General features: G+C 49.8%; 2 protein-coding genes across 2 annotated transcripts; one reads left to right on the top strand and one right to left on the bottom strand.

The window, feature by feature from the left end:
• Positions 1-21,737: 21,737 nt before the first annotated feature.
• On the top strand, positions 21,738-29,446 carry MYL2 (myosin light chain 2). The gene is made up of 7 exons (XM_090290720.1): positions 21,738-21,821; positions 23,079-23,168; positions 25,380-25,455; positions 26,755-26,859; positions 27,389-27,467; positions 27,557-27,605; positions 29,107-29,446. The coding sequence occupies exons 1-7, from the start codon at positions 21,819-21,821 to the stop codon at positions 29,203-29,205; spliced, it is 501 nt and encodes a 166-aa protein (XP_090146846.1). The 5' UTR covers positions 21,738-21,818; the 3' UTR covers positions 29,206-29,446.
• Positions 29,447-31,218: 1,772 nt separating this feature from the next.
• Positions 31,219-55,800, bottom strand: CCDC63 (coiled-coil domain containing 63). Its single transcript, XM_090291263.1, has 11 exons — positions 55,709-55,800; positions 55,180-55,343; positions 48,763-48,952; positions 47,194-47,313; positions 44,986-45,167; positions 43,599-43,780; positions 42,658-42,878; positions 38,680-38,754; positions 34,739-34,931; positions 33,335-33,538; positions 31,219-31,390 (listed from the first exon to the last, which is right to left on the bottom strand). Exons 1-11 carry the CDS (start codon positions 55,715-55,717, stop codon positions 31,245-31,247), a joined length of 1,686 nt encoding a protein of 561 aa, XP_090147389.1. The 5' UTR covers positions 55,718-55,800; the 3' UTR covers positions 31,219-31,244.
• Positions 55,801-70,598: the final 14,798 nt, after the last annotated feature.

Here is a 70,598-nt window from a genome sequence, read left to right as displayed (position 1 = left end):
GATGGTGCAGCTTCTTCTTTGTGAGCTGGAACACACCCTTGATGCCTTCAACTTCCATGCAAGCAGCCTGAAGTCCCTGGGACCAACGCGCTGTGAGCAACCCCCAACTAGACTACGCAGAGGCCGCATGGAGGGGCTCCAGGGCTCCGTGATGAGAGAGATGCTGAGTCAGCACCCAGCCGCCCCCTGCTCCAGCCCCACTGCACTACGACTGCTCAAGTGGCTGAGCTCCAGCCACACACCTGAGACCTGCCCAGGGCCTTGGAGTCACTAAACGCCTAGGAAGCTTGGAGGAGAATCTCAACGAGGCCTTAAGAAAAATGTTGGAACCCGGAAGAAAGGGAAAACCTGTTACATGCTGGCAGAAAGTTTGTCACCTGCGGCAACACAGAGAAGAAGAAATGTATGTAATGAACTCAATATATAGCAGAACATTGAGAGTGTAATCTGACTTTTTCTTGCTATTTATGATAAAATGCAAAAGGAGAAAGATGGCTAAAGAATAATCTATTAAATATCAAGGAGCCAGGACCCTCAGGGCTGGCAAACAAAACTGTTTTTCATTCCCAGCTCTCCAGGTGACAAAAAAAAAACAAAAAAAAACCTCCAACTGAGAAAAGATCTCAGGCTTTTATTACCTGATTTCAAGACTTACTATAAAGCTACAGCAATCAAGAGAGTGTGGTATTGGTGAAAGGACAGACGCACAGATCAACGGAACAGAACACAGAGCCCACAAACAGACCCACGGATAGTTTCTTGTTTTTGTTTTTTAAACAAATCATACTAGAGCAACTGGACATCCATATGGAAAACGAAAACAAAAACCTCAACCCGCACCTAACCCATCCAACAAAAATTAACTTGAAACAGATCATAGAACTAAATGTAAAACCTAAAACCATAAAACTTCCAGATGACTTTGGAGAGCATCTCTGTGACTGGAGTTAGGCAAAGATTTCTTACACAGGACACAGAATTGGACTTCATCAAAGTTTAAAACTTCTACTCTTTCAAAGACATTGTTAGGTAAATGAAAAGCCAAGGAGCTACCTATTAAAAGAAAATATTTGCAAAACACATATCTTGTGAAGGATTTGTATCCAGGATAAGTAGATAAAAACTCTCAAAACTCAATTTTAAAAAGAAATTCAATTTTACTATAAAACAAACAACCCAATTTAGAATGGGCAAGGACTATCTGTTCTCTACTGAATTGCTTTTGCACTTTTGTTGAAAATCAGTTGTCCATTTTTGTTTGGTTCTATTTCTGGACTGTATTCTGTTTCATTGATCTGGAACACTGTAGTTTTATGTCTTGAAATCAGGTAGTGTTAGTTCTCCAACTTTATTACTATTTTTCAACATTGTTTTCACTATTCTAGGTCCTTTGCATTCTCATATGAATTTTAGAATCAGCTTGTCAGTTTCTATAAAAGGCCTCCTGGGGTTTCGATCAGAATTGCATTGAATCTGTAGTTCAATTTGAGAAGAATTGACATGTCAACAACATTGAGTCTTCCGGCCCACGAACACGATACCTCTCCGTTGATTTAGGTCTCCTTTAATGTCTCTCAGGTTTGTAGTTTTCAATCTACAGATCTCCCACGCCTTTTTTCAGATCTATTACTAAGTATTTCTTAGTTTTGATCTATTGTAAATGGCATTGGTTTTTAAAATTCTAATTGTTCATTGCCTGTGTATAGAAATGCAGTTGATTTTTGTATAATCATCTTGTATCCTGCAACTTTGCTAAACTCACTTACTAATTTTAGTGGCATTTGTACGGATCCCATCTGATTTTTCTGCATAGATGATCATGTCATCTTTAAATTCTACTTCTTTCTTCCTCGTAGGAACGTTTTTATTTCGTTTCCTTGCCTCATCAAAGTGGTCATAACCTCTAGGACGACGTTGAGCAGAAATGGTGACAGCAGACATCCTGTACCTTGTCCCATATACAAAAATTAAATCAAAATGGTTTATGAACCTAAATGTAAAAATATAAAACTACAAAACTTCCTGAAGAAAGAGCAAAAAGTTTTAATGGTGGGAACCTCTCTAGGATTCAAAGAAAACTCTCAGAATTTTAACAGCATTGTGCTGGTGAGAGCAGCACCAGCCGGGCCTAAAAGGAACAGAGAAAGTGCAAACAAAACGTTGTCAAGCCTTTGGGTCCCCAAACCCTAAGGGCAGGACGCAAGCTGAGAAAAGTACTCCGCTCTAACCAGGTTATACTTCATGGGGAAAGAAGGATGGCTCAGAATCACATCCAGGGAGCAATGCTGGGCCCTAACTAAGAAATTGGCAACAGTTACCAACATTTGTTCAGTTGGACTCAGAACTGCTATAGATCAGCAAGGGCTGTCTAGCTCCCATTTCCTCCTCCTTTGAATGGTCTGTGCCTGTCTCCCTATTGTATGTTGGGTGTGAGAGGTGCACAAATTGCTCTTTAGTTCACAAGGTCAAGAAGAAAGATACTCAAGGAGTTGTACCCAAGACATTGTCTCTGAGAAGCTGCATCTGTACATGGACATAAATAAAATAACATCCTAAGTTTTGATACGGAGCCTGATACTGTAATGGGATAAAACTTCCGGGAGGTCTCAAAGGGGTGTATTTTGCCTTGTGGGAGGGGCATAAATTGCTGTGGCCAGAGAGCAGACTTGGAAGGTTATATTTTCCAAAAATGGCTACCACAATATTTCCTATCCCATTTGCTCTTATAGAATTTTGTAACTTCTCCATCAAGGAGGGGAGTCTATGGCCCATCCCCTTGAACTTTGGTTGGCCTTTATGACTGTCTGGACCCGACTGAGTACAGCAAAAGTGTCACTTCTGAGGCTAAGTCACAAAAATACCATATACTTCAACCTTGGTATCTTGAGATGCTCACCCTTAAAAACCCAGCCGCCATGCTATGACAAAGCCCAAGTAGTTCTTGAAGAGGGCCGCATGGAGAGGAACCAAAGTCCCCAGTCTAGTGCCCCAGCTGAGCTCCTAGCCAACAGACACCAGTCTAATGCCCCAGCTGAGCACCAAGACACCAACCATATGAGTTTTAGAAGTGGATCTTCCCACCCCCAGGTGAGCTGCCTCAGCTGATGCCCCATGGAGCAGAGACGAGCTGGCCCCACTGAGTTCTGTCCAGACTGCTGATTCATGAGCACAATAAACGATTATCATTTTGTTCAAACCAGTAAGTTAGGAAGTGGTTTGTTTCACAGGAAAGAATAAACAGAGCTCTTACTTAGAGATGTTTTAAAATAACATAGAAATGACCCCAGAGCCTAAGCAATAAGATTGATAAATATGTTAAATTGTAAAAATTCTGCATATGAAAAAGAGTCATAAACAAAGTTAAAAGTTAAGGACATTCACGTCTGGGATTATAAACAAAATCATTGAAAGTAGGGACTCAAACACGTGTGCACACTCATGTTCAAAGCAACATTATTCACAACAGCCAAAGGTGGAAACAACTCATGTTCATTGATGGATGAATGTGCTCTGTCCATACAATGGAATATTATCCAGCCTAAAAAGGGAAGAGACCTCTGCCACATGCTACAACATACGTGAACCTTGACGGCATTGCGCTAAGTGAAATAATCCAGTCAGAAAAGGACAAATACTGTATTAGTCCATTTACACGAAGTTCCCAGAGCCGTCAAATTCATAGAGACAGAAAGAAGAATAGAGATTACCAGGGGCTGGAGAAAGGGGGAAACGGGGAGCTGGTGTTTAATGGGTACAACGTTTCATTTGGGGAAAAACAAAAAAGTTCTGGAACGAGTGGTGGTGATGACTGCGCAACAATATGAATACACTTAATGCCACTGAACTGTCCACTTAAAAATTATTATAATTGTAAATTTTATAATATATACATATATTTTACCACGATAAAAATAAAGTAAGTTAAAGACAAATAGAAAACGGGGAAAAATATTTGCAATATCGTTGCAAAAATAACTACTGTGTTGCCAGTTTGTCGTACCATGGGAAAATGACAGAGACCTGCACTGCAATATAAGAAGGGGGAGGAAGAGAAGGAAGAGGAGTAAAAGTGACTAAAAAGCACTTTGGAAATACATTCCATCTCTCAAGTAAGCAGTTTTAGTGAGGGTGGGGGATAACACCCTATACAGCTGCTGAGGGTGTAAATTAGCGTCTTTCTAGAAGGCAGTTTGGTTCGATGCATCAAATCTCTTTAAAAAGTGCCATTATCCCACAGTTGCACCACCAGGAATAAATTCTAGAGAAGTAGTCAGATAAGACGGGAGGAGAGCCAGAGAGAGTGGCGTACCAAAATGACAAAAATCTGAATCAACCTAGAGCAGCGGTTCTCGACCTGTGGGTCGCGACCCCTTTGGGGACCGAATGACCCTCTCACAGGGGTCGCCTAAGACCATCGGAAAACACATGTATAATTACATATTGTCCTTGTGATTAATCACTATGCTTTAATTATGTTCAATTTGTCACAATGAAAATACACCCTGCATATCAGATATTTACATTACAATTCATAACAGTAGCAAAATTACAGTTATGAATTAGCAACAAAAATAACTTTATGGTTGGGGGTCACCACAACATGAGGAGCTATATTAAAGGGTCGCGCATTAGGAAGGTTGAGAACCACTGACCTAGAGGGCCGTTAAGAGGGCGTTTGTCCATAAATGCTGGGACACCCACGGACTGCGCCACCCCTAAAACGGACGGCATTCTGCTGCATGTACTGACATGCAGAGGTGTTCGTGACATATTTTAAGTGTAAAAACTGCAGCATAAGAAGCAATATGGTACAGTATGGGGTGGGGGGGCATGTGTCTGAATACATTAGAAGTCTAGAAAAAGTGTTAACCATCCTCACTTCTGGGTGGGGGAACTTCAGATGATTTTCCCTCTTTATGTAACACGTGCCTGCATTTGCTAACATTTTTGCGCATATATTACTTCTATCAGAAAATCCCCCCCGCCCCCCAACTACAATAAAGCCCCGATGCGCCTAGAGACGGACGATGCCGCCATGAACCCCACTGCTGTTGGCCTGTGAGCATCTCAAAAACACACCATGGAACACCTGCTGAGGTCTTGGCAGACCCTGAAGATGTCTTGGTCAAAGTCGCCTTGCTTGGGGGTCTCCTCCTCCGAGGGTCCTGGAGCCCAGTCCTGTCCACGGAGCCCCCTCACAGACACTCCTCAAGGCCTCGCTGATCGGGCGCACGTGAAGGAGGCGAAGTTCCCAAGGATCCCGGCCTCCGCCACTGTCCCTCTTGCGTGGCGCGTGGCGTTGCGCTCCTGCTGCACAGCGCCCGTTGCTTCTTCACACCTCCAGTTGGGGGCGCACGGCTGCCCTGATAGAAATGGCCACATGGGGCCTAGAGATGCCAGCCTTCTCCGGGCGGAGTCTGCCTCCGTTCTTTGGCTGCTGGCATGCTGGCTCCCTGGGAAAGCTGGGGTTCCCATCCTGGGCACCCCGGGTACCTTCGCACGGCAAGGAAGGCTGCCGCGGGAGAAGCTAAGGTGGGGGAGCCGGGGAACGAGGGGTATCCCTGAACAGGTTCCTGTTTGCCATGCTTGGGTTATGGATTATGTGGCCCTGCTGGTGACCTTTTCCTGCAACTCCTTTACCTGTAAAATGGGAACTTGGGACTCCTCTCTCGCTACTCATAGAGGTGAGAGAGCAACGTTGATAGGAGTGACACCAACAGGAATTCTATTACCCTCGGCTTCCTGAGAGCCTACTGTGTGCTCAGCACTGTACATTTGCAGACGTCAGTCACTTAATCTTCACAATGCCACGAGGTGGGGACCGATTGTACCCATTCGGCGGGTGAGGAATCCGAGGCTAGGTGAGCTGCCCGTAGTCTTGCCACTCAGAGGTGGTATCTGTACCCCAGGCTGCCTGTCCCCCAAGCCCATGCTGGGACCACAGTTCTGCTCTGCCCTTCCTCTCCTTCCCAGCTCCCATCTCATGCCTTCCTCTGATTTATTTCTTCCTCTGTCCCCACTTCTGAACGAGCCCTAAAATAAAGTACTGTGCACTCAGAGAACGCGGGGAGGGGAGAGGGAGAGAAACATTGATGTGAGAGAGGAGCAGCGATTGGCTGCCTTCCATACACGCCCCAGCTGGGGACCGAACCTGCAACCCAGGCACGTGCCCTGACCCGGCGATCTTCTGGTTTGCAGGACGATGCTCAACCCACTGAGCCACCCCAGCCGGGGCAAGCGGGGGCCTATTAGAGCCTGTGTGCCCTCCCAGCCCTGTTCAGTCTGATCCTGCCCTTGAGGAGGCCACAGACTAGGGCTCAGACATATTCCGTGAATCACTGTTTACAAAAGCAAAACAATTGGCTGTCTGTCCATAGGGGATCGAATAATAACTCATGCGACTTCTACACAATGGAAATCTCTGCATCCATTGCAAAGAACAAAATAGCCCCTGAGAGCAGCTATTTTCAACCTTTTCCATCTCATGGCACATACATTAATTACTAAACTTCTGTAACACACACAAAAAATTATATTTTTTGCTGACCTGACAAAAAAATAAGTATAATTTTGATTCATTCACGCTGAATGGCTATTGTTGTGTTGGCGGTTGTCATTTTTTAAAATTTGACAATCTAAGGGAAGAGAGGTCCGTGCCCCTGACTAAATAGTCAGGTATTACATGTTTTAAAAATTCTTGCGGCACACCGGCAGGAAATCGCTGCCTTAGAGAACAATATCTAAGAGATATTGTTATGTGAAGCAAGAATAAAAGACATGTTTTAAGATGAGCCATTTGGTTATTTTAAAATGTGTGGTATGATCTTAATTTGATTGGATGATTGATTGATTGAGTGATTGATTACTGTTATGACAGTCTTCTTCTCTCAGTGAGGTGAAATTCACAAAACATGAAATTAACCATTTTAAAGTGAAAAATTCAGTAGCATGTCGTACGTTCACAATGTTGTGGAACCATCAGTTCCATCTAGTTCTAAAACATTTTCAGTACTCGAAAGGAAACCCCCTTCCCATTAAATGGTCCCTGCCCACTTCCCCCTCCTCCAGCCCCTGGCAACCACTAGTCTGCTTTCTGTCTCTATGGATTACCTTATTGTGGACATTCCTTTAAATGGGCTCATACAATATGTGACTTTTATGTCGGGCTTCTTTCACCGAGCCTAATGTCTTCAAGGTTCATTCAGGTTGCAGCAGGGATCAGAATTTCATTCTTTTTTTGTAGCTGAATACTCTCCCACAGTCTTGGTAAAAAACATTTTGTTTGTTCGCTTATCAACTTTTGGCCACTGTGAATAGTGCTGCTATGAATGTCTGTGTACAAGATTTTGTTGGAGTACCTGTTTTAAGTTCTTCAGGGTATCCATTCAGGGGTGGAATTGCTGGGACTTATGCGAATTCTATGTTTAACTTGTTGAGGAACTGCCAGACTGTTTTCCACAGCAACTGTATCGTTTTCTGTTCTCACCAGCAATACACAAAGTTTTCAGTTTCTCCACATCCTCACCAATACTTTTTCTTTTTTAATTGTAGCCATCCTAGTCAGTGTGAAGCCGTATTTCTTTATAGCTTTGATTTGCATTTCCCTAACAACGAATGAGGTTGAGTATCTTTTCATGTGCTTCTTGGCCATTTCTATATCTTCTTTGGAGAAATGTCTATTCAGGCCTTTTGCTCAGTTTTAAATTGGGTTATATACCATTTTGTTGTTGAGTTGTAAGAGTCCTCCATTTGGTTGTTTTACATATGTGCATGTTTATGTATGTCATTCATCCAACAGCATTCAAAAATGTTTATTGAGCACCTACCATGTACCAGCCACTGGACAGGGGTAGACAGAACAGACAAAAAACGCTTGCCTATAAGGAGCTTCTAGTCTATTAGGAGAGACTGAAAATAAAGAAGCAAATAAATAAAACAAAATCTACTCAGATTATAGTAAGTATTAAGAAAATAAAGTAAGGTGAAGGGAAAGAGTGAGAGGACTTCTTTCCTCTGAGTGGACAGGGGAGGCCTCTTTCTCAGGAGGGAACGTCTGAGCTGAGAGAGAGAGACAACAGGTCACCCATATACACATCTGGGAGAAAGGCTCCCGGCAGCAAGAACAGCTGGTGCAAAGGTCCTGAGGCCAAAAGAGCTTGGCCTTTTTAAGGAGCAGCGAGAAGGCCAGTGTGGCTGGGGCAGAGTGAGTGCAGGGGAGAGAAATGTGTCAATGAAATCAGACATGTGGACAGGGGCTCGACCATGTCTAAAAGCTGGACACACAAATCGATAATGGCGGCTTCTGGGGACCTTCCCTTTCTACTTCACATACTTCCTTGTGTTTGGTGTTTATAAAAAGCACACACTTCTTTTGTGAGAAAAATTAATATAAAAAGCAATGCATGCCCCAAAATAAAAAATGGAATATAGAAGTGCATAAAGAACAAAATTAAAATAAAAATTACCCATATGGCCAGCCCCTAGAGACAAGCCTGCAGTAGGGTATTTGTTTCTCTCCAGAAAAGACAATTTTGTACCAAGAAGCCCATCCTCTGGCCACTGCAGGGTCCCCTAGAGACTCTCTCAGAGGCCCTCTCAAGAAACACAGCTCTTAACATATGAAAGCTTTCAAAGTGTGCACAACCTGTGGTCCAGCCTTCCCCCGTGCAGAAGCCTCCGTAAGGAAAGAATCAGATACTCGAACAATGTAAAAATGTTACAAGTACGGGGGGATGGGGGGGTGCCTCACCATTTATAATTGAGAAAGAAGGGAAACAGCCTAAACTCCTGTTAAAGGGGGAGGAGGTTGAATAAAACATGGGGCATCCATACAACGGGGTTTTAATACTGTTATAATAATGATGTGGATCAATAGTTATTGGCAAGAAATGAACTTCTGGTTATATTAGTAAGCACATAAGTGGGTATAAAACTGTATGTACGTATGGCCCCATTTTGTAATATATATATGTAATATACATGTATTTTTGTATAGATATGTATTTGTAGTATACATTTATGTATTTTAAGCATGCAGGTGTATGCTTAAAAATAGACCATAAAAATATACACCAACACGTTAGCAGTTGTTATTTCTGTGTAGGAATTACAAGTGATATGTTTCTTTTTCAATATCTGATTTTCCCCACAATAAGTAGGTATTACTTTGTACTTTTTAAAACCAAAACCAAAATAAAATGCCAGCTCAGTCCCACCTTAGGACTTTCGCCCTGGCAGTTCCCTTCCCCTGGAATATTCTTCCCCTATCTGATAGCCTCCACTTTCTTCAAGTCTCGGCTCAAACGTCGTTTTCTCCAGGAGCCTTCCCTCGCCCCTCTATTTAAAATTGCCACCACACACCTCTCTCTCTGCCCCCTCATCCCATGCTGTATTTCCCTCCTTTATTCCACAGAACTTACCAACTTCTAACTTAATATGTAATTGCTTCTTTATTAGGTTTATGGCCTCTCATTTCCTCCCCTCCCCGGCCCCCGCAGCCCCCCGCCAGAATGTCAGCGCCAGCGGGGCAAGAACGCTTGTTTCTTTTGTTCCCTGCTGACCCCCAGAGCCTAGAACAGAGCTTGGGGCACAGTAGAAGTTCAGTGAATATTTGAGGAACGGGCGGATGGATGGATGGACGCATGGCTGAGATATAAACAAGCAAATGGCTTTCCTTTACAAAGACTTCCATCCTTGCCTCTCTGCTTTTCCGAAGCGCTGTGGATGGGGTGGATCTGGCAGGCCTGGTGAGGGACAGGTGGCAGAAAAGATGTCCCTCTCCCTTTTCAGAATTCTTCTCCCTTCATTTGTGAGCAAGACAGCGGGGCTGAGCCCTGAAGTCGCACCGCCCCCTCCTGGGAAGTTGGAAGAACTGCCGAGCTCAGCTGTGGGCTCACACCATTTCAGACTGTCACTGGGAGGGGGGCCCCGTTTTCTCCTCTGCGCAACCAGATAAATCTGGGGGGGGCCTCTTCCGGCTGGAAGCAGGGCTGAGAAGGAAACGGGGCCCACTCTCTCCCACGCGGGGTCCTGAGTTCACCTCTCACAGTGGATGGATGTCTCCTGTCGGAAAGTTTGGCCAATACTGACCTTGAGAGAAATGAGCTGGCTGCCATTCAACGTCCACTCTCCAGGGATCCTTTTTGGAACTTCTGGCTTCCCAGGGGTCAGTACAGGTATAGGGTGTTTCTCGGGTTTTATGTCTTTTATCACCCCACAGAACGACATTTTCTAACCCAGTTTTTACCCAGACTTTGGAATGAATGCACAAGTTCAGTCACAGAGAGTGGGAACAGACTGGCCGAGCCAGGCTTGTTCATTGATCAGCATTCTTACTGAGCAGTTACTGTCTGTCAGGCACGGTTCTAGGTGCTGGGGGTACAGCAGAGAAGACAGACCGAAATCTCAGCCTTCATGGAGTTGCTATTCTAGTGTGAGGACAGATGCTTAACACATAAGTAAATCCAAACACATATCTAATTTAAAACTGTGCTAAGTGCTCTGAGGGAGAGGAACAGGGTGTTGTGAAAAGGAGTAACAGGAGATGACTTCAATTTTGGGAAGTCCATTCGAGGACATGTTTAAATTTGAATTTTTCTCCCAGTAGCCAGGGGCCAGGTGACAAGGAGGGAGGAAATTTCCAGGCTTTCAGTCTGGGCAAAGTATCTCCCCAGAGAGGGATAATTTGCCCATTTTAGTAAATGATTGCTCTGTGGGGTATGGTATATATAGCATAGTGGTCTAGAATCACAATCCTGTGTTCAAATCCCAGCTCTGTCCTCTTCTTTAGTTTCCACTTCTTAGTCCCATTGAGTTATTATGTGGATTTAATGAGATAATAGAGATAACGCAATTGGTACGTGCCTGGCAAGTAGTTAGTGCTCAGTAAATGCTATATTTATTAAAGGCTCTGAGAAGTTCTGGAACTAAGAACCTATCTAACTAGACTGCTCTTTGACTGTAGAAACATTGGGTTGCTGAACATTTTGTACTGCACTATATATTTTTGGGAAATATGACTTCAGCTGTATTGTGGGGGAATGAGTAGATACTATTCGTTCCTACCCCAAATCTATTTGCCATCTTTTTTCTTGCTAACAGAACTCCGTTCAGGATTTGGCTAAAAAGCCTTCGATCTCAAAGAAGATAGGCCAGGCTTGGTCTAAACACAGGCACCTTACTTTGTTGTGGCCAATGAAATAAATGCAGAGTGTCTTGGGGGCTTCTGGGAAAGCTATTTTTCTCCCTGATAAGAAGTAGATGTGCTCCTCAAATATATAATAATATCCAGCAATTCCACTTCTGGGCATCTGTCTAAAGAAATCCAAAACACTTCTTCAAAGGGATACATACACCCCTATATTCACTGCAGTGTTACTTACAGTAGCCAAGACATGGAAGCGACGTTAAGTGTTCACTGACAGACAGATGGGTAAAGAAGATGTGGTACGTATATATAATGGAATACTACTCAGCCATAAAAAAGAACGAAATCTTACCATCTGCAACAACATGGATGGACCTCGAGGGTATTCTAAGTAAAATAAGTCTGACAGGAAAAGATAAATACCTCATGATTTTGCTTGTATGTGGAATCTAAAAAAATAATAATTGAACAAAGTGAGACAAATTTATAGATCCAGAGAACAAACTGATAGTTGCCAGAAGGGCGGGGGGTTGGCAGATGGATGAAAAAGGTGAAAGTGATTAAGAAGTACAAATTGCCAGTTACGAAAATAGTCACGGAGATCTAAAGTACAGCACAGAGTATACATACAGTCAGCAATATATGGGGTAATAACAATGCATGGTGTCAGATGGGTACTAGACTTATTGGGATGAGCACTTCATAAGGTGTATAAATGTCTAATCATTATGTTGTATACCTGAAACTAATATAACAATTTTTAAAGATTTTATTTATTTATTTTTAGAGAAAGGGGAAGGGAGGGAGAAAGAGAGGGAGAGAAGCATCGATGTGTGAGAGATAAATTCATCGTTTGCCTCTTGCACACCCCTCGACTGAGGACCTAGCCCGCAACCCAGACACGTGCCCTGACTGGGAATAGAACCTTTCGGTTTGCAAGCCAGCACTCAGTCCACTGAGCCACACCAGCCAGGGCATGAAACTAATATAATATTGTATGTCAACTGCAATTGGAAAATAAATGTGAAGAAAGAAGGAGATGTGTGTGTGAAGAAATACTACCCCTGCCTCACCCCCACCCCCCCAGGATACTTGGCTCTGTGGATGCCATCTTAGGAGCATGAAGGGAAGTCAATGGAATCACAGACACAACACCGGGACCCCTGATCACGTCCAGCTGCTGAACAGCCCTAGAACTGTCTGTTATTCCCCAGCTCCTTGTTACAAGAAAAATAATCTCCCATTGGTTTAAGCCGCTACTAATGGATTTCTGTCGACTGCGGCCCAACAAGTTCCTTACCGATCCTGGGGTCCCCGCTCCCTGTTCAGAATTAAGGTGAACCTTGCTTTCTCCGTTTGTATTAATATTCACTTGTTTGCTCTGAGCACAGCCTCTGGGCATCGTACCGGCAGGGCCTGCTCCCTTTGTAAAAGCCAGCTCACCTCAGCGCCCTCCTGGGTCTCACACCTTCACTCCAGATCGGATTCCATGATCCACCCCTTTGTCTTTCTCAGGTCACCAGTCTATTTTTGTTCTGTGTAAAATGGCCCGGGCCCTGGCCAGGACACAGAGGTTATTAGTGCACACTTGCCCTTAATCCCTCCGGCTCCTGTTCCTTTGTCTGAAGTGACCCAGGAGAACAGGGCAAAGGTAGCTTTTTCTGTCTGGCTTTTCCCGGGGAAACGAAACTGATCCGTTGTGGGTCCCAACCCCCAGATTCTCTCCTGGTCTCCTCACCACACAGGGTCCTGGGACTTCCTCTCTGCCTCGGGTCTCAGAGGAGCCCTGCAAAGGAGTATGAGCACATGCATGGCACATGCATGGCGCGCACACCACGTCCTAATCCGCTGTCTGTAGCAGACGTTGCTAATCAAACAGAGCTCAGCTGGGGCTGCAGGGGAGATGGGCTGCAGCCTCGCCCTCGCTCGCAAGGTTGGGGGCAGGGGATAAAGAGTGTCATCCACACTCAACTTAAGGAGGTTTCTTTGAGGCCTGTCACCCTGATGCTCTCTTACTCAGCCAGAGGGGCCTGACCTGGAGCCTCGGGCATGCAGAGGCGGGTGTGAGGAGCAGGGAGCTCAGCCCCTGGAGTCTCTGCACTGGGAGCTCGCCCAGGCCTCTCCCACCTGTGTTCTCGCCTTCCTTTGGGACCATCCTCGGTCCTTTTTAAATTTGGTTCCATGCAACAAGTCTATAGCAGTCACCTACTAAGGGCCGTACTAGGATGAGCGAACTCTGGCCTCTGTCCTGGAAGGTGGCAAGATGACGAGGCAGAAGGCAGTGAACACTGCGGGAGAGCCTCGTTCCGTCGCTGCACAAATATCTGTTGAGGGCCTAAGACGTGTCAAGCATTGTGCCGGGCACTGGGGAGCGCGGTCTCTGCTCTCCGGCACTGCAGCCCAGGCAGGAGTCAGATGCTCATCGAGTGGTCAGACCAATAAGTGGGAAATGCAGCCGTGGGATGTGCGGAAGAGAGGAGCCGGGTGCTGGAGTCCTTCCTCCCAGGAGTGGGGACCAAGGAACAAACGTTAACTAGGCCAGTGGTTCTCCCATGGGGGTGATTTTACGCCCCCAGGGGACATGTGGGAATGTCTGGAGACATTTTTGATGGTCATGACTGAGTGGCATCTACTGGGAAGAGGCCAGGGATGCTATTCAACATCCTCCGATGCACAGGTCAGCCACCCCAGAAACAATTATGTGGCCCCAAATGTCAATAGTGCTGATGAGCTCACTCTTTGCGGCCCCTGCAATCGTGTCTGAGAGGTCAAGGATGTCGGTCCACCTCTCCTGCCGGCTCCGGGTGAGGATGGACAGCCTGTGATTGATCAGCAATGTCTGCCACGGACAGTGGGTTGGGGAGTGGGGTGCGTGCTTGCCCTCTGCCGTGAATTTGCTATTCCTCCCTAGTAGGGGGTCCTCTGAGACCTGAGACAGGAAAAAAGTCCTAGGACCATGCGTGGTGACATTGAGAAACCCTGACCTAGGTGAAGAGGGGGAGGAAGAAGGGTTCCAATGACGGAAGGGTTCTTATCCTAGCAAAGTGGGCAGCCATTTGAAAGTATGGGTGATGACGACTGGCTTTGAAAAAGGTCAACAGACTGTAGAAGGCCGAGAACTGGGAGCAGGGAGGCACATGGGAGGCCGGGGAGTCACCCAGGTGAGTGGCCACAGGGAAGTGACCAGGATAGCCGTGTGCTCACTGCAGGCCTGCGCTGAGAAAGGACGGAAGACCCGACGTGAGTTCCAGGGAGAGGTTTTTGGGTTGGGTTACCATTTGGGGCTGGACGTTCTAAATACTGAAGTGAGACTGTATTTGGGACGAAATGGCCATAGAGGAGCAGAAAAGCTATGAATAAAAAAAGTGTTGACCTTTCCTCCCACGGCGGGCATAGATTACCCAAGGAAATGGGATTTGTGAAGCCAGGGGAAGGCAAAAGCAAAGGTACATTTTACTCGCTGTTACCTCAATCCGGCCTCATAGCACCCCCATGAGGTCAGTATTCTTACCTGACCCAGTTCACGGATGAGAAAAGGCAGGTTCAACAAGGAACAGCCAGTTGCCCTCCAGCATCAGCTGGCAAGTGACAGCAGTGGCTTCTACCCCAGACCTGACTCGATTTCCCTTCTTCCCCAAGGCCAGGCCAGCAGACAGCAGCAGGAAAGGCAAGGCGTGCTCAGGGACTTCGGCACCCCCAAACCATCTCAGACTCTTTACCGGCAGGGAATCCATCTCTCCCTTCATAGTAATGGTTCTCTAGGTCAGTGGTTCTCAAGCGGGGATGACCTCTCCCTTAAGGGGACAGTGGTAATATCTGGAGACATCTTTGGTGGGGGAGACAGGTTGCTATTGGCATCCACTGGGTAGAAATACAGTGCTCAGCCTACTCAGAGGCCTAGGACCACCTCCTGCCCCATAACAAAGAAGGATCTGGCCCAAAATGTCAACAGAACTGAGGTTGCAACGCCTGCTTCCAGACCACAGCCCCATAAACGCCAGCATCTGAGCCAGGAAGGGGTAGGGGGTCAGGCCCTGCAAGGTGATGTGTCAGCGAAAGACACGCTGAAAGACCCCTCACGGGAGAGCCTCCCGCCAGACAACAGAGTTGGGAGCGTGACCTTTACACTGCTCCAGAGCAGGACGTTAGTGACAGGTTCAGCTGTCAGGGTACCGCGGTCTCAGCAAAGGGGCGCCAATGGGCGGGCGGAGGAGAGTGCAGATGAGCTGGTGTGGGGAGGTTGGGGCAGCAGCTGTTGCTGGAATCTGAGCCTCACCAAGAGGAACAATGTCCCCAGAATGCCAGTCACGCCACCACGACAGCTGAGCCTGCGGGGCGGGCGGGGATGGGCAGGCGGGCATGTGAAGGGCACCAGGAAGAATGCAATTGTCTGGGTGCCTTGTCTCCCACACAAGCAAAGCAGGTGATCAACATCTAAAAATACCAGGAACAAAGAAGCCACCAAAGGGCTGCCTGGCTGCCTGACTGCCTGGAGCTGGATCTGACCCCTGGGCTTCCTGGAAGTGGTGAGAGCTGGGGTCCAAGTCCTCAAGCCCCAAAACACAATACCGGGGTGCGGAAAAGCACAGTGGTGGAGCCTGCCTGACATTCTGGGTGGAGCCTGCTAATCTGGGTTCACATCTGACAGCCCCTGGCAGCGGGGCCCTACAGAGTGACTGCTCTTCTGAGCCCCAGTTTCCGGATCTGAAAAATGGGTCTAATATTAATGTTAGTGCCTTCCTTGGAGTGCTGTGAGGATGACGCAGATGATAAGTAAGGCACTCAGCACAGTGCCTGTCACACAGGAAGCTCTAGATGAGTGGGACAGTGCTGATTTGATTTCTTTGGGGACCTCAGTTTGGTGAGCTCACAGAGCAGGGGCAGGGTGGCAGCCATGGCGGGCAGGCCTGCTTTCCCCAGTCCTCATGACCTACCCCCGAGGACCCAGCACAAGCCTTACTATCCCCTCCAGGACGCAGCCAGCTCGTGTGTACCCATCCGTCCCGTGAAGTTACCACTGAAGGCAGGAACGTCTCCACAAATAAAATGTATCCAGCAAGTGTCACAGAGCATCCTCCCAAAAGTTCTGCAGGAGGGGCCTGGAGGGTGGGGTGGGGCTGGAGTAGGAAGTGAGGCTGGAAAGGTAACTGATAACAACGATACACACACACATGTGCACATGTATGCACACATGAACTCGCGGCACAGGTGCTCTGTCCTGGCGCTGCACAAAGCTGCTTAGACGCACTGCGTGAGTTACCGCACGGAGGGCACTTGGAACAGCGCCTGGCAGAATGAGCACACAATAAATATTAGCTGCTGTCATTAGTATCATAATTATCTAGGTTCACTTTAAAGACAGTCTCCTAAGGTCAGCACTATGGTTTCCCCCATTTATCAAGTACAAAATCTGAGGCTTAGGGTGGTTAAATCACTTGTCCAGGGACCCACAGTCAAGGAAGTAGAGGAGCTGGCCCAGACCCAGCTCTCAATCATCGTACCATTCTGGTAGGTCAGGGTCAAGTGGCGAAAGGTCTTAACTGTCCAGCCTAGGAGGGGAGATTTTCTGAGGTAGTGGGGAACCATTGAGTGTTCTGGAACATGCATGGGCCATGATCAGAGCAGGGCAAGAGGGAAAGTATTTGGAGTATATTGGAGGCAAGAGAGGAGAGGTCCAGGCCAGATCTGGGGCAGAACCGGGCAGGGGAGGAATGGATTTGCAAGGCGTTTTAGAGGCAGAATAGACAGACTCTGTCATCAATGGGGCAGAATCAAGATGGCTGAGGATTTTGCTCTGGGTGCCTGAGAGAGCGATGACGCTATTAATAGAAAAAGGATTTGGGAGAGGAAGAGGAAAGAAAGTGAATCCATATTTGACACATTATGTCTTTTACCGCCATCTGCCTGGACGCGGGTAACAGCCCCCACTCTGGAATAAGAGCTGCCATTTCCTGAACCCTCACTGGTGCCCAGCAGCGTCCTGTTGTTAACGCGTTTGACCCTCACGAGAATGCTTTGCAGTGAGGACCATTACTGTACCCATCCCACAGGTGAGGACACCGAGGCGCGGTCTGCTACCGCTGCCTGGCCAGGCTGCACTTGGTATACAGTGGGCGCCCCATCAGTGGGGCTGACCCGTCTACCCCAGGTTCAAGGCCCAGCCCACTCACTGGAGAAGCCGCCTTCCCGACCTGGCAGCTCTCGCTGACGCCTGCGGGCCCTGACGCGGGGAGATAGGCACTATCACCTGATGACAGCGTCTATCAGCCACCCGGCTTGGGGCTGGCAGGGCCTGGCAGGCCTCTGCTCTGTCGGGAGATGGCTGACCTCACCACCCTCCTTAAAGGGGCCTTAGGCCCCAAGGCAAGTGGAACCCCTCAGGCAGCTGCTTCCAGGGTATCACAGTGAGCACCTCTACGGCACTTTCCTAAATATTGATGTTACTAAAGGAACTTTTAAGTTACTGATATCAGGGTGTGAGCTCATTTGATCTGCTGAAGAATTTTATAAACCAGTCATACAGAGAAGGGTTTCCTTTTCACCTTACAAGGTAGGATATAATGACTTAGACCTGAATTCAGGGAACTGAAGAGGAGAAAGGGTCTGCAAAGGAAAGGAGTTTTTAAACAGGCCTCCAGCTGGGGCTGGATAAAAACCTCTAAAAGCCCCCCAAACCAAGAAGACATGGATTCCCACCTCCTCACGGTTTGAAATGGCCAAACCAGCACAAGAACTCCCCACAATGCCCTCATCTTCCCATGGTGACCCTTTTACTCCTTTTTAAAAATGTATCTAATTCTTGCTGAAAAAAAAGTGTGTTGGGTTTGTGTTTGCTCTTGGCACCCCTGCCCAGCTGATGCACTAAGCACATGTCATCTGTGCCCGCTGTGCGATCCGGCTCGGTCACCGACAGGAGGACACGCGTCCCATCCTCTTGGTGAGGGAAGGGCTCAGGATGCCTCAAAAGGTCTACAGGTGCATCCATCACAGAGTACACGGCCCAGGTGGCCAGTTTGTGTGCGTATGTGTCATGATGCCATTAATGTGAAAAAGTGCATTTTCATGGACATGTATGCATGCATGTGGTATGATAGTTATGCAAAAAAATGTATATTTTTATGGGCGAATAGAGGGGAAGGGGTCAGAAAATGCAATGTGGCATGCTAAATTCGATCCTGGACCAGAAACAAAGATGATAGTGGGAAAAAACCAGTGAAGTCCAGATAGAGTCTGGGCTTGAGTCGATGGGGAGGTACCAAGGTCCGTTCCTTAGGTTTGTCCAACAGCCCTCGGTAAGATGTTAACATCAGGGGGATGCGGGGAGGGCTACGTGAGAACTTGGCGACTTTCCTGTAAATCCTAAAGTTAAAATTTGATTGTAAAAAAGTCTGGAAGGGATTTTATAAAGTTCCTGAAGGGCAGAACTAATCTACAGGCTAGATGTCAAAACGTGGTCCCTGTGGGGGCTGCTGATGGGGACAGGCCACTGTGGAAAGCCCTGGGAGCCGGGCGGTCCTGTGTCTTGGTTTGGGGGTGTTGGCATGGTGGGTACGCACGTAAAACCTCATCACACTGGGCGCGTAAGAGACATGCGCTTTACTACAGGGATAGTAGCTCCTTTTTTTTTTTTAAGCACCAATAAAAATTCCAGACAAGATTTCCCACCAACCCACAAAAACTGGTTCCCTCCGGGGATGGTTTGGCCAAAGTGAGAGAAAGGAAGCTTTCTCTCCACAGTCAAAACATTCCTGTAACGTTTTAGACTGTCTGATGGTAAGAAGGGACCCCATTCAGACTGTATTGATTGTACTTTTCATGGACGTGTAACATGCAGGCAGAGAAGGGTGAAGCGCAACACGTCCCGCTCGGTGAACCTTCCCAAATGTCACACATCGGGGTAACCAGCACCCAGGTCACGATGCAATCCCAGTGCCCCAAATGGCCCCCAATTACTCCTTTTTTTTTCCTCAAATTCTGATTTCACTGGCACTCTGTACACAGCATATAATTTCTTTTTTTCTTTTGCTAAGCCTGGGAACCCACCCAGAACGGCCCCTCACATATACTACCTCCCACTGCCCCGACAGCACGGACTAGTTTCTGCCAGTCCACCCACATATCGTTTTGAGATTTAAAATGTTAATGTTTACTTCTGAAAAATATCAGGAGCAGGGACCTGCAAAGCGGGAATCAAAGACTTACGGAAATGCAAAATTCCTTACCTGTCCCCTCCTTCAGGTCCACTGAAAACACAGTGGACTCAGGCAAAGGCGGTGGATCCAAGTTCCCATGGAGACAGTGACCCTGCGAGCTCCAGGCCGGCTCCGTGCGGTCGGGGGAGAGCGGCTTGTCCCTGATCAAGGATTCCCCTCCGCCTGCTTAGGCCGCATTTCCCAGGCCTGAGAAGAGGTTGGAAACTTCTTCGTCCCAAGTTGGGGGGTGGGGGTGGGGGGCTCCCAGGTCTAACAGTCAAGCGCCTGGAAACGATCGCATTGTGAGCACATTTATCACGTACTGACAACGAGTTTGTCCAATTTCATCGCCCGGACGCCCCCACGAGGTGCGTGCAGTTACATCCGCACGTTACAGATGAGGAAACCAAGACTCAAAGCAGAGAGCAAACCTGCCCAAGGTCACGTGACTGGCCTGGATTCACACCTTGGCTTACCGGAGTCCCAAACCGTGAGCAGCCACGCCAGGTCATTTGGAGGAGAGTGAACAGGAGATATTCCTGCTGTCCTCAAGCTGGTGGAGTGGGGGACCTGGGGGGGACTTGGGTCTGTGGGCCGCAGCCCCCTGCCCTCTGCCTCCGTGCTTCTGGGCGACCAAGGGGCAGTGTGATGCCAGCCAGAGGTTCTCCACCGAAGCTCTGTGCTTTCTGCCAGGAAGTTTGCCAGGCTGTCTCTCAATCCTGGGAGTTGGTGAGCTTTCCCTGGACCTTCACTGCGGCTGTGTTTCTTCCTCACCATCCCGCTCCCCCGGCGTGGGAGTCCTCCAGGTTTTCTTCTCTCCTCAGCTGAAGAAAATGGTCCTGCACAACGGCTGACACCTGAACAGGGCGGGTTTGAACTTAGGGGTCCACTTATACGCGGCTTTCCCCCCCAAATACGGTTAGCCTTTCATATCCGCGGGTTTCGCATCCAGGGATTCGGACCAGCCGAGGCTGGAAAGCAGCACCTTCACGTTCACACCACAGATTCGCAGCTGCGGGTGGCTGGCAAATGCTGTTTCCACCTGCAGGCTGTTGAACCTGCGAACGCCCAGAGCCGGCTGTGGAGTACGAAGTTAACCACGGGTTCCCTGGGGGCTGGCACCCTTGACCTCACGTTGTCAGAGCCACCTTGTTCTGGCCTACCTTTGCCTCTGCTCCTGAATGGTGTAGCACCTGCATCTCTGTGACTGCTCTGAGCTATGCCCTCACATCACTTCCCCGGCCACCGTGTGGGTGGCAAAAGGGACCACGCTTTCTGGCGATTTATCTACCTAATGTTTTCGTCCAGAAATCAGGTCTTACAACCCAGGCAGTCATTTTGAGGTTTCACTTGTGTTCCCCCAAGTTTTGTTTGTTCTTCACTTTCGGAGAGGCAGGAGCTATGGGCCCGGCACCCAGGCCCACTAAAGAAGGCCACGGCGTGATGCCACGCCCTGAGTTCTCCCTTCCTGGATCCCAAGGCTGCCTGCAGGCCAGAGGAGGAAAACCACCCTGGGAGAGAGGGGGTAACAACTGCAGCACCCCGTATTCTGAGAGCAAGCCGCCTTTTCCAAGGCTACAGAGGAGCCTGGACTCTGGAAGCAAATGGACCTGAGATCCACCCCCAGTTCCCCCGCTGCCTGACCCCGGGGAAGCTCACGTCACCAATCAGCCTCATTTCCTCCTCTGTGACATGGGGACCCAGAGGAGAAGGCGGTCCCTACCCAACAAGGGTGGTTGGATGATTCCATATGAGCAGAAGACCTGTGTTCTTGGTGACTGGCACCTAGCAAGGGCTCAGTAAGTGAGTTATTTCTTCCGTCAAGCAACCAGTATTTGCGGAGCGGTTGCTTTGTGCCGTCAGGAGCCGGGCACAAGAGCAATAAGTAAATTCGTCGTCTACTGGGGACGAAAATGCTGTAGAGAAAAACAGAGAGCTGGGCTGCGGTGCAGGGCGTGAATGGCTGCTTCAACGGGGTGGTGGGGACGGCTCACCGAGAAGGTGACATCTGAGCAAAGATGGGAAGGAGGGGAGGGATGTCTGAGGGAAAAGCATTCCGGGTGGAGGGAACCGTGGGTGTAAAGGCCCTGGGGTGGGGCCGGTGCCTGATAATGTCAGAGAATGTTAAGTCCCCTGTCCCTGCCATTTTCTCTCTCGAAACTGACAAGCACAAGTGTCGCCCGCCTGGGCGCTGCAGAAAGCATCTCTCCCCGTGACCCGGCCGCCTGGCTCTTTAACCTTGAATGCCTTTCGGGTCTCAAGTGTCACCAGGTGGTGAGTGAGCTGCCCTTACTTCAGAAGAATGGCATGGGGCGGGGGGCAGGGGGTGCTTAGGTGGTGCCTGCCTCACCTATTACTGCCAAAAGTGGTCATGGGGTTATTTTTAAACACGGGGAGGAAGTATTTATTGTTCTGGCGGAGGAGCGCGGGCACCCTGCAGGATCGTTCCAGGGAAGCAGTGTTCTTGAGTCCTTTCCGCCATGGTGAGTAGCGAGGGCTCCAGGAGGCGAGTCACGCTGGGTGGGGAGAAGGGGAGGCAGCTTTCGAGGGCCCCAGGCCCTGGTGGAAAAAGTGCTGCTTGCTGTGCGTGCACAGAGAAACCCCAATCAATGCCCCGATCGGCCACAAATAACACCAGCTCCCGGGCACTTGCAAAAGCAAAATAAGAGAGTTGGCTTTTTTATGGCTTGTCTGCTGACCTCTTGAGGAATCGATAACTCCCAGGGCTTGCAAAATGGGATTGCATGCTTTTAAGGATCAAATTGTAATTCCTCTCTCTTGTTCAGGCAGCTGGGGCAAAGATCTTTTTGTTTTCAACTCTTGAACTTGCAAAATTCAAATCTTTCTCCGTGTGTTGTTTGCTTAGGTGTCCCCCTCCCGAAGCAAGAAGACCCCAAATTAGGGTCAGCCTAGGAGAGAGCTCAGGGGCACAGACTCTGGAGCCAGACTGCCCCGGGTCAACTCCAGCTCTGCTTCTTTGTGACTGTGTGACCGTGGGCAAGTGGCCCAACCCCTCTGAGCTTCAGCAGCCTCCCCAGTAAAATGATGCGGGAACAGTAGCATCTACCTGGCAGAGCCGTTGTGAAGATTCCATGAAATGATGTACGCCGTGTCTAAGCATTCACCCTCACTATTTAAAGTCAGAGAGAAGGGTGTAGGGGGAAATGTTAACTCACTCACTCTCTCTGCAGTTTGCACGGTGCAAGGCCAGAACCTTTAGAGAGATTTCGCTGCCATTTGGATCAAGGGAAAATTGTGTGTGTTGTTGGGGGGAGTAGGGGCTGGGGAGCCGTCAGGTTTTAACACCCAGAAAAAGTGTCATTTCATCTTGGCATTCGCCGCGGTTTAGCGAGCCTGACTTTTTCTCCCCTCCCATCAATTCTCCTTCCCTGCATCACTGAACTTTTTGTGAAATGCGCCAGAACAAAAGCGGCTGGACCCCGCCAGGCTGATTGGCAGGTGCGGCCTCCACCCCCGGAGGCTCACTTCCACCTCTCCTCGTTTTCAGAAGGAGCCGCTGCAAATCCACAATCTCTTATGACCCACTGGAGCCAGGGGGCCTTGGAGAAATGTCATTTTGCGTCTTTTTATCCCACCAGCGTCACTGTTTTCAGAAGCGTGTGGACGCCGTACCCCAGTTTCACAGATGAGCAGCCAAGGCTCACCCTCAGATAGCGCCGGACCTGCTTTTCTCACTTCCAGCCTCTGCCTCCTCTAATCGATGCTTGCTCCCTCCCCAGGCACCCAAGAAGGCCAAGAAGAGAATAGAGGGAGCCAATTCCAACGTGTTCTCCATGTTTGAACAGACCCAGATTCAGGAATTCAAGGAGGTGGGTGCAGCTGGAGGGAGGCAGGTCCCCCATCATCCCCCCCGTTAGGGAACACCTTCCCTCGTTCTGCAAGCCCTTCAGGGACCTCTTGCTTAGACATCTTTGTCCTCCAAACAACCCCAGATTCAGTCTGCACCTCAGTGTGACCCACTTCGGGAAATTATTTTTAATAACTTTTGCTAGTTGTCAAAAGAAAGCATTTTTTTATTGTTGAAAATGTAGAAAAAAAATTAAGAAAAGCATAAAGAAAATACAAATGACTTATAATTCTACCATCCAGAGATAAATAACCAGCTAACATTTTGGTATACAATACCCTTCAAGTCATTTTTTGTTACACATGTATATATTTTCTTAAAGTTACAACCTTCTGCACATGCTGATGAGTGCCTGATATTTTTCTTTGAGTAATTCAGTATCAACATTTTCTATCATTTATTTAAACTACGTCCTATAGTGGGATGCTACATGTGTTTAGAATGTTTTACTTTTATAAATAACACATCTTCACTTGTATATCTGGTTATTTCCTTGGAGTAAAGTCCTAAAAGCAAAATTGCTGGGTCAGAGGGATTTAAAAAAAAAAAAAAAAGGAACTAAAAATAATTAGAACTGCTGGTCCAAGCTGTTCTCCAGAAACAAGGTGCTAATTCCTACTCCTACTGGTCCCAAGAGGAGAAAGTGATTTCCCCCCACATCTCTGTCAACAGTGGGCATTAATAGTCTAAACCACTATTTTTGCCAGTCTGCAAAAAGACTGGCAAAAGAGATGAAAAGCAATATCTCTTAGATTTCAAATTTTACAGTCCTTGATTGTTAACTCGCAGCAGGATCTGAAACCGTATCACATTCTACCGGACGGTGCCGTCCTAAGCAGAGCAGTTAGGCAAAATCATGGCACCTCCTGAAGGCTTTGAAGGACAGACAATTAACTCTTTTTCCAGCAATCATGACTGGCTCACATGGGGTCACCCACACCCCTACCTGGCCCTTCAGAGGAAAATACGCTAAGCCATGCCAAGGGGAAACCATCAGGATTTCCAAACGGGACATGCACGCGGGCACCCCTTGTCCCCACTGCCATTCAGGTCATGGGAATGTCGTGTTCCATAGGCCACCAGGGAAAGAGGAATTCCTGGGATGAAACATCATATCTGAACTTGAAATAGTTACCTTCCAGGGAGAAAGCTACACCACCCTTCGCCCTGACCCCCTCCCAGCCCCTGAGATGAGACCAGCTGCCGGGGGCATGGGCAGGGACTGCAAATACTTTCAACGACCAGCTGCAAGAGGGGGCTCAGCAAACACAGAGATGACATGCCATTTGTAAACCCCCTGGGCATTCGCAAAGCTCTTAGAGTCTCCCTGCTAGCTAGCAGGGGACGATCACCAGCCCCCTTTTACATACGGCGTGGGCTGGCGAGTCAGGGAGCAGACAGGAGACCCTAGTTTTAACTTGTTTTTCTTAATAACCACTTTAGAGGAATATAATTCACGTACCACAGATTTGCTTATTTAAAGAGTACAATTCAGGGGCTCTTGAGTATCATCCGAGTTCTGCAACCTTTATCTGCCATCCAACCTCAGAACATTTTCATCACCCTCAAAAGCAACCGCGTGCTCTTCAGCGGTCAGCCACTCCACACTCCCCTCCGCCCCCAGCCTCTGGGGGCCACTGATCTATTTTCTGCCTCTATGGTTTGCCAATTCTGGACATTTCACAGAAACTGAACCACACAATAGGTGGCCTTTGGGGTCTGGCATCTCTCCTTTAGCATCAGGCTCCCATGTTCACTGATATTGCGACGTCTGTCCATGTTTCCTCCGTTTTTATGGCTGAGTGGTACGCCATTGTATAGCCAGGCCACGTTTTGTCCATCCTTCCATCCATCCACTGATGGACATGTGGACTCTTTGCAGTTTCCGGCTCTTAACGAATTATGCTGCTGTGGACATTCATATTCAGGTTTCTGTGTGGACAGATGTTTTAATTCTCTGGCAAGAAACCTCACAAGTGAATTGCTGGATCACACGGTTAACTCTAGGCCTAACATTGTGAGGACCTGCCAGGCAGCTTTAAACCTTTGACTCTGGATCTGACGTCCTTCGGTGTTTCTTGGAAAATCCCAGAATCCCACCTCCCCTGCCCCGTGGCCCAGCCTCTTGGGTTCCTCCCCCCAACTTCTCCTGCCGGCCACGCCCCTTTCGCAGGCCTTCACCATCATGGACCAGAACAGGGACGGCTTCATCGACAAGAACGATCTGAGGGACACCTTTGCTGCTCTCGGTAAGTTGCCCCCTCTAGGGCCGGGAGGCGGGGCCATTGAAAAGGTGAAGAGCTTGTCATTTTCCCAAGAAATAGCTCGAGCATGATTGGCATTTAAGACAAACTTCAGAGCGTAGGAAAGGGGGTTGAATCTTTGAGTGTCTTCATAGTTTCAGTAACTTTTTTGTGTGTGACTTGAATGCAGCGCTAGCTCGCAACAGAAAACTGGGAAAATTTAGAAAGGTATGAAGGCGAAAACAACATTCATTACCCATTAGACCACTCCCCACGGTTAACATTTCTGCCTCTAAGTCTATATGGGAGGGAAGCGGTTAATAATTGGAATCATTCTATTTTGGTTTATTTTTAAGATTTTTTAATCAAATTGGCTAAGAGATTTTGTTTTATTTAGAGAGAAGGGAAGGGAGGGAGAGAGAAAAAGAGAAACATTGATGTAAGAGAGGAACATCTATTGGTTGCCTCTCCTATGTGCATGGACAGGAGACTGAACCTGCAACCCAGGCACGTGTCCTGACTGGGAATCGAACCCACAACATTTCGGTTAGTGGGACAACCTCCAATCCACTGAGCCATACCAGTCAGGGCTGGAGTCATTTTATTTTGGCTTCAGCTTTTTCAAAGTTTATTTCTCAATTGTGTGACCGTGAGTACATGGATCTTTTACAAAATGTACATGGCCAACCTGCCGCCACTCACCCCCTCCCTACTCCTGCCCCCAGAGCTCAGGGCCACTGTGGCCAGGAGCTCAGGTTGTGCATTGCACGGTTCTACAGAGGAGCCACTGTAGATTTTTATAGTCAAAACATAAAGTCCCTTAAGAAGGGGTATCTTTTTCTAATTTGCACAAAGGTACTATATGAGCATGTGGCAGGGGCTAGAGCAGCTAGGTATACCAGAATCTCCACGGCTGTGTTGGTGACAGTGGGTGTAACCTGAACAAGCTCCTCAGTGATTCTGACCTGTCTCTCCCACCTCCAGCTCAGAAGAGCTAATTTGTAAGATGAGCATTTCCCATTGGAGTAAAATATTAAAATATCTGTATAAAATGTCCCAGGTTCTGAAGACACTATTTTAAAATAACTAACCCCTCCTACATCATAGTTTGGGTTGCTTCCAGTTATCTATTACAAATAACACCGTCACGAACATCATCTCACGTGAATCGGTGGCCCGCCCACCCTGTCTCTGATTATTCTTAGCCTGGGTGCCCTGAAGTGGAATTAAAAGGGCAAATGCCAGTGTCCTAGTCGCTGTTTCTGTCCCCGCGCAGAGGCCCTGAGTGTGTGTTTCCCGTCCTAGGGCGGATGAATGTGCAAAATGATGAAATTGATGACATGATAAAGGAAGCGCCGGGTCCCATTAACTTTACGGTGTTCCTGACCATGTTTGGGGAGAAACTTAAGGGTAAGTTTGTGTGCATCCGTGTGTGTGTTCGTCTGTCTGTCTTCGTGTGCCTTCATCTTTGGGGATGGCTTAAAGCAGGAGGAGAAAAGACAAGGATTGCCAGGAGATGGGGGCAGGGTAACATGAGGGGAGAAGAATAAAGACAGCAGCTGACATTGCTCCAAGGCGTACCCCGAGCCAGACCTCACTTCACTCAACAGCACCAAGGAGGGAGGTTCTATTCTCATCCCCAGGCTACAGATGGAGGACTGAGGCTCAGAGACAGAAAGTCGCATAGCTGACAAGTGCCGGCCTCAGGATTCCAATCCCAGTCCTTCTAAATCTAGATCAACATTTGAACTTGGGCTTTGCTCACAAATAATCGGATGCTCAGCCCACTCTTTTAAAATATCAAGGCTCAGTGCTCAGAGGAAAGCAGCATTATCAGCAATATAGACTGGCTCTGGCCTCCCACTTTGGGGGGCTTGGGTCTTGCCTCCTAGGGCACAACAGGTTCCCAGGCATGTTTCAACCCTGTTTTCTGTTTCAGGGGCAGACCCCGAGGAGACCATTCTCAACGCTTTCAAAGTGTTTGACCCCGAAGGCAAAGGGGTGCTCAAGGCTGATTAGTGAGTGGGGCCTGTGGGGGAGGACGTGGGGGTGCCCTGCTTCCCCCCAGACACACCTGGCACCAACACCTGCTCTTCTCTCTCTGCAGCGTCAAGGAGATGCTGACCACGCAGGCGGAGAGATTTACCAAGGAGGAGGTAACGGGCCCTTGGCACGTTCTCTGCATCCCAGCTCCCTTCCAGGAACTCCAGAGCCCTCTTTTCTAAAACACGCCTGGCCCCACTGAGAGAGGACCTGCTATTGCTTGTGGAGCCCTGAGTGCATTTCATTCTCTCAGTCACCCCACGAGTCAGAACTAGTATTATTGTCATTTTACAGGTGGAAAAACTGAGGCCCAGGGAAGTTAAGTCACTTGCCTGAAAGGGCAGCCCTGACGATAAGTGCAGGTCTGTCTGACTCCAGGTCTGCCTTCTGCACAACGCAGGGAGCCCCGGTCAGAGCACCTGCTGGCCTGGGGGTGGCGGGCGCTGTCACGGACGTTCGCGCTGCACGGCCCTCCTGGATGCCGCCCTTGTGATACGTAGCATAGAGAGCGTATTTGTGGCAGCAGATGGCAGTAGTGTCTTGTTTGATTTTTTTAAAAATCAGAATATATGGGTTTTCTGGCAGGTGGCAGCAGTGTGCCTAGAAGAAGCGAGACTTGATAATTTGCCAAAAGTCCTGTATGAACATGCAACCGTCCAGTCCTTGTTAATGTACCTTAGGGCCTATTTAAAATAGTCCCTTCTCAGGCCTGATTCCATCAAGTTCCACATTTTACTAAAAAGTTTTAGATTTTCCCCCCAACACCTAAGGAGTTGAAAGAGCCCACCTTCACCCCCCACCCGCTCTGTGACCTTGGACCAGCTCCGTAACCTCACTGTGCCTCACTGTCCTCGTCTGTAAAGTAAGAACAATAACAGAACCTACCTCGCAGTACCGCGTGAGGATTAAACAAGTTAATATGTGCAAAGTACTAACCTGTGATAAGGGCGATGTTATCACATGCTAGCTACTAACAGTCTGTTTTTTTAAAAAAGAACCAGTCATTTTTTTAATGTGGAAAGCACATGTTTTAAAAAAATCTAGATTCCTAGAGTCAGATTCCTTTGGAGTCTGACTTCCTCGCCCATGTGGCCACATTCAGCTGGCCCTGAGTGGTTGCCATTTCTGTAAGTGGCCTGTGTGTCCCCATTTAGCCACAGTCCCCACCAGGCCCACCGTACTCCCATACAACCTGAGTTACCCATCCCATGATGGGTTCCCGGGAACATTCCTGCAAGGTGGCCCCTTGGGGTCAGCACCTGGGAAGGAAGGGCAAGGAAGCAGGAGGGCTCGAAGGAGATGTTGACCTGAGATTCAGGCCCAAAAGAGCGTCCTGGTCAACACTCCCTGGGGCTAGAACGGCCCTTCTGAGAAACCCCAAGTTGAGCCCCACACCCATCAGTTGGCCGTGGGCTTCCCCAGGAAGGGAGTGACCTTGGGGCCTGCTGCTTTCTGCTGCAGCTGGGTGACAAGGACTTCCTGGAGGGGATCCTATAGTGCATCTCCACGTCTACCACGCCCCACGTCCCTGAAACGACCCCTTCACCCCCCATCCCGTACCCCCTCCCACTTCCCCTCCCATCATCCTCTGTGCCTCCTGCTGGTTCATTTCAGATCGATCAGATGTTTGCTGCCTTCCCGCCTGATGTGACCGGCAACTTGGACTACAAGAACCTGGTACACATCATCACCCACGGAGAAGAAAAGGACTAGAGGGCGGGCTCCCTGCCGCATCTGGGCCTGTCTTTGTGGGGAGGGTAGTCCCTGTTCTCCTCACCCGTGGCCCAGGGAAGCCGCCACCCCTGCCCCTGGCCTGTCAGCTGTGTGGCTGTCTCCTGCATCGACTCCCTTCTTCTTCGCAGCCTTGGTGGCTTATCAATGCCACGCAACCACACATTCTGCAGTGGAAATCTATGCAGAGGCCACCTTCAAATAAACAGGAGGTCGTGTGTTTGCTCACAGTGTTTCTCTGACAGAGCGCCCAGAAGAGGGTCGGCCCTTTGCTAGTGCCCACGGAGGCAGCGTACAAGCTCGTGAGGGTCCTGTTGTCATTACTATTGCGTTGTAATGACTCTTTACTTAAAATAGACCTTTACAGCCACTCAGGACTATTATGGGCCACATTTGACAGGACTGTTAACGACAGGCAAGCAGCCCTTCCTTCCAAAGAGCTCAAGCATTTGTAGCGTCCAGCTTCCGTGACATCGTTTCCTCTGGGACACCCTTGGGGTGCTTCTCCCAGAGGTGCCTCCCTGGGCCCCATGACGCTTTAACAGGAAGAGGCCTCACGTGCATGATAAGAATATGGCACGTTTGGGGGTGGGGGAATCACATCCGTTAATTGTAGGAAGTCAGTGTCTAATTTTAGATAAAGTAGGACTTGTCTGTCCTTCTCTCCTGGCAAATTGGGGGCGGGATACTGATTTCTGACCCCCTCTGAGGTCCAGGAACCAGGCCTGGGCATGAAGTAACTCTGGATTGTGAGTGATCAGAATCATTTGTAAAGCATTTGGGTCTCTTTGGGTTGTAAGAATCCCAATTTAGGAAACAAATGAGTTTGCATAGCTAAAAAGTCCAAGGGCTTCAGTCACGGCTGCATCAAGGCGCTCAGACAGGGCCACCAGTCCCTGCGGAGGCCTCGCCGATGCCCTGCTCTCCTTCACGTTGCTCTGGTCTCAACAGCAGCAGAACGGCACCCATCTGTCCCCTCAGTAACTTTCCCAGAAAGAGGGCACATCTCTTTCTCCCAGCCCCAGGCCAGTTCCCAGAAGAGGGCGTACAGGGCACCTAACCAACCTGAAACAGGGGTAGCACTTTGCCCAGCAGACCTGGGTCACATGATTAACCCTCATCCTGGGGCTAAAATCAGCCCCTTCCTCAACCCTGTGGCTGTTGCCCAAAGGCAAATCCAGTTGCCTTTCAGGAAGAAGGGGAGTGAACACTCATAAGTTTTCAAGAGAATCCCCAAAACTCAGGACACAGCCAAAACGAATGATGGAACAGGGGCTAAGAGCCGAAACCGGGGATGGGAGTGGCAGCTGGCGTCACCCAGAAGGAACGACGGGGTCCAGGCAGTCGGAGGAGCCAGGACTGGAGTGAGTCCTCCAGGCTAGAACACCAGAGCCCCTGCGGGAAGAGCCCAGGGTCGTCTCCATCTGTACAGAGAATGACAGCATCCCTGGTTTCCGGGAAATGAGGCCCCTCTCAAAGCCAACAGCAAGCTGGACAGGCAGGGACCCGGGGCCCCCACCCATGATGAGCCACCATGTTCCACACACTGTAATGACCCACACCTCCCACACTCAGAACCTGTTACCTGGGGCCCCTGCGGAAACACAGCCAGGTCCTGAGGAGACCTCGGAGGGGCCCCATCATCCACGAGACACACACACACAGATGCAGAAGTGATGTGGCCCCCAGTTTCTGCCCATGAGTGGCTGCTGCGCCCCTTATGATCCTGGGGCATGAAGTTCAATAATTTGGCTCCCACGGACCTCAACGCTTCACCTTGTGGGGCGAGGCGAGGGGTGACCTGTGCAGCTCACTACCTCAGACTCTCAGGGGCCGTGGTGACCTCACATACTCCTGCATCCTGGGCCGGCCTTGGGACGCACCCCCACCCGCCCCTCTGCCCAGTTCCGGGCCGCCTCCCAGTGCCCTCGTCTCCTGGTAGTGAGCGTGAAGAGGCACTGGGCTTACAGAACAGAACATTTATTCCCTCTGGTCATGGCGCAAAGGCGGCCCCGGCCACGTCAGACCATGACCCTCTTCCTGGACCTGATGTCATCCCCCCTTTCGGCGATGCTGTCCAGCGTTAAGGCCCTGCTCTGCAGCTCCCTGGTGGCGTAGTTGCTGAGCACCATCTGCCGGAGGCTGCTGTGGTCCAGGGGCTGGTCCACTGAGCCAGAAACGGGAAGTCAGAGCCGGCACACGTCCTTCCCAGGGATGGCGCCTCTCGGGCCCTCTCGTGGGTGCCCAAGGCAAGGATGTCCAAACCTGCTTTGGGGTTCCTCCACGATGCTGGGGGTTGGCGTATGCCCATTCTCGGGATTCAGGGAGGAACAGGATATGCTCAGAGGTGCCCGGACAATAACCTTCTGCCTCCCAGGGGAGTTCGGTTTAAGCCCAAGGAGACAGGGCTACCATGTGCAGCTGCCCAGGCTGGAAGCTGCACAGAACGGAGGGGCCGGAACCCAGCCCCCACGTGAGTGCCGACCCAGACGGGGCACCTTTTCCTAACGATTGTTCCCCAACGGGGTGCCTCTTCTAATCCACACGTATGAGCCACAGAGGCTAGCAAGCGACGCGAACCCAATGCTTATCGATGTTCCCTTGACCAGAGGAGGAGACGTCTTCCGTGAGTTCCTGACCTTGTGACCCACGCCCCGCCGACCTCCTCTTTCGGGAACGCAAAGGGCCAAGGGGAGCTGTCCCCAGGTGGCTGCCGTCAGCCCCGGCTCTCACTCCTGCCCAGGCTGCAGCGAACGCAAGGCGTGTGCGCTGGGCACGTGCGTGTTGGCTGCCCTCCCCCTACGTCCCGGGCACACCTGCCCGCACACTGAAATGCCGCTCAGAGGAGAGGGGCGGCTCTTTCACAATCGATTCCTCAAGCGACACAAGGTCATTGTAAAAGAAAAAGCGAAAAACACAGAACTGTTTAACTCAGAAATGCGAAGTTCTCTGCAAACTGCCACCCAGAAGTAGACACGCAAGTGAGCCTGTCCACCGCCTTTGTCCCCATGCGCATACTCGCAACACCTTCCGCCCCCCCACTTCTCTCCCTCCGTCCTCTTCCTCCACCTCTTCTCCTCATCTCTCTCTTTCTCTCTGTCACCACATATATTTCTGTCCCTATTATATGTCAGGGTTACGGAGGCCTGCCCTGTGCATTGTAGGACGATAGCAGCATCCTTGGCCAAGTTTCCCCCTGAGGAGTAAATCACCCCTGGTTGAGAACCACTGAACATATGTACCATATATATTATATTCTATACCATTGCCTTCTTTTTAGTGGCTGCATAGTATTCCATTCTACGCATGGGAGAATTGTAACGTATTTAACCAATCTCCAATGGATGGGCGTTCCAGTCATTTCCAGTCTGGGGCTGCAGTGAACATCCTCCTACCTTCATCTCAGACCCCCGAATAAGTTTTTCCTGAAGGACCAATTCCCTGATCACAGGCTTAATGGGTGTGCCCATCTCTCAGGATTCCCGTACATGCTGACAAACTGCCCTCCAACAACCAGGTGGGGCCGATGATTTTATCCCCAGCTTCAGAGATAAGGGCTGGTCCCCCCTCTGTGACGGGGAGTGACATGAGCTTCTGCCTCTGAAAGGAAGGAAGATTGCTTGGCCAATGCTGGAAGGGCCACCGTTAAGGCTTCTGTCATGAACCAAGTCACAGCTGCTTCAACCACGGGGTTGGGGAACACGAATGGGACGGTCCAAGGGAGGTCCTGGGTGGAGTGAGACTCAAGAGCAGAGGGGGAGGGGGAGAGATGAGATCAGGAATCTTGTGAGCCCATGACTTGCCAATTTGGAAATTTGGGGACATTTTAAGGTTCGTTTTAAATGGTCACAAAGTAGCTGTGAATTTAAAAGCTACCCAGGATAACTAAACTTTAGGATCTGTGGCCAGGCCATTGGGCCATAGCGAGAAGCGCCCCTAGAGAACCAGGTCATGTGGCCACAGCCAAGATGGTCCCCAGCAAAGTGATGGACCCAGAGGGCTCATCAGAAAGGGGAAACTGAGGCTCAACACTACAGACCCTCATGAGCAAAGGCTTCCTAGGACCCTTAACCCAGCGACTGGGGAAGATCTGGGGACAAAGAGGACGCACCTTCATCCAACTTGTCACTGAAGGGGTCGGCCCTGAGCACGGGGGCAATGACCTTGACGGGTTCTGCATTCCTCAGGAGGGCAGAGCCGCCCCAGAAAGGGTTGAGGAAGGGTGGCTGGTTCTCGGCCTCGGCCCCTTCCATCTCCAGGATCCTCCTGTAGGACTCTGACAGCAGCAAGTCGTTGGTCTTCTTCTCGATAATGGCTGGAAAAACCAAGGCAATTAAGATAACTGCCCGGAGGCCTGGCTGCAGGGGGTCTCAGGGTGGCACCCCCTTCCCGCTGCAGGGGAAGGGAAGGAACAAGAAGCGGCTTTCTCTTGGGTTACACCATGCATTCTTGAGAGGGCAGTACCACCTCAAAAGGGTAAAATTTGGTTCTCGAGAGGCAGGAAACAAACTGGCTCTGTAAGGTGTAGCGCACAGATACACGCACAGGACATGAACAGTTATCCAGTGCATCACAGCATTAAATGCTTATGAGGATGGGGCAGTTGGAAACCAATGTCTAAAAAGGCTCCTTAGAAAGTGGAGGAACACCGGGTGTACAGCCTGTGAGCCCTTCTAGTGACTCATGAAACTGGCGAGGGTGGGGGCTCTCTTGGGAAACTCCCCAACTCAAACTCTGTTCTTAAGAAACTCTAGTTTTATTTTAAGAGGAGTGGAAGCCATTCGTTCCAAATCATCGTGATCTGTGTGGGTGCACCCCTCCCTCTCTGTTCTGAGCTCAAGGCCTGTGACTAGACACGTGTGTTCTAGTTAATAGGCACTGGCTACAGGCCAGGCCTTGGCTACATGCCAGGTGCTGCTCTGAGCGCTTGTACATCCTCCTTTCCAATCTGTAAGCTTCTCATTTCTTTTTCTTGTCTTGTTGCGTTGGTTAGGACAACCAGTACAATACCGAACAGGAGTGATGAGAGAGTAAACATCCTTTTCTTATTCCTGATCTTAGAAGAAAAACATTTAGTTTTTCACTATTAAGTATGAGGTTACTTGTAGGTGTTTTTGGTAAGAATTTTTAACATGAATGAATGTTGAATTTTGCCTAATGCTTGTACTGTAATGATCATATAGCTTTTCTCTAAGAACCAATAACCTTACAAGTAAGGTAGGCATTGGGTTTACCTCTTATTTCTTTTCTTCTTATTTTTATGAAAAAAATAAAAAGACTAAACTGAACTAAACTAAAGCACAGAGAGGTTCAGAAAGTTGCCCAACGTCACACAGCTTGTAAGAGTAGAACCAGGATTTGAACCCAGGCAGGCTGGCATTATTGCCCACATGCTTCACCACCAGACTCACTACCACAAAAAAAAAAAAGAAGAAGAAGAAGAAGTCCTTATGCCTGGTTACAGAAAGTTCTGGAAATGGTTCCTAAGAGTTCAACAGGCCCCAGCCTGACTCACCAAAGTACTGACAAAGGTTGGTGTCGGTGATTTTCCCCGTCTCCCCTAACTGCACCAGGATCTTGGTGGCATCACAATTTATTTTCTTAAACAGATTCTCCACCGAGTTCTTGAGATGCTCCAAGGTCTTGTTGATCTCCTTGTAGCTGTTCTCATATGAATCCGCCTCCTCTGTGGTGGTCTTCAGTTTCTCCTGGTGGCAGACCCCAATTCCCACCCCAGATCAGCCAGGCTGCCACCCCTGGGGTCAGCCTACCCCAAAGACTTGCAACAGGGTGAGGTTCAAGATCCTTTGGGGCCAGGGTCTCCAAACTGCAGGTTTCCGAACCTCAAAGGGGGTGTGAGATCAATTTAATGAGCCTCAATCAGCATTAAAAAAAAAAAAGAATTAAATAGAACAGAAATGAAATGAAGAAAAAAATACCAGTATGCACTGTAGGGAATAAGGGTAAGTATTGTCTGGATTCGTTTTTTGTGGGGGTTTTTTTTTATTAAAAGCTGCTAACTCATTTTTTAAAAAATTGTCGCCCACAGGAAAAAGTACATTTTACATTTGCAGCCTAATACCTACCTAACTACATATATACATACACGCAGACATAGGTGTTTTTATATATTATCCAATCAAATGAAAATAAAGTTCCACAAATCAGTATTCCTATTGTATGTCCTAATATTTTCTATTCTGTTCTGTTCTATTCTGTCTCATTGTTTGTAAATGCTGGTTGCAAACCAACAAACCAGTTTCAGCCCTCACAGCTTAAAACACACTGCTGTAGCCCAGTGGGTCTCCAAGGGGTATCCCAGGACCAGCAGCGTCAGCTGGAATGGGGAACTTGTCAGAAATGCAGGTTGTGGGCTGCGGTCCAGACAGACTAAACCAGAGGCCCTGGGGGTGAGCTCAGCGATCTGTGTTTTAATGAACCTCCAGCTGACTCTAACGCACAACAAAGTTTAAGAACCTCTGCCAGTCCGTTCGATTGCAACCTTGCCTTCCAGTTAATATCACCTAGGAGTGGTTGCTGCCCAGACCTCAGTCTCAGAGAGTCAGGGTCACTGGTCTGGAGAGCAGCCTGGGCGTCGGGAATGTTAAAGCCCCCCTGGTGCCCTGACTTGCAGCCTGGCTGAGAACCCGTTCCAGGGCGAGTGCCCCAATGCTTCCTGCGTCTCCTTCTGAGCTCTGCACTCGCAGAGGTGAACTGGGCCTGCTAGGATGGGCCCCATGCACCAGAGGTCTGTCTCAGATACTGATTCCAAGGGGTCAGCCCTATCCACAGATTCATTTTCCAGGTGAAGAAACCGAGGCTCTGAGGCAAACAGCCAGGATTCCAACCGTCTCTCAACCATTACACCAGGGAGCTTCCTGTCCCAGCTGCATTTTCCTCATAGGACAGCAAGAGCTGCTCTCCTGTTCTAAACGTGCATCAGAAGTTCACATGATTAAAGTTTTTAAAAATTGATGTGATGATGATAACACGTGTCCAATACCTAAAATGTTCCAGGCATTTTACATGCATGAGCTCAGCTCATCCTCACAACCACCCCAGTTTTCAGATGAGGAATGTTGAGGTCAGAGAAAAGTGAGCTTGTTTTAGCTCCCCTGTGTCAAGTTGTTTAACTCCCTGACCTTGGGCTCCACTCTTTACTGGGACAAGGCGAACATAACAGTCCTATGAAGTGAGAACCATTATTATCCCCATTTTACAGGTGAGGAAACTGCAGCTCAGAGAGGCTGAATCACTTTCTCAGAGTCACACAGCGAGGAAGTGACTTTTCTGGGAGTCATATACAAGCATTTGTTCCCAGGGCCTGGTTGCTTAATTTCTATGCAAAACCCTCCCGTTGAGAAACTGGTCCCATCCCTTCCCCAGGAGGGGCCGCAGATGATGAAATGGAAGGTGTGTGGAAAGGGTCCAAGAACAGAGCTGATGAAAGTGATCTTCAGCAGGAGCAAAGAAAGCATCTAGTGAGCCTACGCTTAGTAAGAGAAATTCTCCTGCACAGCATGTTTGCATTTGAGAAGACCTCCAAGAGTCCCGTTAGCCCCAAAGGAAGAGCTGACGGTGGGAGAAATGCTTGGTGTGAGCTGCCCCGCTTAGGGCTTCAAAATCCCGAGATGCAGAGCAGCACTAGCCCTAACCTGGGGGCTGGGTGACCCTAAGCCGAGGACGTGGGACCACAGGCCTGTGCCTAGCTCGGGGAGGGTCGCCTGGAACTTAGGCCCTGCCTGGAAATCCAAGTCCTCATACGTGGACTCCTGGGGGTGGCCTCTGAGCTGCAGCCGCTCAATGGGCAGCATGTGCTTTGCTGCCCCGCGGTGGCCAACCGGAGAATGGCACGGCCATGGCTGTCTACCACGTGCGCGCGAACAACAGAAATACACCCCGGAGAAGGGACAGGAAGTGACCCAGCGACACAGTTCCTGGGCCAGAAACCAGTGGATTAAAACGGGGCTTTGCAGTCAACTCTCTGAGTTCACATCTTTGGCAGGTGTGTACTGTCCATTCTCCCTTTATACCTGGATAACAAAATCCTGATTGTACTTAGGGTGGCAATGTGCCCAGCTACAAGTTCTATTTCCAGCTCTCCTGGCAATAGGGATGGCCAGTGCAGTGTAAACACAGAAGTCGCCGGCTGGGACTTCAGGAAAGGAACTTTCCAGCTGGCCGACTCTCCAGCAAGGCCCCTTTTTTTTTTTTCCCCTGCTTTCCCCACTTTCTTCCTGTCTGGAATGTATATGTTATGGCTGGACCATCAGCAGCCACACTACAACTATGAAGCATCCTTGGGAATGTACGCCACACAGTAAGGACAGCAAAACAGAAAAGGGGAGCCTGGGTCACTGATGACGTTGCGAGCAGCCCTGAAGTGCCTATCTTCTGACTTATTTCTTAACAAAGTAAATAAACTATCCTTTTTTTTTTCAAGATTTCATTTACTTGTTTTTAGAGAGAGGAGAAGAGAGGAAGAAAGAAAGGGAGAGAAGCGTCAGTGTGCAAGAAATACATCTATCAGTTGCTCTGGCACCCCCAGCTGAGGACCTGGCTCACAACCCAGGCATGTGCCCTGAAGGGGAATCAAACTGGTGACCTTTCAACCCACTGAGCCACACCTGCCAGGGCTAAACTTCTATCTTGATCAGGCCACAGTTATTTTGAGTTGCTGCTATTAGCAGCTAAATACCATGCAAACCTCATACAGTATCCCAGCTCCATGACATTGACCTACTGACTTTGCCTCCCTGAACCTCGGTTTCTTCACTGTGAAACGGAGACATCATAGCACGTACCTCTAGGGCTGTTGTGAGGATTAAGTGAGATCGTGCCAGCAAAGCGCTTAGCCCAGTGCTACTGGTATGTAGTGATTGCTCAAGAACGGTTTATAAAAACTGTTATTTTTAAAAATATTTTATTTACCTATTTTTAGAGAGTGGTGAAGGGAGGGAGAAAGAGAAGGAAACAAACATCTGCCAGTCTGCAACCCAGGCATGTGCACTGACAGAGAATCGAACTGGTGACCCTTTGGTTCATAGGTTGGTGCTCAGTTCACTGAGCCACACCAGCCAGGGCTGTAATAACTATTATTAATTGAGAATAGGCTACAGCCAGGGCAAGGGGGGAGGAGGAAGAAAAGACTGAGGCAGAGATCTGTCTGCAATTTGCCAGCCTGGGGTGAATTATAGGTGCATGGACCTGGGCTAAATTCCCTGAAGTCTTTAAAATGGACAAAAAGGCCTAAGGGACAAAATTCTGCAGCAATACCACAGCAAAGGCCACCTGCGACAAAGGGTCAGGACCTGTCAAGTTATGACTCAGGCAGTAGAGAGTCACAGGGCAAGTGTCTTACTCCTCCTGAGAACCAACGGACAGGATGCCTGACAGACAGACAGGCAGGCAGACAAACAACAGAAACTCCTGCGTCCCTCCCCGTCCTGGTCTTACCTCCAGCTGTCTCAGAACAGAGTGGTTGTCATCCTGGGACATTTTCTGCTGGGACTGCAAGAGGACGATCTCATTCTGCTCGGGAGAAAACCAGACCATGAGAAGTGGGTGCCACCCTTGAAAATGAGCCTGTGCCTCAAGGAGCTTATGAGGACTTAAATGATTCAGCCCAAGGAGCACAGAACCCCTGACCCCCTCTTATGCCCCTGGAGGCTCCTAATGCAAAGAACAGTGAGGGCACAGGAGAGTGGATGGCTCCTTTTTTTCTGGATAAAGGTCTAGAACAGTGCGGCCAATAGAATTGTCTGCAGTGGTAGCAACGCTGCCTGCACCATCCAGGACCGAAGCCACTAGCTGCCTATGGGTACTGAGAACTTGAAATGTGGCTAGTGCCCCGGAGGAACTAATTTTCAAATTTAATTTAAACTTAAATCACCCCATGTGGGCTACTGTAACGGACAGGTGGCTCCAGAGCAGGGTTCTCAAGCTCTAGCATAAACCAGAATCAGCTGGAAGCTTGTAAAATCACAGGGTGCCGGATCCCGCTCCCAGAGGTTCCGATCTCGTAGGTCTGCATGGGGCCCAAGAGGGTGCATTCCTAAAAAGTTCCCAGGAGATGCCGCCATTGCTGCTGCTGCTGCTGCTGCCGGTTCAGGGGCCCGACCTGAGAACTCCTGAGCTAGACCAACGTGTCCAGTTGTAAAAGGTGTGCGCCCATGGCTGATCACGTCCATCCCTAGGAATCTGTCCCATAGAAATAATAGGACAAGTGGGCAAAGGAGGTCGCTCAAGGCTGCCCACTGTGTTACTGTGTATAATGGCCCCCATCAGGGACATCCTTAATGTCTACTGATGGGGGGGGGGGGGGGTAAGTCAATGATGGTACATTCATATCATGAAGGGAAAGGGTCTCAAATAAGAATATGGTTAAATGCATATTCCCGGCCCATTCTCAGAGAATCTAGGTTTCTAGGGAGGGGATAGGGCCTGGGGAAATGCGTTTTTAAGAAGGATCTTGTGATTCTTACTCCAGAGCCTCCAGGACCCCCAGAGCCATCAGAAAGAGCATAGGAGGTGTTGGGAGGTATCTAGGATGGACTTCTGGGAAAAAAGTTGACATCCATCCTAATGCGAGAGACAGGCTGTGGCGCTAAGACAGAAAATAGATCATGGTGAATGGGAAAGATCTAGGTCCATTCTGTTCGGGAACCACTACCTGGACAGGTTAATTTCTAACTGGAGTCCTCAAGTCCCTCTCTATGGCTTGACTCTGTAATTCCACTGGGATGAGTAAGGTGCTCCTTCCTGGAAAATTGAGAATTCAGGGTCCTGCCAACCCCAGACCACCCTTCCATCATTCCTTCAGATGTTTGCAAAGAGCGTCCCTGCAATACTAAAGGTGGCCACGAGATGGCAGCGGCGACGCACCGAAACGAGAGGTCCTAAACAAACGGGGCCGGTCTGGGCGCGTGAGGCGGGCGTGGGCGTGGAGGTGGGGTGTATAGGGGTCGGGACGCTCCGCTTCCCATGGCAAAGTGGCCGGAGTCTTCGACTCTGTTCTCCCAAGAGAAATCAGACCTTCAGGTGGAATATCTTAATTTTTAAATGCTGGCAACTAATAAATTTAAATTTTGCGGGATGGGGAAGAACAAGTGAAAGAAGGCACGCTGAGTCCGTCCAGCTTAGGGCCTCCAATCACAGCCCTCCAGGCCGCAGTAAAGTCAGACGTTAGCATCCTAATTGCTTTTAACTTTTTTTTTTTTTTTTTAACTTAACCCTAGACTGAGCAGAGGTGCCACAGGAAGGCAAAAAGGTAAGGTCTCAGACACCCCTTCCAGACTCCTCTCAGTTGATATACACACTTAATGCGGTCATGTCCCCTCGCACCAAGTGACATTTATAACCCAGGGTTCAGTAAACGCCAGGCCCCCCCTTCATCTGGGGCTGCTCCATCTTATCTGTTTTATAAACTGGTGTTTCCGCATAACCTGGGTTTAAACAAAAATGTTCTCTAGATATTTTTAGAAAAGTTTGGAAATGACTGCTCTCGTTCAAGTAGGCGCTCTACAGAGAAGGAGCCCGAGGCCCAGAAAGGGCGAGAATTTGTCCATCTTTCATCACGTGTTCGTGCCGATGCCAGAGATAGTCTGTGCAGCAAAAGGCGGAAAGGAGCATACCCTCAAGGGGAACGGGAAGGTCAAGGTCATTTACTGTTTGGAAACCATTTCCTGGTGCCTGCCAGGGTGTGCAGGGCCTTCCTGGGCACCAGGGATGCGGGAGAGTTACACTGTGAGCTGAACGTCCTCCATCTGTCCCAAGATCTACCCACCTTCCTTCCCCACCTCACCCTCTGCCCCAGGCCAGGGGCTTCCTGGCCCCCCACTTGAGTTAGGCCCATTCAATAAGAGACACCAGCTGGGGATTACAGGGTAGGAGAGTGAGGTTGGGGGCTACCTGCCCACTCCTTGGCAGGTCACTAGTTTGGTCACATCCTTCCAGGAAGGACACACAGACAGCTTTCTCCACACACCCCTCTCCTGATGCCAGAAACTGCTCCCTCTCCTCCCCAGGCCTGGAGCCCTCTCTTCTGGCTGGTCCTGCACTCTCCCTTTTTAATTTCCTTAGACCTTTGTAATTAGCGCCTCTTAAAAACTCACCTCCCTTTGCTCATTGAGGGTATGCCATCCGTTTCCTGTGACAGCCCTAACCGACACAGCCGCCTCCATTTCTTCCTTTCCTGCGTGCCACCTGTACTATTATTATCCACCGATCTATTGCCACCTATGAATACTCTTTAAGTCAACCAATTTTTGTTTATTATATTGATCATTATTTCTTTACTATTATTCCTTATCACACTAATAATATCCAAGTCACAAGTTTGCTCTCCAGCTATATTTTTCCTCATCCTCGTTAAAATTAATTCATCCCTAGTAAATTAGAAGTTTCCCTTATATATTCTAGTTACTAGCTACGTGCCCGTAGCCAGCATACGAGCCCAACATTCAGGAAACAGTGACATTACAGAAGGAAGTGGCTCTTCTTGTCATATAAACGGAGCACCGGGACCTCAGAGGACTAACAATGAATTCCCAGAGGAGGTGACGTTTGTGCAGGGTCAGGACTAATGAGCAATGAGTGGCATCTCACCAGAAGAAAAGCAGGGGAGTGAGGAGGAGGAAGCACTACAAGGAAAGCCTCAGAGGAGGGAAATGCACGGGCCCTCTGGGACTGGCAGCTGCCAAGGCTGCCAAGGGGGGTCACAATGGGAGCTGAGCCTGCAGGGGCAGGTTGAAGCCAAATTTTGAAGAGTCTGGAGTGTCACACTGAGTTTAGACTGTACTCTTTGCAGACTCCGGGGAGTAGGTAGCCCAGGGAGCCAATTAAGTTTGAGAAATGACGGGTTCAGCAAAGGCAAACAGGATTCTTTGCCACAGGACTTGTCAGAGCATTTCTATGTTCCTGTACATCAAGTCTCTCTGAGATGAATTGACCATCTCATCTCAATTCTGCGAAGCTGCTGCTTAACAGAGGTCTGCAAGCTTTTAAGGCAAAGGGCCAGATAGCAGGTGTTTTAGGTTTCACAGGCCACATAGGGTCTGTCTCACATATTCCTCTTTTATTTATTTGTTTCTTATACCCCCTTAAAAATGTAAAAACCATTCTTAGTTCATGGGCTGTACCAAAACAGGATGCAGGCCATATTTGGCCACAGCTAGAGTTTACTGAACCCTGGATTATAAATGTCACTTGGTGTGCGGGGACATGGCCATGTTAAGTGTGTATATCAACTGAAAGACAAATACCAATTTCAGAAAGGTTAAAACATAAGGGGAGCACGGGAAATGTAGTGCTTCAAACTGATTCGGCCTTGAGGCCTTTCTGCTGCAGAGCGTCTGGGGGAGTGGTCCGAGGAGCCCCCTTGGGGGAAGGCTGCAGGAGCAGGGCCTCGGGCCAGGAAGGAAGAGCCACCCTGACCTGGATTTTCTCAATTTTCTTGTGCATCCTTTCCATGTCGTTGTTAAGCTCCGTGATGTACATGAACCGAGCGAAGTTCTTCTCTTCCTTGGCCAGGAAGTCCTCAATGAGCTGATTCAGGTTGCCGCTCTCAGCCAGCTTCAGCAGCCGGAGGTGGGCCACCTCATAGCTCTCAAAGCTCTCAGCCTTGCTCTTCTTCCTGTGCTTCTTGACCTTGAGAGCTAGAAAGGGAAAACGAGCAACAGTAAGTCCAAAAAGGCAGGTGCTCGGTGCGGCGCCCAGCAGAGACGTTCTCTGTGTTATTACTGCCGTGCCTTGGGGAGAGGCTAGACTTTCCCAGGAGGTGGGGCAGGAGCTTCACGCCTTGGTTGCTTCACAAATAACTGAAGACCTACTATGTGCCGGACACTGAGCTGAGCTCTGTGGATACAAAAATCTTTGCCCCACAGAGCTTTGGTAGAGGGGTCAGACAAAAAGAGAAAGAAAAAGAGATCCTAAGTAGACAGCAAAAGAAATCCAATGACTACCATGTGCAATGGAGGAGACCTATCCGGTGCTGTGATGGGGCAGCTGTGATGGGGCAGGGAAGTCCTCTCAAAGGATGTAGCATTTGAGTAGGGTGAAATTCAAGGAGGCCCTGGGGACAAAGGGCCTGAAGCAGGCTCAGAACTTGGCAAATTCATGGAATTAGAACCAAGAAAGTTCTCCAAACCTAGTTCTCTGCAGCCTGTCTACCTGTAATAGCCAACTATCCTGAAACTCAGTCATACCTTTCTGATTTGGCCCCCATGTGGCAATTAGAAGAATCTTTCTAGATCTTTCTAGGCACATCTGGCCACACGACCCCTTTACATACGTGGTTCTCCATTGTCCTTGGGATGAAGCAAAAGCTTCCCAGCATGCTTTAAGATCTGGTCCCCTCTGCCCTCAGGAGGGTGTACCTTCTTCCTTTTTGGCCTCCTCCTCGAACTCCATGCGGTCATTCAGCTTGATGAGCAGGAAGGACTTGAGCTTGGTCTCATGGGCATAGATACGCTCCAGCTCTTGGATCTCCAGGTTGTGCTGAGAGATGTCCTTCTGCTGGCGCTCCTGCATGGCCGCCATCCGAGCCGCGGCTTCCAGTCTGGGTGAGGGGGGCACGGGGCCTGAGTGTCCCGGGACCTTCCCTTCTGCTCCCCTCTCCCTGCCCGCCCAGGGGGACTTTCTGCAGATGATCATCACTTCTTTTAATCAGAGGGGGGAGGAACAACCATCTTTACCTGAATGACAGGAGCTACCAGCTCTAGACCACCTCCAGGAAATTATTTTTCTGTCACTATCACCACCACCATCATCCCCACCATCATCATCACCATACACATCCCCACCATCAGCAGCAGCATTATCACCATCACCACACACATCCCCACCATCATCACCATCATCATCACCACCACCATCATCACCATCATAATTATCACCACCATCATCACCACACACATCCCCACCATCATCATCACCACCACCACCATCACCATCACCACCACACACAACCCCACCATCACCATCACCATCATCAGCACCACCATCGTCATCACCACACACATCCCCACCATCATCATCCCCACCATCACCATCACCACCATCATCACCACACACATTCTCACCACCATCACCACCACCATCAGCCCCACACACATCCTCACCATCATCATCATCCCCACCACCACCATCACCATCACCCCACACACATCCCCACCGTCATCATCCCCACCATCACATCACCAGCAGCAGCAGCAGCAGCGGCATCACCTGCCCATTTCTGCGCTGCAGCCACTCCCTAACACACAAATGTTATCTGACCCTCACCACAACCACCCAGAGGCCCTACAACAATGTAGCAGCGATGGGGTCAGAGTTTAAACCCAGACCTCGCTGACTCCAAAACACGTGCTCTTCACAGCCAAGTTACACGCCTTTTGCCCCGATGAGTGTAAAACCAGGAGCTAGCGCAGACTGAGAGCAACCCTGGGACTAGAGGCAGGGGTGCCTGGAGGGGACACTACAGCACAGAGACTTGAATCTCAGCTCCACGACATCCGCCATCTACCTGGACCTCAGGTACTTTGGCATCTCTAAGCCCTCACTTCCTGGTCTGCACAGCGGGGCTCTACTCCTGTGGCACCTGTGACGGCCGAACCGAAGTACCTGGCATCACGCTTGGCCCACTTTCAGTGCTTGGGGTTACGGTGATGATTTAAGGTCCCTGGACACATAAGCACAGGGGGCAGTGGTGGCCCGAGAAGGAAGCTAGATGCTCGGCAGGGGGCTAAGGGCGTCCGGGCCCACCTCTGCTTGTAGGCCTGAGCGGACTGCTCGATGGCCACATTCATGGTTTTCTTCTGCATTGACAGGCACCGATGGAGCTGCTGGTAGACGTTGTCATAAGCAGCCTTCTCGTACCGCAGGTCCTCAATCTCCTTCCGGAGCTCAGCGTTGGCGGTCAGCATCTTGTCAAACCGCACGGTGACCTATGGGGAGGGCAGGAGCTAAGCTTCCGGCCAGAGGGGTGGAAGGCCTTCACCCCACCCCCCACGGCAGGCCCACGGAACAGCGGGTTGGAGCCCTGGGTGAGCGGCTTCAGTTGACCACCAACTGGCTCGGTGGCCTTTGGCGAGTTACTTTTTCTGGACTTCAAATTTCTCACATACTTTTACACCTAACTTTTAGTTTTCAGTCATGACAGGGAAGGGGGAACAAGCTAAATGACACCATGAGGAACAGTCAGCCAAGTGCAGAAAGTGGGACGTCCCACAGGACCCCTGACCTGAACCCCTAAACAAGCAGATGACGTAAGGCACGTTGGGATGGGGCTGTTCCCATGCAGGGCTTCTCCAGCTCGGCTCTGGGGCATCGCGGGCTGGATGACTGTCTGCGGCGGGGCTGTCCTGTGCTTTGCGGAGGGAAAAGCTGCAGGGCACCACGGAACCGGCTCAGGAAGAAACAAAACCGGAACCGACCTCTAACAAAAACGCTCACCTCTACAGACGAGTCCTCATTACACCATGTGTGTGTGCATCCATTCATTCAATCCACAGTTTGCTGAGCACCTATTCGGAGCCTCACAGCGTGCTAGGCAGTCGTGATTCTTAACCAAGGGGAACTTTAGCCCCGCCGGGGTTGTTAATAATAGTGCAAATGGCTGTGTGCAAGCCTGGGAGGTGCTGATTTAGTGACTGCAGAGGGACCCTGCATTTTAACGTGCATCCTAGGCATTCTGAGGCAGGGCTGCAGATCAGGGTGCAGGGATGGTAAAGAGACACTGCCCTGCCCTCAGGCAGCTTCCAGGCTAGGGGGGAGGCAGACAGAGATCAGATCGAATTTGCTTCAGCCACTCCTGGTTAAAGCTTGGTGGTCAGAGCATTAGCAAAGCTCAGAGCTTTGTGTAGCGAGTTAGTGACAGGCTTCCCTCCAAACCCATTCACTTTCTCTCCCTTCTGACTCTTGTCCTGGGAGCCGCGATTTCACCAGCCAGACTGGAACATGTTGTTTGTACTTGCCCAGCATGCCTTCTCCCTTTCTTTTTGCGTTTTAGGGGTACCACTTCCTCCTGACTCTCAGGCCGTATAGTTCAACAGGGCTGCCCTCCCCAACTTGGAGCGGGGAGGGCAGTCGAGGGTAGTCACATGACTCCCTTCCACCATTTCATTCTTTGGAGCACAGCCATCAGTTCAGGAATGGGCATGTGACCCAAGCTGGCCCAGTGGGAACCCCGGGGCTTGCGATTGAACTCTCAAGGCAAAGGCGCTCCCTTTCTGCTGCTGTTTAATCACATTGGGAGTCGCCTAAGGATGAAGTCCACCCAAAGGAGAGGTGGACAGATAAAGTGTCCTAAAGACAGGTTTAGAGCACCTAGATCCACCTATGCCTGAAGGTACCGCTTCTCCCCTGAGTTTTTCACTTCTATGACCAATATGTTACCTATTTTGGTTTAAACCAGTTTGCACGTGAATCCTGTAGGATGTCCACGTCTCGGTAGACTGAAAGTGATCCGGAAGCGCCACCTTTCTTTTTATCAAGTTATGCGCGTGTGTGCCTAACGTTTCTCCGAAACACCAATGGCAACCAAAAGGCCCCAGCTCCGATAGAGACACGTGCAGACTGGCACGGGGGAGGGAGGTCTGAGTGATGCTGCCTGGTGAGAGCTAATATTTGAGCTGCTTCTTGAAAACAAGGAGTTTTTGAAGCAGGGACCTCAGAGTAGGCATCCCAGAAGGGAGGGCGTGGGTAGACGGCGTGGCGACAACGTCGTGTGCTAAGGTGCCGGGAGCAAGGAGAAAGCCACCTTGGGTGACAAGGGGCCAACAAGAAAGGACGGAACACAGTGGGCAGAGGGTAAATTCTAACAGGCCGCCTGGTCTAGGCGCACCGTTAGCTCCCCACCTCCTGAGTCACCTATTCAATGAGCTGTTCTGCTCGGGGCTCCCCGACACCGCCCTTCACTCTGAGCGAAGGGAGCAGAACCGTCTGCAGAGCTGCAGGGGACGCTCTACGTACGAGGTTCAGACGAGTTTCTAACACGTGGATCTGCTTTTGCAGCTTCTGGGGGTTATTGGCCTCCTGAATTTTCGTGAAGATCTGTTTTTGGTTTAAAATTTTCTTTTCCATCTGAATAATCTGGGGGGGGGGGAAGAAAGGAAGATAAAACCCAGCTGTGTTAACATCTGCAGGGGTACAAGTTCAACCGCTCGCCCCCTTGATTGTGCTAAAACAAAAACCGCGACGTCCTTTCCTTTCCCATAAACGGAATTTTAGTTTCTCTCTCAGATGCCTGCTCAAGTCAACCTACTCTTAGCCGGTCTGGGGTAAAACGAGGCAATTTAGAGATGTTGCTCTCCCCTGTGTATGTAAATTTCACTGTGGGTATAAATGCCATCTCACCCTAAAGCCCTGGTTTCCAGCAGAAACTTCCAGCAGGCGTTTTCCCCAACAGGCCTTCTGTAACCTTGTGGAGTGTCTCTGGCCTCTCGCAATGATGGAGCACTAGTGGCATGAAAGCGTGCCACATCCCACAACAGGTGAGACAGCCCCAGGCATCCAAGAATTGTCCCCCGTCCTTGGTGGCTGTCCGGTGCCCCTCTGGAGGTTATCCAGGTAAAAAACACCTCTAAGATGTTCTGTACCGAGAACCAAACTGTCTTCTGCATAAAAACACACAGTACTTCTCATTGTTTTCTAAAAGACACCAAATTATCCAGGAATGTAGTCACTGTATAAATCAAGAGAATGCTCTTTGCTTGTTTGGAACTTCACCAGGAGTTGGTCACCGTTTTGGAAATCATGTGACCAGCACAACGTGAATCGTGTTCTTTGGTTGAGGGTACAATAAGCACCGATCTGCTTGCAGGATGGAACGCCCAGTGATTCTGCATATCGACAGCAGGCCTCTGACTCTATCTCTTAGATCAGGGGTCTGCAAACTCCAGCCCATCGGCCACGCCCAGCCCACTGCCTGTTTGTGGAAATGAAGTTTTACTGCCTCCCATCCATGCCCACTCTTTATTTATTGTCTATGGCTGTCTCCCTGCCACCAGGACGGAATGGAGTAGGTACAACACGGCCTACAAAGCCAGTTTATTTACTCTCACTACAGCATTCAGTTGTCAGCGGGAGGCTGTCCAGAGCCCTTTTTTCTACCACAACACCTGGCAATGTTCAAGGTGGCCATCCCGTCGGCCTGGTCCCAGGATGAGAGGGTATAAGAGCCCCTAGCCAATCCCTGAGAGACAGGGAGCATGAATGAAGGAGAAACCTTCATGGTTTTAAACCGCTGAGTTGGAGGGGGGATGTTTGTTACTGCAGCATAACCAAACATCTCCTGACTGACACAGTAAGATTTGGGGGATTTATTCAAAGTGCAGTGGGGAGGCACTGGAGATCACAGTGGAGAAATGGATCAACAGAGCTGGGAGATCAGGGCCACAAGGTGGTGGAGACAGGGACCACAGTCATGTTTAGGAAGGTGAATATGGGGGAGGTCACATCTGGCCCAAGGCACCATGGGTGCGTCCCCCGCCCTCCCCTCTGCTCGGTGTTCTGGCCAACGCTTTCAGAGGAAGACCGTACCTTCTCATCCAGCTCAGCCAACAGTGTTTTCATTGATTTAATCAAGGCCTCGTACTCCTCTTTGGTTTGCAGCAGGAAACGCAGCTCTACGTAGCTTTTCTCATTCGCATCTAAGTTCTTGGAGGACTTGATGAGACTCAGAAGCAGGGTGAGCTCCTCCTGCTCCTCTTGCAGGGTCTTGATTTCCTTGCTGCGAGGGAAGCGGTGTGTGACCAACCCCAAATGCTCCAGTTCGCCATCATCAGACGCGCTGGACTGCTTCACTGGGAAAGGACACCCCAAGCAGGAGGAGGGCTGTGTGCAAGCCTTGGTCCCGGTCTAGAACTCAGATCCCTGCGATCCAATGCCACTGCCCCAGCGCTGCCTTTCTCTGAGGGACAATTTTTCCCCTAGGGAACAATTTGCAGCTGTGCCTGTCAAAACCCATTACCCAGACATGGTGGGAGCCCCCACATTCTCTTTTGCCCCTAGCTCACTGGCGTCTGTCTGATTGTGCAGACTTCCTTTCCAGACTTTAGAGCCAATTACCTCTGATAATGAGAGGCAAACCCATCAGACAGAATTTTTCAACTTTGCATCAACACAGCGATGCACAGCAACCTCTAACCTCCACGGGTCTCTCTACCTGGGGTGCTAATGATTTGTTAAATTGGAGCCAGGACATGCGTCTCCTCCTTCCTCTCCCTCTGTCTGCTCTAGAGAAGACAGAGGTGGGGGTGTGGGCAAAGGAGGATTTAGAGAAGAGAGAAGGCTCAGGAGACTGCCTGGCAACTGAGCTACAGAAACCAGCACAGAGGCCGGGTTGCCGGCCCCCCCTGGGCACCCCGCACCCACTGCTGAGTGCGGTCTGCAGGCCAGCTGCCCCCGCATCCTCTGGAAGCCGGGAGAGATGCAGACACGCAGGTCCCAGCTCAGGACCTACTGGGTCAGACTCCGATGCTCTGTAACAAGATCCTCTAGTGACTCACATGCCCATTAAAGTTTTGGAAGCACCACGACAGAGCAGCAAAGAATGTTCCAGGGTAAGCGTCTGCAAAGCCTTTTCTACAAAGGGCCAGAGTAAATATTTTAGGCTTTTCCCGCCAGACAGTCTCTGTTGCAACTCTCAGCAAAGTAACCAAAGGCCCTGCGTAAACAGATAAGCGTCGCTGTGCTCCAGGAAAGCTTTATTTACAAAAGCAGGCAGCCGGCCAGACTTCCCGGAGGGCAGTCCTCTGCTGACCAGAGTCCTGAAGCAGCCCACCCAATAGAACACCGTGAAGGGCCGAAGTGGTCTCCAGCTGCTCTGCCTGGTAGCACCCACCAGGCACGGGTGGCTCTGAGCACTCGAAATGGACCTAGCGCAACTGAGGAACTGGTTTTTTAAATTTTATTTAGTTAATTGCAAATGTAAATAGCCACGTGTGGGTAGGGACCCCCAGAGGGCACAACCAGCTCTACAGCATCTGGTCTTCCACACCTGGCAGCTGGGACCTCTCTCCCATTTCAGCCCCTCTTGGCAGGGGGTCTTCGTAAAGGTGAAGAGAAAAGACAGAGAGGGAGCACAGAGTAGCTCCGATTTAGGCTCTCAGAGGGACGGGTCAAAGCGAAAGGAAGGTCTGTCTGTCTGTCTCACAGGCAGGTCTGGGATGCAGTGAGGGGCTGTGAGGCGCAGAGAAGCTTAAGGTCTTCGCTCTCAGGATGCGGCAGGTGCAGGGCCAGCTCTGGGGAGAAGAACTTCCTTAAATAGTGCACCCCAGTTCCGGCATTGTTCGCAGGGGTCCACTCTTCCACTCCTCCCCCTTTCAGTTCTATCACAGAACACCAGGTCTATGGACGGGAGCAGGTACAGTGGGGTGCAAAAGAGCGATTCAAGAAAAACTGTCAGAGACACGCCAGGCAAGGGGCGTTTCCTGATGCGCACCGGGGGTGAAGCGGGGGGTCGGGCTCAGATGGGCAGCGGTGAACCACACAGCGCAAAGGAGCATAGTCTGTCTGCTTAAAGAAAATCCCATTGACTTGTTGGTTTATTACACTTTTCTGAGAGACACTTTATCCTATTCTAACAAAATCCCTACGTGATGACAATGTTTCCAACAGATGGTAAAGAAGTGCCTTGAGAAAGGGTGACTTTTTCTTTTTTTAAAACAATTATATTTTATTGATTATCTTATTATAGTTGTCCCAATTTTCCTGCTTTGCCCTCCGCCACCCAGCACCCCCACACACTCCCTCAAGTGTCCCCGCCCCGTTGTCCCTGTCCATAGGTCATGCATATACAAGGTCATTCTGGAAAGAGTCCAGCTATTGCTAATGTAAGAACGGTTTGTGCAGCATCGACATAACCTGGCAGCCAAGGAGAGTGGACTGGTATGCTCATGCATGAACAATGATGACTTCACTGTACTAGTCAGTGGAGGCAGTAGATGCTATCGAGTAAGCATGCATACTGTGTGGCTGTCACATTAAAAAGACGGAGCAAGTAGAGTAACAAATCTCCATCAAATTTTGCGTTCAGCTTGATCATTCCTCCATGGAAACTATTCAGATGACTCAGAGGCTGCCGCTGTGGGCAGCTGTTGATTGGCAGCTTCCCCACGACAACGCACCTGCTCATGCATCACGTCTTGTGCAGAGATTTTTGGCAAAACATCAAATCACCCAGGTGACTCAGCCCCACTACAGCCCAGATTTGGCGCTCTGTGTCTTCTGGTTTTTCCCAAAACTAAAATCACTTTTGAAGGGGAAGAGATTTCAGAACTGTTGGTGAGATTCAGGAAAATACGATGGGGCAGCTGATGGCGACTGGGAGAACTGTGTGAGGTCCCGAGGGGGGATAAGATGTCATTGTCCTATGTACAATGTTTCTTGTATCTCCATCAATAAATGTCTCTTTTTCCTATTACATGGCTGGATACCTTCTGGACAGACCTCGTATGTTCTTTGGCTACTCCATTCCCTATGCTGTACTTTACATCCCCACGGCTATTCTGTAACTACCTATTTGTACTTCTTAATCCCTTCAGCTCTTTTGCCCAAGTTCCCACCCCTCTTCCACCTGTCAACCATCAAAATGTTCTCTGTATCTATAATTCTGTTTCTGTTCTGCTTGCCTGTTTTTTAGATTCAATTGTTGATAGATATGTTTTTGTTGCTATTTTAATATTCACTGGTTTTCTTCTTCTTGAAGAAGACCCTTTAACATTTCATATAATGCTGGTTTGGTGGTGATGTGCTCCTTTAGTTTTTTCTTGTCTGGGAAGCTCCTTCTAAATTCCTTCAATCCTGTATTATAGTTTTGCTATATAGAGTTATTTTGATTGTAGGTCCTTGCTTTTCATGACTTTGAATATTTCTTGCCGATCCCCTCTAGCCTGCAAAATTTCTTTTGAGAAATCAGCTGACAGTCTTATGGGGCTCCCTTTTAGGTAACTAACTGCTTTTCTCTTGCCACTTTTAAGATTTTCTCTTTGTCTTTAACCTTTGGCATCTTAATTATAATGTGTCTTGGGGTGGACCTCTTTGAGTTCATCTTGTTTGGGACTCTCTGTGCTTCCCAGACTTGTATGTCTATTTCCTTCACCAGGGTAGGGAAGCTTTCTTTCATTATTTTTTCAAATACGTTTCCATTTTTTTGCTCTCTCTCTCTTCCTTCTGGCACCCTCATGATGTGAATGTTGGTATGCCTGAAGTAGTCCCAGAGGCTCCTTATACTAGCCTCATGTTTTGGATTATTTTTCCTTCTTGCTGTTCTGATTGGTTGATATTTGCTTCCTTATATTCCAAATCCCTGATTTGATTCTTGGCTTCATCCACTCTACTGTTGATTCCCTGTACTGTGATCCCTCACTTATCATGGGTATTACATTCCAGACCCCTCCGTGATAGGTGAAAATCTGCAAAGTAGGAAACTTATGTTTATTTTAGTATTTACTGTACAGTACTGCAAAATCCCACAATACAGCGAAAAATCTGTGATAAATAATTAAATATAATATTTTTTAAAATCCTGCGATACAGTGAAACTGCGATAAGTGAACCACGATATAGAGAGGGACTACTGTACATTATTCTTCATATCAGTTAGTGTATCTTTCATTCTTGATTCTTTTTAATGGTTTCCATGTCCTTTTTAATGCTGTTGAAGTTCTCTCTGGGTTCATCCACTCCTCCCCTAAGTTCACTGAGCATCCTTATAACCAGTGTTTTGAGCTCTGCATCTAGTAGCCTGCTTGTCTCCATTTTGCTTAGTTCTTTTTCTGGAGTTTTTTTCTTTCCTTTCATTTGGGCCATGTTTCTTTGTCTCCTTATTTTGGCAGCCTCCCTGTGTTACTATGTATTAGGTAGAGCTGCTATGTCTCCCAAGCTTGGCAGAGTGGCCTAATGTCATAGGTGTCCTGTAGGGTCCAGTGGCACAGCCTCCCCTATCTCCCAAGCTGGGTACTCAAGGTGTGCCCACTGTATGGGCCGTGGACACCTCCTATTGTAGTTGAGCCTTGATTGCTCCTGGCACATCCAAGGTCAGCCATCACCTCTGTTCTCTCCAGGGCAGCACAGCATAAGCTATAAAATGACCTGCAGATGGCTGCTACTTGTCCTGGGCTTGGAGGGTGCAGGCAAGGTCAAGCTGTAAACCAAGGCCAGCTGATGCTAGTGCTAGGCCTGAGGCAACTTAGCAAGAGGTATGGGGCTCACTGAAGCCAGGTGCTGCTTGTTTGAGAGAATTTAGGAGAATGTGAAGCATGGGCCGAGACAAGCCATTCATACGGAAAAGCCACTGGCAACAACTTGGGCTGGCCTACAAGGTGAGCGGGGCAGGGCCTCAGGGAATCAGCAGGGTGGGGCAAACAGTGTGAGCCCGGTTGGTGGAGTCTCTGATGTGGCGCCAGCCTGTTGGCTTTGTGGCTCTATGGGGGGTGGGGGGAGGGCTCAGAAAAGGAACATTGGTTTCTGCCAGCACTTCTGTCTGGGAGAAAGCTGCTCCCCAGCTCTCACCCTCATGCCAGACAATTCAGTTTCTCCCCGTATGTCTCTGGTGCCTTTCTATCTGCTGCCCCTTGTGCTGGAGCTCAGAGTGAGTGACTCTGAGTAAGTCTGGGCATGTGCCCTGTAAGAGGAACTTCCAGGGACTCCAGCAGTTTCTGTCTTTCAAGGCCTCAGTCTTTGCAGGTTTTTACAGCCAGAAGGAATGTCAACTTCTCTTCCTGGCACTGGAACCCTGGGCTGGGGGTGGCTGTTGTGGGGCTGGTACCCTTCAATTCTGAGATATCGCTCCCGATTTTTATCTGCCACATGTGGGTATAGGACCAGCCTGGTTCCACATCTTCTGCCTCTTCTACCAGTCATGATATAGTTTGTTCTTCAATCCCGTAGTTGTAGGGCTTCCATTCAGCTCAATTTCAGATGATTCTAAATGATGGTTGTTTTGTAGTTTAGTTGTAATTTTGATTGTAATTCTCAGTTGTGCAAGAAGGCGAGCTGTGTTTACCTACGCCGCCATCTTGACCACAAGGATCCTGCCTTTTTCTAATTGACATGAAGATCCCACATGGACTAGTAATGACTGTGAGTGAGTCAAGTCCATGGAAAATCTAAAGAACCCCTTTTTCCTATCCTCTGAACTCCACGCATCATCTAACAGTAAGATTTTCTTTCTAACAATGGGTAGTTTCTGCCTGTACAAACATTATGGATGGAGCTAAGGAGTTACATTCCATTGGAGAGAATCTAAGAATATCTGTTTTCTTATTCAACCCTGGGGAACACCTTCCTACTGCCCAAAGACACTACACACACACCATAATTCTAGGGTAACCCAATTTAAAATATTCTCTTGCCGATCCCATAAGGACGCACAAGCAGGACACATCCTTTGGGGTGTCCGTAGCCTCGTGATTTCTCCTTCTCGGGGCATTCCCGCCTCCAGTGTGAGAACCATGGGAATGATACCCACAGTCATTTTGTGGCCTGTGCCCAAACCCCGCCTCCGGTCACGGCTGATTGTACCAGGAGCAGACACCAGGCCCAAGATGACCCAATCGTCTTCTCTGTCTCGGGATTCTGGGACTGGAGCTGATTCACAACAGTCTCTCCATGTAGCCCTTGGCAGCTCAAGAGTTGGAGGCAGCCGTCCCCAACCTGCCACAGCTGAGACTCAGAGAGAGAAAACCCACATGTAGAAAGAAACAGGACCCAGAAATGGTTTTCCATTAGGGTCCTTGCCTGAGACACGGGTGCCCTGCTCCCCTTGGAGTCCCTGAGACACCCTGGACTCTGAGAATAAATCTCCCCTCCCTACGGAAGCTATGCTAAGTGGCCCCCAGATTAGGTTTGGAAGCAGGCCCCTGGCCCGAGGCCAGATGAGAAAGCCAGGCCCATGAAACAAAAGCCAAATTTTTCTCCAAGTTCATTTCGTGCAAAGCTGCAATCATCACTTACTGCTGGTTCAGGATCTTCTGCTGGGAGCGGAAGTTCAAGGACTTGCGACTCTCCGCCATCTTCCGGAACTGCTGCTGCAGCTTCTGCAGCTCCGCCAGCTGCTCTTTGGCCTTCTCTGAAGGTTCCTGGGACGCTTCGGAGGCTTTCCTCCAGTGCTTCCTTGACTGGGAGAGACGGGGGCATGAGCAACAGCTAGGTGACCAGAGAAGCCCCTGTTCCAGCTCCAGGACAGAGAGCAGGAGGGCTTGCCTGGGGCTCACCCCTGGGAGAGCCCATCGCTTATCTGTCACCTCCCTCCTAAGGTGGCCGGGACAGAGAGGAGGTCAGGCCTCATGATTACATGCTGCAGAGGTAGACGTCTGTGTGACCTTGGGTGAGTCACTGAACATCCTAGCCTCTAGTCTCTCATCTGCACAATGGGCACCCATAAATCTGTTGTTAGGATTAAACGAGCGGGTGTGTGCACGCGGGATGGCACCGTGGCTGACCCAGAGGAAGCTCTCTCCACGCAGGGGCTGTCAGGACCTACCATCGGCATGTCGAAGGAACTGTGCTTTCCTTCTGCTCAGATACTGGGCCCAGGGCGGTCAAACTCAGCGACTGCTCCTTCCTCTGTCTGCGGCGCCCTGGTCACGGTGGCAACAGGGAGAGAACTTGTAAGCGCCCTCTGCTGGTGGCGCAGGATCCCAGGGGCACATTCTCCCCCACCCCTCACCCCCTACAAGTCCCTTCCTCCTCCCGCCGCTTGGCACACGAGGAGGACACCGCAGACGGCTGCCCGGGTGTGACAAGAGGCGGCCGCTGCTTCTTTTTTTTAAGTAATGTTTGCCTAAAACCTGTTCCTTTCACGATTTATTATTAGGAGCCAGGCAGATGGTTCCGACGGGTCCGTTACCCTCCTGCTCCCTGTGTTCCCAAAGAAGCGTGGGCAAATGGCATCAGGGAAGAGTGTCCCCTGACAGGTTTAAAGCGAGATTTGTCCAGCTTAAGCTGTGTGGGACCCCCGTCTTTTAAAGCAGGAGCTGTTGGAACCGAGAGGCATTTTTATTGTTTCATAACTTGAAACGCATTTGGCCTGGAGGTAATCAGAGGAGGGGGTGACAATGTTAACCCTCCAAGCCCTCCAGGGCTGTGAGGGCCCCTCACCTCTGCTCCCAGACCTCAGGAGCTAGATTCCTAAGACAGAAACTTCTAGCTTTGCTACCCACTGAGGGGTCCCACAGTATAGGGGCTAAAGCATTGGTTGTATCAACAACCATCATATGTCAGCAAAAATTCCTCTTCGGCCACTTCGAACCCTGGGCAAGCTACTAGAGTCCTCTGGGCCCACTCTGCTCCCTGCGAACAAATCCACCCCCCTTCTCGCAGCTAGGCCTTCAGAGGGCCCCACAAACATCCTGACCCCAGGCACACCACCTCAGTCAGTGGTCTCACACTCAAGGCCTGCAGGGCAAATTCCACCTGCCTTCCGGTCTGCTGGCACTTAACAGGCAGTGTTCTAAAATGTGAGTGCGGGTCATGCACTCACTCTCCTGGCTGCAGGCTCCACTCCTCCCTACTCCTCCTCCTTCCCGCAATCCCACATGTCCTGCAACTGCCTGGAGCCAGCAGGATTTTGAGGCTGCAGTTCTTGGGAAGACTCTCAAAGCTGCCCACTTCTAGGGAGCAGTGTGCGCGACAGTAAGTGCCGAGAAATCCAGAGGTCCAGGTCAAGGGAAATCACCCAAGTGCCTCTCACTCCCTGGGCCTCAGTCTACCCACTACAGTATCTGTGGTCTTGGGCACGTGAGATAAGCTCTTAGCAGCCACTGTTTGAATGAATGAAGTCTGCTCCCAGGCCGGTTCCTCCCCTGCTGCTCAATTTTAACAATCTGCCTTGAAAAGAAGAGCCTGACTCCTGATGGGCCCTGTGGGGCCCCTGGGAGAAGCCAATACGTAGATTATAAATGCCAGCTCTGGGAGAGGAGGGGCCTGTGAAACAGAGTCAGGGCTGCAGAACCTGGGGGAATGTTAAACATGAACTTGGGGCGCTAGCCACGCAGGGATGCAGTAACACCTACGAATTAAAAACAAAATTGGGGGATCATTATGAGGTGAAATGGAAGTTTACTGGGCTTTCTTGGAGTTGTTTTACATATTGTAATTTATGTTTAAATGAAGGGCCCATGTATTTTCTAAATTTGGGGAAATACAAAATCGGGATGGGCTGGGACAGCCACATCTTTGCTTTTTCCCAGTAGGGGACGCTGTGGAGCAGCAGGTGCAGCCGCACACATGGGGAAATTTACCCGGGCGCCTGCAGAAGCGCTGTGACCGAGTGTCCCAGGTCCCACGGCGCCGGGAGGCCTCCCTGCTGCCGCAGCTCGCGCTGCGCCAATCCCCAGGCGCAAGTCCCGGTGGTCTCGGACCCACGGAACGGGCTCCTTTGTGACCCGTACAGACAGGGCGTTCCCCCCTGGAACGCGCTGGGAGGGCACAGGCTCTTAGGTGGGGACCACAGAACAGCTGGTGAATGGGAAGTTTGGGGTGGGGGTGAGGGGGACGACACACTTCTCAGCGACCCCAGACTAGCCTGACCCTCATGACATTAACTTTTTGACTCAATGGCTGCTCAGCCTCCCTGACTGCCAATCACACCGCCTTGTCAGCTGCCATTCGCTGGCATCTCCTGGCTCCGCCCCCCTCACTGGGTATGCGCTTTACACGCAAGAACTCCAGGAAACCCAATTCTTCTTGCTCTGCAGGGGGAAGGGGGAGAAGAGAGGGCGGGGGTGGGGAGGGGAGAGGAGAAATAATTTAAGAGAACTTCACCAGTGCAGGGGAATCTGCCCAAAAGTTTTCTTCAGGAGCACCCACCCCCACACTCTGCTAGCATGAAACGGGGGACCCCGGTCTGAATCAAGTCACCTTTGACTCCTGGCATGAACATTTTCCAACTGGCCTGAGTCTGGTAATTTAAAGATAAACATTTTTTATACAAACGGCCCTGGAATATTATACAAGCCAACCACTTCCTCTGGGGCTGAACTCAAGAAGGAGCCACATTGGTTTTCTAGGGTAATTTCGATTTCGTGTGATTTCCACCTCACCTCCTAGCCCCTTGAGTGAACTGCAGCTCACTCATACTGAGATCGCCATTCGCTAATCCTTCAACTCTGGGGACAGATGTATCTTAGAACTTACCACGTTTCGGGGTTCAGGAAGGTAATATGGTGCAGGACGGAGCGTGCTGCCTCCCATGTTGCTGGCAGCCATTTTGTAACCACGAAGGATGTTAGTGTGGCCGTATATTACCTGTGGGGTTTGGGCAGCTTGTCAAAATCGGCGGCGGCGGCGGCGGCAGCCGTCTGTCTCGAGAGACGATGGTGTAGGTTCTTAAGAGTCTATCTGCACCGCCGAGAATGGCTGTGCAGTCCTACTCGGGAGTGACACGGTATCTGTCTCCTCCCGTGTTGAATCGACATCTTGCGATGACGCTGGAGTGTCCTCTCCAGTGAAGCTGAAGCTACAGAGCCTGGGCAGGGTGATATGGAGGGTCTGCTGTTGCCGAGGCAGCAGACCCCCTCCTCTCTTCGCAGCTGAAGGGTCCAAGGGAAAGACGGAGTCAATACAGCTTGGCTTCAGGTGCGCCGCAGGAGTTGCCGGTGTTGACTACAACGTCAAACCGCCTTAGGGACTCCGGCTCCGGATTTTCTGTCGGGGTTTACTCCCTTAGCCTTTCCCCTGAAGAGGTATGCCGCAAGGCAGCGGAGGTTTTTTGGAGTCAGAGTTTTCCTTCTCTGATGTGCCCTGACTGGAAGATCGAACCAGCGACACTTAGCTCGCAGGCCGACGCTCAATCCACTGAGCCAAACCAGCCAGGACTTGTCAAAATCAAATACGTTAATATTTCTGCAAGGAAATACATACCTATTACTGCCAATAGAATAAAGAAAGATTATCAGTGGCCTCATGTCGGGCCTTGATGACACACAAAGCTGTTAGCAAAAGTTCCCAATTTGAGGTGCGGAAATGGAGAATCTTTATTCAGATTTAAAAACCTAGGGAAACACAGCCTCTGGAGGAAACCGAAAGTATGCTCTCTCCAGATAAGGGGGAGCCCACTTTTTACAGAAAAAAATTCCCACCCTGTTTTCTGATTGGTCTATTTTATGCAAATAAGGAATCCACATGTGAATGGTTTGATTGGTCCAAATAGCACTGTTCTGATTGGTCAGAGCAGTTCCGATTGTCCAGAGCAGGTCTCAGCCCATTCACTGAGATAATGCCGGGAGTTTCCTTATGCAGCGGCAGGAACACAGTGCTGCAGGCTGATAACCCAGCCTGTGGCTTTTCCCTGAAAGGCAGGGTGCGTGGGAGGCCTCTGCCAGCAATGACTGGTTGACTGGTTATGAATTTGTGCCCAGTTAATCGCAAGGAGTCTTGTTTTCTCAAGTGTTTTAGGACAAGTGTAAACATCCTCATTTTACCGATGAGGAAACGGAGGCTTAGAGAAACACAGTGACATTTGCAGGAAGTGGGGGGACCGATATGTGAACCCACAGCTCGCTGTCTCTGGAGCTCCATGCCTTCCTACAAACCTGAGTGCAACCACAGCTCCAAACCTGAGCAGTCCTGGAAGCTGCTATCTACCATCTCTCTGATATTTAAAGGGCCACTCTAGCCCTTAGCTCCATACACAGCCCGGTGACTCACACATTTCAAATGTCAACAATTGAAAGATGAAGTTCAATTAGGTTCAGGACTTGTTAAAAATAGAATTTCCTCAGAAGAATTTACTCTCTCTACCTTTCTGGGCACAGATCTCAGCATCCCCCATGCAGAGAAGTGCAAGGCTTTTAAAATTAGAACATGCCAGAATCAATTCTGCTAAAGGGATCTTTAGCTCCATCAGTGGGGCTGGGAGCAGAGTGAGATGCCAGCTTGCCAAACGATGAGCCTGCAGTGAGAAATGCTGGCAAGAGCAAGTCTACAGAACGGAGGGGAAATTAGGATCAAGCTGCAGAGAGGCCGGGCAAAGGCATTTGGCCACAAACCAGGAAGTTGATTGTCCCAGGACTCTGTGACTGCATCGATCAGAAACACACTCGAAATAATTCAAAGGGATATTTTTGGGGGGGGAGGGGGTCTCTCAGCATCTGCTCTCCCATCCACTTTCCTAGAAGATCCCAATTTATTCAGTCTATGTGACCCTCTCCCCATTCAGTCTATGTGACCAGGAGAAGTTTCCCACACATCTTCTGACAATTGAGAATCAATAGATCTCAATTACTCCTAGCCAGTCACAGTCATTCCTTGCCAATGATTGGATCTACGCCCTAAGTTTAAGCCAATCTGTGCACAGCATTCTCCTGGAGACTGCAGCTGGTCCAGGAATGGGCATACCACTAACAGAGGCCTAATCGGACAGAAAGGAAGGACTTACAGTCCGGGGTTAAAGGGGAGATGCTTTTTCTAGCTCTATGGATGGGAACAAGGAAGTATGTTGCCCCTGCTGCTGCTGGCAGCCCTCTTGTCACCATGAGGAAAGCGAGTGAGAGATCAAAGCCTACACGTTATGGAGGGAGGAGTCTAGAGAGAACTGCAGAACACTGTAGCTGGAACTCTGATCATACATGCCTGAAACCCACTTCGGCTCTGCACTTGTTAAAGGAATGAATAAGTTTTCTTATTGTTTAAAATAGTCCGGACTGCGATTTCTCTTACTTGCAGCCGAAAGCATGGTACATTATATGAAAACTCGGGTTATTGCCTATAAGCTGGAGGCAGCTCCCCCTGAGGAACAAGAACCAAGAACTAGGGAGCTGTCAGAAACCAAGGCAGCTCCTCTCTCCAGCTCTCGCTCACCTACTGTCTCAACCTGGCCTCTTCTTCTTAAAATTATTCGCTTTGCTCTCCCCTCTTCCAATCTTCTTGCTTCTCATGAGTTCCCATTTTGGAGCCCAGTTTTTAAAAATCAGTGCCCTACTTTCAACTTCCCAGGAAAGAGAATCCACTTCACCCAGTCTGGATTTGACGTCCACTATTGGCCCCATCACGTGGGCCATGATCCAGTGGCACAATAGCCCCTCTGCAGGGTCTGTGAAAATTATTCTCAAACAATGGGACACAGGCAGGGAGGGAACAGTGGTATAATGAAGAGAGCACTGAAGGTATTAAGATATCCAGGTTCTAGTCCTGGCTCTGCCACTGATTTGCTGTGTGCCCTTAGAAAAGTCAGTTGACCTCTCTGAGCTTAATTTCTTCAGACATTAAAACTTTTACAGCCTGAAAAAAAAAAAAAAAAAAACCTCTACAGTCTGAAAAGATTGTAAACTATTTCTCCCCACCTATGGCATTCAGGATAAGAGCAGCATTAATCCATAGATAAAGGTCAGGCAGTATATCTGACTTCTGCCATGATGCTTTCTAAATGAAAAAAATTATTTGGGGTAAAACACTTCGGGGTGTCCCCACTTTGCTGGTGCCCGTGGTACTGGCCTAGTTTGTTTTTAGGTGACTCAACAAAGAAGGCCACCCATGTGCCAGCCCTGCTCCATGCCCTTCAGTCCTGCCCAGTGGCCCAATCTCCATGTTGGCAGGATGTCACCTCACCCAGTCCTCCCTCCTGCTATTGCTGATTGGGCAAGAAGAGAGTACCTCATCCAGCTTAGACCAATCAGAGTCTCTTTCCCAGAAAATGGAATTTGGACACAAAATCCCCTAGGAAACAAAAGACCGATTAATAGGTGTCGGATGTTGGAGCCAAGAGATTGTGTGAAGTCAGGGCTGGGGCAGCGATTTCTTTCCCCAGTATGTTCCCCGCTCGAAGGCTGGCCACTCACAAAGCCCTTCCTCGCAGTCTTCCTTGCTGGGAAAATCCTGATTTGTGTTCCAGGACTCAGTGGACAACACTGAATCTTACAGGAAGTGAGCCCACCTGAGATCTCGGGGTGGCCCATGCGATGGATGGGGGGAAGGCTGCTGGAGGATTCTGGGACAGAGGCTGGCTGGCTGTCCAGTCAAAGAGCCCAGGAGCTGAAGTGCCTGCACCTAGCAGTGGGGGATTTGCGCTCCTGGCTTCAGCCTGGCGCCTCTGGTGGCAGCTGCGTACCATGTACCTCGGACCCGGACAGCTACCACTCCTGTACAGATGGCCCTCCCCCAGCCCCTGCCCTCATCAGGCTTCCGACACACAGGTTCCTTCCCCTGGCCCCATCCTGCTTCCCCTTGGCACCTCAACCTCCCTTCTTCTGATCCCGTAACCCTGCCCTCCCTCTGAGAGAAGTCCTTTCTTTAAAGCAACCTTGGCCCAACGGAGCTGGATTCGGTTTTCTTCCAGGGTCTTGACTGTCACAGTCCCTCCCCACCTTCCCCTGTGACAAGCCAGTAGCCCTGCTGGAGTCAATGCTGCACACACTCCGCCCTCCAGAGGAGATGGGAACCAGCCTGGGAGTGAAGCCAGCATTAATTTCAATTTGGCCCCAGGAGCACGGCCAAACGCTTCCGTCTTTTTTGAAAAAGACAGAGATAGTTACCAGAACGACCAGACCATGATTAGAAGCTTGGCATTTTCCGCACAGGGGCTGGAAATGGAGTCGATGGTGGGTCACGGCTGGGGCAGCGATTTTCACCCTGTGCGCCACAAGAATTTTTAAAACATGCAATACCTCCCTCTTTAGTCAGGGGCACTGAGCTTTTTTCCCTTAAACTGTCAAATAAAAAATGACAACAGTCAACACAACAATAGCCACCCAGTGTGAAGGAACCAAAAAGCTGTGCCAGTATTTAAGGTGTCTCTAAACTGCCTAAGTATTTACCATTAATATGATTTTTAAAACCTGGGCTTTCAGATGTAGTTTCCTTGAAAGATTGGACTATCTGGCCACAAAGGACCTACATTCTTATTTACCTATTTATTTAGCAAACATTCATATATAGTGCTTTTTTACTATATTCCGGGCACTGTTCTAGGCATGTGTAAACATTCGTTCATTCAGAACATCTCCAGGAAGTGGGTTCTATTATTGTCCAATTTTACAGATGAGGAAACTGAGGCCTGGGAAGGGGAAGTGATTTGTCCAATGTCACAACAGTAAGAGGCAGTCAGGACCCAAATCCAGCCCAGCTGGCTCTATCTGGTGACAATCAGCTGACAGTGGGTCCCATTTGCCCCCTTGAGAAGGGCATGAACTCCTCAGTTCACCCCCCTCCCCAAGTTTCTATTTCCAGTCCTTCCAGGCCCCTTTGAGCTCCCTCTTTCTCAACCATAATGGCAGCTTTCCTTAATGATCCCAATGAGCGAGCCTGAGGTCACAAGTCCAACTTCCAGTTCTGGGGTCCTGGGCTTTCTCAAAAACCGTCCTCTCCTCCGAGAGATTTAGACTAATCCCCTTATCGAGAGGCTCAGGATCAGGCAGAGCTCGGTCACCTGCTTCAGCTTGGCCAGACCGGATTACCTACCGTGACCCCAAAATTCACTCATGCACACCTGCTCCTGAGACGTTTGATGATTAATAACAGCAGGGAGTTTGGAAATGGTGTGTTTTTCCACCTTCTGGGGACATCTCTGGCTTGAACGCAGCCGCCACCCTGGTCCCCAGGCCCCCACCCCAACTACCCAGCCTGGCCTGAATTTGCATCATTTGAAAGTGCCACCATATCCACATAACTTAATTGTCCCAGAAAATAAAAACTGATCAAGTCAACAGTCGTTAAAGAATTTGAGAGTGGCCAGAATGTTCTGAAATCATCCTGCTCAGGGCCGTGGGGTAAAGCCTGTCCAGTTTCCCTGCCTCCTCACAGTAAGGGCATGTCCCCTCTCAATCCGTGAGGTCTGGGGGCTGCTCCCGCGCTGTTTGCGTGCTGGTAGCCTGGCCAATAGGAGCTGCGTTCCTCTACCTGCAGCTCATAACCTACTGATTGAAAACATGGGTTCAAACCCCAGCTCCACCAGTTATCAGCTGTGTGACCTTGGGCAAGCTGCTTAAACTCTCTGTGCGTCAGTTTCCTCTGATAATAGCAGTAACAACCCTCACAGTACACCACCTAGTCCCTGGCCTCACAACACCTACAGCCTAGGAGAGGAGACTAGAATTAAATAAATAATTATATACTTAATTGATTAATTAATTATCAGTGGCCTAAACACTATGAAAGACCATGAATACACCTAAACGAGGTTCCTGATCTCTTCTTGCCAAAGGGCAAGGGAGTCAGGGAATGTTTCCCAGTGGAAGTAGGAGCCTGCAATGGTCTTTATTGGCCTGTGTTTTTCACTAGTTTGTAAGCTGAAAGAGGGCTAGGATCATCTCTATTTTACTTACTAATGTTTACCTGGTGTCGGGAGGCACTCAGTAACTATGGATCAGCGGACGAATGAATGAGTGACGTTGCACTGTAGACCAGAAAGATGAACAGGAGTGAAGAGAGTGGGTGCAAAGGTTTCCCACGGAGAGGGAACAGCAAGGACAAAGGCCCTGTGGCTGGAACGAGGTTGGAGTGTTTAGGGAATGAAGCAAGGGCAGGACGTCTGGGGCAAGCACAGTGACAGAAAGAGTGGGGTAGGCCACACGGGCCATTGGGAGCCACATGGTAAATTTTCTCCACCGAGTGCCCAGCTGGGGCTGCAATGGGGGCCAAGCTGAGGGGTGTCAGAGAAGCCTGGGGTCAAATCCCAGCTTCCCCACTGTCTGCAGCATGACAAGTCAGTTAGCCTCTGAGCCTCAGTTCCTTTTTTGCAAAGGGGAAATAATGATAACTTATTGCATGGGGTTTGGGGTGGACTATGGGACATAAAGCATTAAGCACAGTGCCCGGCACACAGACAGCGCTCAGGAAACATAGCCGTGGTTATAATAATGATGTCGGCCCTGGCTGGTGGGCTCAGTGGATTGAGCGTGAGCCTGCAAGCTGGAAGGCCAGAGATTCAATTCCCGGACAGGGTTGCAGGCCAAGCCCCTACTTGGGGGTGTATGAGAGGCAACCGATTGATCATGCACATGTTTCTCTCCCTCCCTTTCTCCTTCCCTTCCCCAAACCTTAAAAAAATAATGTTAATAGGATTGACCCAGGTCTCCCCGCTCTTTTTCACTGTCCCCTAAAACTGAGTCTTCCCCTTAATGAGAGTTTCAATCTCCAGATAAGGATTTTAATCTCCAGAACCCTTACCCTCCCCACTCCGGGCATAACTGTTCTGCCCATTCCAGGCTCTGGCTTCCTCAGGCCCTCCTGGGGCTATTCTCCTTGAAGTTCCCACCGTCAAGACTCAGAAGAGAAGGCTCCTTTGGAACAGGACAGAATCTGCATCCACATCGCTCACCAGCCAGCCCCCTGCCATCCAGTTGCCAATTGCAGCTCAGCCCCTGGGGAGGCTTCCTGGGGCACCCCCAGTGGTGCTGTGGAAGGGGAGAGCCAGGGCAGACAGTCACCGAGAGCCGGTACACAGCAGCAGAGAGCCCACGGGAGCAAGGACAAATCCAAGTGCATTCAGACCCCAGCTCTACAATTTACCAGCTGTGCCACCCCAATCCAGCTGGGGACTGTCCCCCGAGCCTCAGCGTAGTCATCTCCACAACAGGACGCAGGCCTAACAGCAGGTCGATCATGAGTATCACACAGATGATGTACATGAAAATGCCCAGCACACAGTAGGTGTTCAAAGGATCTTCAAATATGGACCTTTATCCAGGGATGAACCTACTGATCTTGTCACCCATCTGTGGTAATGAAGTTCAAACTCTTAGCCTGCCCTGGTCCCCTACACTGGTCCCCAATTTTCTTCTGTCAAACTATCAATAATTACCTCCTAGTCTAGGGTTTCTCAACCTCAGCACTGCTGATCTTTTTTTCAAAGAGTTTTACTGCCATACAATTTCCATATCATACAATTCACCCATTTAAAGTATACAATTCAATGCTTTTTAGTTTACTAACGTTTCCTGCTAAAACTTAGATTTCTTTTACTTTAGAGGAGGGAAACTTTACAATGGACATGGGGGGGGGCATACACTGCTTTTTGCAACAGCTCCCCAGGCCTCCGTTTCCTCTTCTGGGAACTGAGGGCCACACTGGTTCTGCCTCATGGGGTCCCGGGGAGAATTAAGTTGATGGGTGTAAAAAGTTTAGTAAATTGGCAATAAATGCTAGCGATTATTATAACGAATAGTAAAACATTCTAGTAACGAATAAGCGGGAAGAAAAAGAAGTCTGTTTTCTCTGCTGAGTGGGGCGTGCCCAGTTCAGTCGGGTTCCCTGATTGGGTCCATGACAGCAAACTGCCCAGAAAGAACACCGGGACCTGCTTTAACGCCCAGAAAGCAGTCAGAGGGAAATCAGTGCCGCCCTTTGCTTCTGGGAAGCGAGCCAGAACGCCCAGAACAACGTGTGCTCCTGGGAGGCCAAAGGTGGCCCCTGAGGTACCTTGCACAGTTAATTTGCTCCTCCAACCTGTCTTCAGGAGCCTGGCCTCCTCTGAAACAGGGCAGGGTCTGGTGATGGTAACGGGGCGGGGTGAGTCGGCTCGGCCAGTTGGGGCGAAACTAGGCAGGACTGGAATCTGCGTCTTTTCAGGAGAAAGTCAATGCTTGGGCTCTAAACCTGGACAGGAAATCCCCTCTCAGGAGCTGAGAAAGTTTTTCTTGGAAGAGGGCAGTTTACTTTTCTGATTTCAAAAGTAGCAAATTGGCTTGGATCTCAGCCCACTAGCAAGGACCCAAAGTACCCTGGAATTCTGCTGGGGGGCGGGGTGTCTCACGATTTAGCAGGCCTCTGGGACTTGTTAAAAATGCAGGTGGCAGAGGCCAGCTCCAAGGATTCTAAATCTGCAGGTCAGGGTGAAAAGAGGAATCATTTTTTTTAGTACCTTCAGGAGAAAAACATTTATATGGCATTCATTATGCGCTGGATTTATTACAAGCCCCAAAGTCAGTAGCACTTTATGACTGGAATCTGACCTAGTTATGGAAGGCTTCCTGGAAGAAGGGACATTTGAGCTAAGATGAAGAATGGGGGTTACCAGGGCAAACAGCAGGAAGGGTATTACCAGCAGCCAGTTGTGGGGCAGCCCCGCTGGCCAGGCGCCCCCAGGGGAGGGGGCATCACTGGAGCTGAGGCTGAAGGCGGCAGGGACTGGGCAAGGCAGGTTTGACGGGCCACGGTAAGGATTTTAGTCCGCATCCTAGCCAGTGAGAAGCAACTAGGTGATGGGATCATATCTGGAAAGACCGTGTCAGCTGCAGTGTGACGGGCGGACTGGAGTGGGGAGAGTTACTGAGAGGCGACGCCTTAGGAATGACGGCAGTGTCCGCCACCAGCTTCCGGGGACTTTTACCTGGCGAGCCCAGGTATCTCAGAATATCTCAGAGGACCCCAGGAAGAGGCACCTCCTCGAGCCTAAAATACTCAAGCACTACCCCTCTGCCCCGCTCCCAGTCACTCTCTTACCATTTCTCTGCTTTGCCTTGTTTTTATTTTCATTGCCATCAGTTTTCTCTATTATATATTCATCTGTTTGTTGTTTACATCTCTGCTGTCTGTCACCTCCCTGCCCCCAGCAGGTGAGCTTCATGAGGGCGGGAAGTTCTCCTATTTTCCTTGCTACAGGATAGTCCCTGCACCCTGCACAGAGGTGCTGAATAAAGGCACTGCGCGAACGAGAACTTGGGCAGGGAGCTGCGCCCAGGCTGGCCCTCCAAGAGGTGCTGGTGTCTTACAAGAGCTCTCAGCTCAATCCTGAAACGTAAGGACTTGGGAGTCTCTAGGCCACACAGGGTTACCGTCCTTCTGAGAGGGGCAGTCGGGGAAAGGTCTCAATTCGGCCGATGAGGACAAAGAAATAAAACGAGTCAGCAGACACCAGCTCAGACCCGGGCAGCAGGCAGAGGACGGAAGTCACCAGAGGTGCTCCGGGTCCTCAGCCGCTCACACCCAGGCGTCTGCCATAGATGACAAGCTGGTGGTGACAGGCGAATGCTAACGTAACACATATTGTTTCCCAGCTGCTGTTCAGAGCATTTCACCACATTAGCTCAACCCTCACGACAATCCCATGAGGCAGGTAGTGTGGGTGTCACCGCATTACAGAAGAGAAAGGCGAGGCACAGGGAGGTGAGGCAGCTTGCCTAGGTGACAAGGCTCCAAAGTGGCTGAGCGGGGACTGAAGCCGGCGACCCTGGGCATTGTGTCAGAGCAAAACACCTAGCATCCTGCCACCCAGGCAGACACAGTGCCTCTGACAGCTTCTGGTCCCAAGACCAGCGTTGGGCTGACCCACACGCCTGCCCTCCTATTTCTTGAATCCCCATTAGGACCACAAATTTGCCTCCATGTATTGGTCCCAGGGGAGGCGTGTGCCCTAATGGTCAGACAGATGTAGGTTCAAATTCCAGCTCGGACACTTCCTAACTCAGCGAAGAGGGATAAGTGATGTCACCTTTCTGAGCCTCAGTGGCCACATCTGCAAAATGCAGCTGACGCTGTCTCTCCCCGGGCAGCGGGGGTGAGCGCTGTGTAAGGAATACGCCAAGCGCCCCACTGCCTGCACGCCTTGCACGTGTAGGAAGTGGCCACTGTTTCTTCCCACCAGCCTTGAACTTCCTGTCCCTTCTTGCTCCCCACCGACCCCCAGCCACCTCCCACCCCAGACCAGCAACCAGCTGGTGGACTTTGCCAGAATCCTCCTGCCTTCCGGAGGATCAAAGTCAGAAAAACTACAGGCCCAGCGGGATCCCTTCAGACTCCGCCAGCCTCATGACCTAGGCAATTAAAGATATTGCTGGGATTTGAGTTCCAAGAAAATCGTATCTTTAAAAAAAAAAAAAAAAAAAAAAAGTCCCAAACTCTAAATCCCAAGAGGAGCTAAATCTGATGCCCCACAAAGCTGTTTTTTAGAAAGCCCTTTGAGCATCAGCAGGATGAGTATTTGCATCTTAGGGCTGCCCGATCCTCTCAAAAGGCTCAAGATCAAGAGGGATGTAAAAATACAGGTTCCCAGAAAAATGCAGACGGAGGGGCATTACTCTGAACAACTGGTCTAGATGCTTCAAAATGTCAAGGTCAAAAACGACCAAAAGAAAAAAGAAAAGAAAAGTAGCCTGAGGAACTGTTTCAGATTAAACAGGACCAAAAGAAAAAAGAATAAGAAAGACAAAAAGGAAAGGAAAAGAAAAAGAAATGACCACGGAAGGCACTGTGTATTCTGGATATTTAAAAAAGGAACAATTAGGGAAATTCGCTGCGTACTGTGGCTGAGAGAGTAGTATCACATCATACTCAGCGTCCCGAACTTGATAATTACACTGCAGTTATGTCCGAGAATTTCCCTGTTCTTAGGAGATAATCACAGGTAAGCAGGCAGGCATCACGCTGGCAACTTCTCCGAGGGTTCAGAAAAAAACAATATGTATATTTACATATGGAAAGAGAGAAATGATAGACCAACGTGGCAAAAACAGGGTAAAGGGCGGACAGGAATCCTTTGCGCGAGTCCTGTAACATTTCAGCAAGAATGGAATTATTTCAAAGTGACAAGTTTTATAAAATATTCTGGTTCCTAAGTCCCGTTGCCCAGGGGGGCCCGACTCACTGGCTCTTTGGCAGGGCCCAGGAGTAGGCATCTCCAGCAAGCCCCCCTACCCAGGACGCCCCAACACAGGGAGCCTGACTGTAATCCCAGCGTGGCAGAAAGCTGAGGCCTTCCTTCCCCGCCTCGGGGCAGAGACACAACCCCTGTGGGTTTTACCCTCCTTCCCCTGCTGCTTCAGGCAACCATCAAGGAGCCCCGAATGCAGGGTTTCACAAGCTAACAGCCTGAGCGGTTCCCCAGATTTTTCCCACGGGCAGAGCTTGCTCCGAGCCTCTAACCCGCTTATAATGACAGGACTTAAAATACAATCGCTAAAGACGATCTGCTGGGGCAGGGAGACAGAAATCCCGGAGGTGAAGGAGGAGGCCTCCGAGACAGGCTAAAGGGCGCCCTGCAGGGCCAGAGGCCTCCCGTGTATGTGCTTCCGCACGGATGGCGATGACGTCACCTGGCCTTAATCCCCCTTAGTCGTTTTCATTTGGGACACTGGTAGCAGCTGCCTTTCCTTAATGCATGGGAGGCACCGGCAGCTCACTCGGCACTGACGGTCAGACATGCCGGGGGGCTGTCTCACCGAGGCAGGGCTGCCCCTCGCGAGCGGAGCCTTGGGAAAAGTGACTACACCCCAAAAGGCGATTAGAAGGAAAACTCAGGTGGAGGTGCAATGCAGCTTGCGCACCGCTTTACGCAGCACCCACAATAAGGACTGCATCACAGTTTGGTTTATTCTTTTACGCACGCGTGTGCACACACACGTACACACACATACACACTCCTCCTCCAAGGAAGGCTTTGTTGCCCTAGCTTCTGGGAGTGCGGTCTGCAGAAAGCTTCCAGCTGTCAGTGCCTTGGGCTG

Source organism: Furipterus horrens, unplaced genomic scaffold (assembly GCF_987537825.1).
Source record: "Furipterus horrens unplaced genomic scaffold, mFurHor1.1.pri manual_scaffold_11, whole genome shotgun sequence".
Taxonomy (NCBI): domain Eukaryota; kingdom Metazoa; phylum Chordata; class Mammalia; order Chiroptera; family Furipteridae; genus Furipterus; species Furipterus horrens.
The sequence above is the reverse complement of the archived record's forward strand: the minus strand, read 5'-3'. Positions and strand labels throughout refer to the sequence as shown.

What these genes read in the sequence shown, in the direction of transcription:
- MYL2 (XM_090290720.1), top strand. An exon ending in GGGGTGCTCAAGGCTGATTA is followed by an intron (nt 27,468 to 27,556) that starts GTGAGTGGGGCC and finishes CTCTCTCTGCAG; the next exon opens with CGTCAAGGAGATGCTGACCA. An exon ending in AGAGATTTACCAAGGAGGAG is followed by an intron (nt 27,606 to 29,106) that starts GTAACGGGCCCT and finishes GGTTCATTTCAG; the next exon opens with ATCGATCAGATGTTTGCTGC.
- CCDC63 (XM_090291263.1), bottom strand. An exon ending in TGGCTGAGCTGGATGAGAAG is followed by an intron (nt 47,314 to 48,762) that starts GTACGGTCTTCC and finishes CCCCCCCCCCAG; the next exon opens with ATTATTCAGATGGAAAAGAA. An exon ending in CTGTTCTGAGACAGCTGGAG is followed by an intron (nt 34,932 to 38,679) that starts GTAAGACCAGGA and finishes GTCTGCCACCAG; the next exon opens with GAGAAACTGAAGACCACCAC.